Consider the following 72089-nt stretch of genomic DNA (forward strand, 5'->3'; position numbering starts at 1 on the left):
TAAGTCAGTGTGATAAGTCTTAAGTTTTCTGACAGCCTTTTATATTTCCAGATATCTTAAAATGCCTGGCAAGTTGGAGCCACCGGGAAACTTCCTGTCCTGGAGGTTAAGGCTTTCTGCTCTTCGTTAAGGCCTTCGAGACACTGCTGCTCAAAGCCACTGAGCCGACACTTTCATTTTGCTGGAGGACCTGTATCTTCCTGTCTGTGATCTGTACATCGGGCTGGCACGGCACACCAGCGAGGATAAGCAAAAAGCATTTGAATACTTGAATCTTACCTGCTTATCTTCATGCTTCTTGGACAATATATCATTACTGTAACTGTTCACGTACAAAGCTTCTTTTTCATTTTGGAGGACTGTTAAGTCGAACAAGCCAGAATGGAAGTCATTCATTCTGGGATTTATCTTCATCCTGAAGGAAAAGATACACACACCTCTGAGCGTACAGCAGGGAATGACGCAAAACACTAAAATGCAGGGAACCTCCAGAAAAACAGCATCTTGAATCTGTTTTAGTCTCTGCCGTATCTCCAGGGATCTTGATCTACGCCTAAGACATAATATGTGCTTAATAAACATTTGTTGAATTCTACAGGAGTAGAGTGGAAGAAATGTCTTACGAATAGTTAATTTCCTTGGGAAAAAGTTTCAGTATATTGTAAAAGAATTATTTATTTAACCTTACGCTGAATATGTCAATCTAAAATATTTTCGAAAAACATGGCCTAATGCATTTGAAATAAAATATACAATTAGAAACTAATTTTCTTAGTATGTTTTACTTTATGAATTTAACTAAATAATTATGAAATAAAGGATTCTTAATAATGACCACACAATCTGAGGTTTTGTACTTTTCTTCTTTCTTTACCCTGGACCCTGTTATTGAAATGGGAAGTTAAGCTGACATTTTTACAAGGTTTTATTTTGCTTTTTTATAGTCTAAAGGTTAATGAGCTGTGGTGTGGTTTAGCGCTGCGTGTGCTAAGCTAGCACCTAATATGTTAAGTTGGGTGTGATTCAAGCCTTCGGAGAAAAGTGGTCTCCTACATTACAGGTGGGGGAGGGGAGGACAGAAGGAAGAAGCCTGTACCATTGTGCCCCTGTTATTGCTCAAGAAAGGTGGTCCTGGTCAGCTGCATGCCCTTGGGGACTTTATATACAAGCTGTTCTCAAGGGGAACATAAATATCCCACATTCCATTTCGAGAGGTGCTGGGTTATAGGTTATTGACCAGTTTAGGGATTTATAGTTGGAGTCAGTAATTGTTAAGGAAAAATGGCTTGACAATTTTATTATAGTGGAGGCCTGCTGGAAAAGTTAAATATAGATTTACCTAAGAACTAACTTGATCTTGGTAATAATAAGTATGTCTGTGTGTGTGTGTGTGTGTGTGTGTGTGTGTGTGTGTGTGTGATTATGTGTAGATATTTTAGTACAGACTATGCTTTCTTTTTCATAGAGGAGAGTTATAACATGAATTCTTACATGTGTATCACATGAGTAAGTATACAACATACTGTTTCATAAGAATATACAGAGTATTGTAAATAAACACAATACTGACAAATAAATCCTTTCTGAACAATGAGAAATTGTTAATTCGTTTTCATATTTCAGAGCAGCAGCAGAAGAAAAAGAAAAGAATAGCCGTGGGGTGTACGTTACCATTTACTAATAGATTTCATGTCCCACCACTACCCTGCTCCCCCCCCACCGCAAACATATACCCACACAATTGTTCACCTTTAAGATCTTAACAAATTAATCACCTATTTTTTAATCTATGGAGTTTTTTAAAAAGTAAAGATAGAGATTTAATGATCACTCTGATTCTTTATGATGCCAAATCCCAGAACTCATAGATCAAGATTTAGTATAAAGAATTAGTTTGATGGCTTGATAGAATACTAGAGAATATGGCTTGTCTTCATCCTTCAGGTCTCTGCTTAGTAGTCATTTTCACAGAAGGATCTTTCTGAATCTCTTAACTTGACCACCTTCAGTAACTTTGATTTTATCATCATCTTATGTTCTTTGTTTCATTCAAAGGTGTTTGTTAGCTACAAACCATCACTGATTCTCACTCTACCTAGACTTTTCTATAACCACGTTGTTCCTGAGGGTCTCTTAGCAACACCACACCCCGTTCCCACCCCCACTTCTTGCTCTGTCTTGGGGGTGAGGATGAAAAGTGGGCAAGTAGGGAGTAGAGTGGAGTTCTGCATCTAAATTATTTGGTGTTGCAAATCCAATCAACATAATCAAAATAAAATATGCACTTTATGGGCTCAATGGCAGAATGGAGATAACAGAGTAAAGAGTAAATGAACCTGAATAGATTGACAAATATTATTTAATATGAAAAAAGAGAGAAAAATTATTAACAGAGGAAGGCATTAACAAAGTCTTAGGAAACTGTAGGACAATACCAAAAAGACTGACATTTCCCTCTGGTTAGTAAACATATGGAAAATAGCAGAATAGTACTGTACACTTTGAATGGATATTGAAAGATAGATTATTACTTGTGTTATGAACTTGAATGAGCTGTCTGTGAAAACAATCTGTAGGACTTTTAAAATTCCAGGACCTCATACCATAATATTTAAAAAGTTAAAGATACAATCCACAATTATATTATTGTGAAGAACCAGAAAAATATCAATGACTTGCAGGGGAATAAACAGGTAACACCCATGTTGGAATTATCAGACAAGTAATTTGTAGCAACTAGCATAACAAGGCTCTAGGAAGTAAGATAAAATGCTCTTGAAATGAATGAAAAGTCTCAGCAGGGATCTAAAAGTTATAAAAAAAGAACCAAATAAAAACTTTGGAGCCTAAAAATAAAAGCATTGATTAAAAAACTAAAAATTTAAAAAATCAGTAGCAAATGGAGATGACAGTGGAAAGATCCAGTGAAGACAGATCAATAGAAAATATCCATTCTGAACAACAGAGAAAAAAACGTTGGAGAAAATGAACAGAGCTTCAGATATGTGTGGGGTAATTCCCAAAGTCTAAGCGTCATGACATCAGAGTTCTAGAAAGAGAAGTGAAAGAATGTGGCACAAAAATAATTGAAGAAATAATGGCTGAAAACTTCACAAATTTGGTAGAAGATGTAAATTTTCAGAATCAAGAGGGTCAGTGAATCACAAACAGAGTTAACTAAAAAAGAAAGAAACCTACACCCTGACACATCATAATCAAACCGATAAAAATAACAAAAAGCTTTGACTGCAGCCAGAGAGGGGGAAATGAAAATGAAAAATTATTACATTTAGGGAAGCAACCATTTGAAAGACTGCAGATTTCTCATCAGATATTAAAAAAAAAAAAAACAACCAGAGAAAATGATGGCTCAATATATAGCATTGCAATGAAACTATATTTTGGGGGAAACAGAGCAAACAAATGAAAATCCCCTTTGTGATAGGAAACATATAAACAAAACACCAAGTTTTTATTATTCTTTGAGATCAGCACTTGGAAATGAACATACAAAACGTGAAACTTCTGTTCTTTTCCTACTTAAGGTAAAATTTGATTTCTATGTGAAATTTGAAGACTTTAGTTTTTCCTGTCTATGACTGCATGGATTGCTATTGCATGTGCTAGTCTAATACTCTCAATGCCCACCAAACCTTAAGTAGGATTTTATCTTAAATTTGAAGACTTTATTGAGGAGGGGCGCTTTCCTATGTAGCCGTATCCTATAAGAGTTTCTAGTCAATAAGTAGGTACATTTGCAGAGGTTTTCTAAACCACAGAAAGAATAAAAGCACCCAATAAATACATTCGTGATACAGATGACATTGCTTTTCAAGTTTCAGCATTTACTGTGGTGAAAGTAACAGTTAACACAGAAAGGAAAAAAAGGTGATCAGAGATAAGGAACTGGAAGTATAGAATTCATATTTTTCTAAATATATATATATATAGCTTAAGACAGGCATAGGAAAGCAGAGTTGGTGTAAAGTCGCCTGTACCTCATAACCACATGAATAAAGATCTCCTAATCATGCCAGGAGGCTGGCAAAAACTTCCTTCAACGTGTTGCCCTATGGGAAAGTAAACCAATTTCCACGTTATTGTCCAGATTGCTATCTTTATCTGATGACGGAAGAGAAAGAATTGAAATAATTTTATCAGAAGAGAGTTTTTTTAAATGTGTAAAAAGAGAGAGATCAATGTTTTTTTAAAAAAAAATCTGTATCTTTGATTATTTCCTTACAAAAACAAATTAAGAGATGGGCATGAATATTGTGAGGAAATAGCAGAGGAAGTAGCGTGTTTTTCAAAGTCTCCTAGCCATGTGGCTACTGCTGTGTGCCTTTCGTCTCTTTGGTTTCCTGAACATGGGTGGAAAATTCTACTCTCATAATATTACTTGAGCCTTTTCTCTTCTTGGTCTTCTTTTAGGTTGGTCATTGGGGGAATCGCCAGATGGGAAGGAACCTTTCAAGTCCATTACTCCTTTCCTATCCCTTCAACACCTTCTGATGGCCAGTGGGGTTTTCACAGGTTCTAATATTACTGCAATGATTCAGCAAGCTCTTTGAATTGCACTCAGGAAGGGAATAATATTCTCTTTCTAATTCTCCTAGGAATTCACCTTTCCTTCCTGAAAATACAGACCAAAAAAGCCAAAATATTACTTCCAGTGAATTAACTCAAATAATCTTTATGGAGTTAAGCGCTATGTTTTCAAAGTCTGGTTTGGTAACCATGAAACAGGAATAGGCAAGCAGATCATCAACGGATACTGAGCTACGTGTCTTTGGTGCACAACCATGTAAATGTGGAGGAAACAAAAATTAATAGCAGGTGAAAATGATTCCAACTCTGACAGTAATCTCAGTCTTGGAGGACTGAGCATTTCGCCTGTGGGATCTGACACTAACTCCAGATGGAGAGTGTCAAAATTGAATTGTAGGACACCCAGCTGGCGTTGGGGAATTGCTTGATGTGCGGAAAACCCACGTATCTGGAGTCTGAAGTGAATTGTAGCAGGAGAGTAAAGAAAACACATTGATTTTTTTCTAGACACAGGAGCAGTTACCAACCCAATCAATAGAAATTGATCAGAGGCCAGACAAGAAATTTAGGCCAGGCTTTATTGGGGCCCCTGCTGCAGCAGTGGGGAGCAAAAACAAGTAGCAGTTCCCCTTGATTGCTCCCTGGGGGGGGGGAAACTTGTTCCTTATATGGGGTGGGGGGGGCAGGGGTCTGGATGGAGTAGCGGCTTAGGTGGTCTGCCCACCGCTTTAGCGGTATTCAGTGCAGGGGGCCTGCGCAGCACCCTGCTTTTGCTCCTGGTTCTTCAGAAGTGGCAGTTGGTTGGTTGGTTGGTTGGTTTTTTTGGTCTTTTTGTAACTCGTTGGCCATAATTTGCCCCAGCTGCCATGCATGTAGTTATTTTTAGTCCCTTACAGTTTCTTTGTATCTTGTTGCTCAAGGAGACCTCTGTCCAGGTGCAAGCCCTGCAGCAGAGGGTCCCAGGTCCCAGGTCCCAGCCTGTCTCAGAAGCACTAACATTATTTGAGAAATAATGGTGGTTGTCCTCCATAGGCAAGTGGCTGTCAGAGGTGATGGGAGGAGATATTGTTACAGAATTTGGCAGCCGATGGTAACTGGACTGACTGGATGTCAAAATAATAGGGGTGGGGGTGGTTTAATCACCATAGACAGGGTGGGTACAATCATTATAATGAGTGCAAAGTAAGAGTGACATCCAGGGGCCCTGTTCTACAGAGGGTTGTGCCGACGGATAAGACCACCTCCATAGGGGTATGATAGGTGGGCAGCTGAAAAAGGTATTGCTCAAAATTCAGCCACAGTTATGAAGTGTCGAGATCCCTTGCCCGGTTTTTGAACCTGAGTGACTTTTCAGATCTAGAAGCCATTGATTGAAGAAGAGTCTGGGTCCCCACGAGGGACAGTACAACACCATGTCAAATATATTATCAAACATTTGAAGGATTTCAAGAATTTTTGGACAAAAGGTTCAAGGCGACATTGGTACCCAGTCTCGAGAAGCATCATCATGGCCCCCATGTAGATGGAGTATTTGGGGCTATATAATTAAGGGAGCTCTGGCAGAAGTCTACCACCCAGTGAGTCCAAAATATCCAGGACCTACACGGTACCTATGCCATAGCTCCCAAAGGTATAATTAAATAGACAGCCTTGATATTTGACAAATTATCTAGTTTTTGGTATGTGTAGCAAGATTTATTATTGTGGGGAAGGCCTAGTGGGAGGCTTAAGATAGTAAGACCAAGACGATTTTGCATCTCATGGAGGAAGAAGAAGGAGATTTGCTCTACCCTTAATGACCTAAAGAGCTCTAAAAAAATCAGATGGTTTCTTAGGATGACGGTAAAATACCATTATTCAACCAACTAACAACTTCTGTGGTAACTGCCGTTCCATTTGCAGCATCTATGCTTGAGCAGATTAAAATGGACTCAGGTACAGGATATGCAGCCTTTGATCTGGTAAACACGTTCTCTTTCATCCCAATCAGGCAGAAGGTTCAGAAACAGCTCAAATTCAAACTGGGATCAGTAACAGCCAATATTTCTAGTCTTGCTTCACATCTGTGTTAATGCTCTTGCCCTGTTTTATAACATAGTTTGAAGAGAACTGAATTCTCTGGACTTCATAATATTCTATTGATTCACCTGATGACATCATAGAGATTGGAGCAGATGTGCAACTACTGGAAAATTCACTGGGCCAGGTGAACCAAGGCTGCACTTAGTTCACAAGTACGTTAGCTCAGTATGAAGGTATGAGACAAAAACAGATGGCTGCTGTGCCACAGCTCTACAGAGAATGGCCCTGAAAGGCAGTGATGAGAGGAAATCCAGTGGTAGAACCTCAGGCAATAGAGCTGGTCATTAACTTTGTGAGGAGAAGTTCCTTAAGTTATAGCCCGTGGTGAATGGCTTGGCTGGTTACTCATGGGCCTGGATGAAGGAATTGTGAGTAATTAGTGCACTGAATCCCCTCAAAGTTCATGTTCACCCAGACCCTCAGAATGTAATTTGGAAATAGGGTCTTTGTAGGTGTAATTAGCTAAGATGAGTTCACACTGGATTAGGGTGGGTCCTTCTCCAATGACTAAGGGTTATTAGCAGAAGAGGAGAGGACACACAGGGCTGCAAAGAGAGAATAAGCCTGTGTTACAACACAGAGACACAGAAGGAAGAATGCCCTTGACAACAGAGACTGGGACCATGCATCCACCAAGGAAGGGATGCCAAGGACTGATGGCTCCACCAGAAGCCAGGACAGAGGGATGGAGCAGATTGTCCCAGCACACTTCCAAAGGAGCCAACCTGCCAACGCCTTGATTTCAGACTTCTGCCCTCCGGAACCGTAAGAGAATAAATTGATGGTTCTGTTTTTAAAGCCACACTGTTTATGGTAATATGTTCCAGCAGCTCTAGGAAACTAATACAACTAGGGACAAGGAAATCTGGGGAAGAAGCACATTGAAAGACCAATGGGAGAGAGCAAAAAGTTGAAACATTTTGTATTTCGCGTCCACAACTTCAAGAGAGCGTCTACTCTACAAGAGGCCTTAACAGCCTCCGAAACACGGAGTTCTGATGTCAGCCCGTGTCAGTGACAGCTAACTTCCACAATGCCTCCATAACCAGACTCCCCACTTCTTTATTATATTAACATTTTTGTTGTTCTAGCATTAGGTGACATAAATGTTCACTATAAGAAGACAATTTAAATTGCAAGTGCGAAACAAACTTCAGAGTTAAATGCAAAATATAAAATCCAAAGCCTTTAAGAAGGGTAATCTATATTGCGTTATTATTTATGTCTCTCTCTGTCTCTCACACACACACACACACACACACACACACACACACACACCACACACTCACATCTTTACGCGCTCTAGAGAATGAGGCAACATTGGGCGGATTTGAATTCTTGGATGTTTTGCTTTGGGTGTGGCAGCACAAGTGCGTGTAAAAATGTTCGAATCTATTTGGTGCCTACCACTCATGAAATCAGCCAAAGGTATGGAAGCTTCATGGCTTAAGCCTGGTTTTAGAGTCATTGTTTAGCCTCCTGCTTCAAGTTAAGATTAGCTTCCTTTTCCTTCCCACATACAGGCGTGCCATTATTGCTTACAAACACAGCATTACAGTTTCATAAGTATAAATAACTAACTAAATAAAACACATTGAAAAATAAGGAAAAGGCCTATGAATAACATGGCAAGAAATCATTATGGCTACATAAGGAATTCTCTGATATGGCCAGATTTATACAAGGCAGATTTTGAAGCCCTTATAGAGGTAGAACAGTTAAGAAGATATTATCTGAAGATCATAATGACTAGATAAGCTTGATATTTTCTTGTAAGGAAAGTATAAAGTTTGTAAAGCCATGAATACTCCATGGAACTTGGTCTCAAAGCAGTGTTGCAAGGTCTCAGTCCAAGCCACCAAAAGCAATTTCAAAATATATAAATTTACATAACAACCTGTAAATCACCCATAATTAGGACCATACTTGATTTTGAGTTTTAAGCTATTTAACCTATGTTGTAATATGTATTTCTGAATGTATCATTCATGCAGTGATATACATATATAATATAAATAATACAAGGTAAAATTTAATTTTACATTATTTTAAATTATACAACAGAGACAGGAGAAAACAATTTCATGCATACACAGTTTAATTCCTTTCAAATTTGATAAGTGTGTTCTTTGAAGCTAGTAAAATTCAAATCCTTCACCTCCGGTTTTTAAGGGAATGAACTGAACATATAATCCTCAGCAAAATGACCTACCTTCAAACTTACTTTTGCTTCAGTAACCCACTTCCCTTCCACAGTACAGCTGTCACTGCACTTTTCCCCTCCACTAAAATGAAACCTCTAGCCTTCACACCTGGAGTGCTTTCTGTTTTCATCCTTTCCCACTTCCCTCCTTTTCTCTACCACAGGGGTCCCGAATCTTCTCAAGAGGAAACAGTGGTTCAAGACAGTGTTCTCTGTCGTCAGAAGGGGAAAAGAATCCATTTAGGAACCCTCAAAGGCTAATACATTTTACCCTGTAATAGTAACCACAACAACAAAAGAACCAAGTAAGAAGGAAATAATACTTTGTATAGGCTTAGTTTGTATATTTACTATTTCAAACCATATAAATTGTCATCTTAGTTAGTCAAAAATGACTGACTATTGGCTCTTTCCTATGACTCAACCTAACACAACAAGGTCCCTAAAGAAATAAGACGCTCTTTTCATCATTGGTCATCTACAGAAAGAAAAGAAAAACACGGGGTAAAATCAGCATCAAATCATCCAATCACTTGTCTTACATCAGTCTGTAATTCTTCGCCTTTGCATGTGCCATGTTGATACTATCTACCTGCACTGTGAAATAATTTCTTATGACCCAAGTGTTCCAGTGACTCTCCACTTAAGGTTGAAGCCACTTCTGGTGCCTGTCCTACTAAGAAATTCCATCAGAACTCTACTTAATACTCTGTAATAACCTATATGGGAAAAGAATCTGAAAAAGAATAGATACATGTATATGTATAACTGAATTACTTTGCTGTACACCTGAAACTAACACAACACTGTAAATCAACTCTACTCCAATATAAAATAAAAATTAAATTAGAAAAAAAGAAATCCAATCAGTCCGTCTTGATTGTTCTGAAACCCACATTGGCCCCCAACCAACACCTAAACTGATCTCCTTGTTCTAAACCACACTCCTTCTAACATTTTTTACTACACACTCTGGAACTTTTATTTGTATTATTTCCTTCCTTTTCATCATTTTTGAAAACAAGAGCTGTGCGTGTTTTGCTGTCTAAGCCAAATAGTTGATCATTTCCTATTGTGTTTTTATTTAATTTACTCCATAGAAAACATTGTGATAATGTTTTAAGGCCAATGCATGATGTCAAAGTCTAAGCTGAGAAAAGAAACAGAGTGACGTCATGAACTTTATCAGCTGGAATAAAACGGGTTGATTGTCGTGTGCAGCTTAGCACTGGTTATTAATAACAAGGGTAGTCCTTAGAAATGTGTGTACAACTCCTTTCACACGTGCCTAATAATTCTAGAGAGATTATTCCAAAGGGGGAAAAATTACCTTCATCATTGGGCTTCCAAAAAAATAAGCAGAAGTGGATTAATGTAATTGCTTAATCAACAACATTCAGCCCAAAGTATCCAAGTGTGTAGAATTAATCATCTTATTGTAAGATTCATTAAAAAGTAATGGGCACAGTGAGAATGTTGCACAGCTGGGAATAATTTTGTTCCATTAAAAATAAAAATAAATACACCTTGGAAAACCCTATTTTGACAATATTTTGCTCCATGCCTTGTCTTAGAAACAAGGATCTTGTTCACTCATGCAGTGCTTAATACCATCATCATTTTTCCAGTAAAGTGTGTGAACGACAAGCATCACAGCCACAATCCATTGCAATAGCACCCCTTCCCCTGAAACAACCTCTTAACCCTGGTTCATGATCAGTAAAAGCAAGAAAGTCTTTATTGCTCTTCTCTCTATAGGGATTATGTTTTCAGTAAACTAGTTTATTGTTTCTAGAACCCAAAATCCAGTTCGCAGTTTATGAATTGAAAGCTTGAAAACTATGTATTGAACTTATTTTCCAAGTACAATTAAATGGTTAAAAATGAAGTACTATTCACTGGGGGGGGAAAAAGGAAGGAAATTAGCAATATTAGAAGGGGGTCAGTTGTTATATCCTTTGACATTTAAATAATCCTTATTAAACAACCATTAACTCTAGCTTCCTGAAGACAATCAAGTATGAAATCATTCCTTGTGGAATGTCTTCTGGTGTTTCCAAAAATTCATCATCGTTTGGGGGTATGCGGGATAGTTGCAATCCAACATGAAATTGACAAAGACATCTGACTGTTCTAACAAATTACCTAGAGGAAATGCTTCTGTTTTATTCTCTCTTTGCTACACATGGTCATGGTCAATGGTCACTGAGTTTGAGGATCATTGGGTATTGCTAGTCATTAGATTTGATCCCCTTGAGGACTATAGTTTTAAAGAGGAGAGTTGACATTAATGTGACCACTGATGATGACTTCCAAACTAGATCTTTAAACCCGAATACATTACTGACTTTGGTTATCTACATGTGATACCTGAGGTAATAATGGTAATAACAACAAAAATTAATAAGCTTAGTTAAAATGTAGGCACCAGTTTCAACCACTTGCCTTTACCCCTATTTTCTTTCCATTTACGACTTTTAAAAAATTCTCCTCTTTTTTCCCTAATAATTCATCTCATACCCGTAGTTTACATACCTCCTTCGGCAAGACTAAAGCTTGGAATGAAGCCAAGGACCATCGTTTGTTCCTTAAACATTTCCCTTGAGCATTTCCCCCACCTCTGCCAAGTGGTTTATCAAATATTCTTCCAACATGAAAGAGGACAAAAATTCTCCTGCTAAGGAAATAACATTTTCCCACATTGTTATGTTATTAATGAGTCTAGAAAGTTCATTTGAATTGTATGGCAGCGGTCTCCAGTTCTAATTAGAATCACCTGAGATGCTTTCAAAACACATTTTCCTGGGCCCCCTCCCAGACCTACAGGTTCAGGAGCTCCAAGGGTAGACCAGCAACTCTGGATGTGTTTCCTTGGTCTCAGGTAATTCTGAGAAGGCCCCAAGTTTGGAAACCACTGACTTTTGGAGCTAGCTTTATTCTATACTCATGGCCTTCCATTTACCAATATTTTACCACATGGAAAAGATACTGATGGTCTGTTTCTTCATCTTTCACTTCCAATAATTTCTGTATATACCTTAAAATGACAGACACAAAACTGAAGATAAAACAAGCATTTTTCAGCATTGCTGCACACCCTGGTGGCGATAGTTAAGGAAATCCTTATCTGTGATTTCCTGCCCCAAACCCATACTGTCTCCTTGGTAGGGTGTGTTCAATATTACACAAGCCTGAGCTGATTCTCAAGCTACTGATAAGGAAGCCATTTTATATTTAAAGTGCTGACTTCGCCATGAAAATGAACAGTCGTCCAATATACATGTCATTTTTTGATTCCTTGTAAAGTGGCTAATAATAGAAAACTTCAATGAGTGTAAAGTTTGTTCAAGAATTTACATCATTTATGTGAATCTTGGGCCATAAAAACTTGGGGAAACAATCTGTTTCTGTAGAGTTAAAATGCTAAGACTCCACAATTTTTTTCAAGATAAAAATCAACGTTTTAGTCAATCATATAGTGTCATTTGATCACCTTCTTTTGATACTGAATATCTGAAAACAAATGCTGTATTTCTAAAAGTAAATTCTGTGTGCTTACCAGAAATGAGGACCCAATATTATAGCATGTTCTATAATTTATTCATAAAATATGTGTGTTTGTTGGAGTGAAATGGAATCAGATTGAAGTTTTCAGGACATATTTGTTAAATTGATGTTTTCTTGTGTTCAGATGAAAGAACCTTTGTCAGGGATTTCTATTCCATTAATTTAATGTTTCATATACGTGAATTCAAGTTCCATCTGCGTAGATGGAGACTTTGTGTTATTCAGAGTTACTGCCTTTATAACAAGCAGGATATTCATCATCCCATATCATGAACATGTTTTAATTATGATCTAATTAAGTGCATGTTTCCAGCACTTTGTGGTTTATAAAATGTTTTCATATCTATCTTATTTCCTTGATTGCAATGTTCACCTTTTATTCACATTTTAATATTTCTCAAATATTAGGATTAATCTCAAAATCGATATGCTTCGTTAGCGTGAAAAAGGTGCTCTTTACTCAAAAGTTTTCTACAAGCCTTATCATAACCCACGACACGTTAAAGTCAAGGAGACAGGGTATGATTTCCCTTGATTCTGGAGACAATTCTGTAGAGTCGACCGGGTTTCTATTCTCCTCACTTAAGCAACAAGGAAATTACGCCAGAATGAGAATTTGTTAAAGTGCACCTCCCCATGGACTGTTTGCTTGCTAAAGTGATTATATGCCAACATGTACACTTCTTTTAGCAACAGAAAGATATTCAGTCTGTCTCAGCACAAGGACATACAGGCAAAAGGACAGAGGGGTGCGCAGTACGGTTTTCTCCAGCAAGACTTTCCAAGAGGAAATCTAATATGCTTAGTTTCAAGTATCCCTTACACAAGGAGAGTCACGTGGTAAGCATCTCTGCTGGGCATGTGGCTCGGGCAAAGCAAACTCCATCCTTTCCATTTCTTTGTTTGCTGAAGAATGCTACCTACCTAATACCCCGTGATAATCTTTGGCCCGTGAAACCTGCCAAGCTCTGCCTGTTTCTCTCAACTTGGTGGTGACAGCTTCCAGCTGGACACCTGATCAATCATCCCTGTCGCTGGCCTCCGTGTCTAGGGCGTGATTGCTTTTGTTTGCTTGTTTTCTTAGCTTTGCTCCGCAGCTTTATTGGCAGGCTTCCTTGCTTGTCCATTAAAAGCCAAATGTGAAAGTAGCAAACTCCGCCATCTGGGAAAAAGGGAGCGGGTCTGGCACATCTCACCGGCCTTGATTTTATCAAAGCTCCTGGAGGTTACAGGTATTTTTTTCACGGCAGACGTGTTGTGGCTGCATTTGGTAGTGATGAAGGAGGAGGGGGTGGTTTTTAGGGGTTTTTTCCCTTCCTGATCGCTTTATAATTTTAGCGCGGCTCAAATAATAAGATAAAATGTAAGACATCTTTGAGAAGCTTCCTTCTGTAACAAAATTTTTATCTACTTTGACCGTTCAAAATGAGCGCTTGAATCCCCAAGACAAGTGACTGCGAACAAGGCTTTTACAAAATGTTAGGAGCTTTCTTCGGCTCCTGGAAGGAAAGTATCACAGTTTATATTTATTTTTTCAGTGACATAAAACACTTCTCCATTTAGTCTTTCTTTTCAAAGCTTCAAAATGAGTCGTTTAACAGCAAGCAGGATCTAGAAGAACGTATCAGTTGGTACTCGGTGAAAATTATATGTAAACACAGCTATCTGTTCCTCAAACACATAGAATTTTACATTTTTAGAGCACCTTGAACAAGGGGTCCTGAAGAAGGCATTCCCACACACACCTCTCATGCACGTCTCTTACAGTCTCATCTGTTTATATGTCAAACCAAGTTACCAACTAAAGGATGTTTCATTTCTCCAGTCCTTCTCCAGCACTCTACATGATTTGATTTCTGTAGGAGCAAAGGACAAACACCCATGTCTACACAGTACTCTTTTCATTTTGAAGGCTGCAAATGACATACCATGTGAAAATAAGGAAATCAGAAAACAGCATTTATCACGTTGCACGAGTTTACCAATCATTGCAGGGCAGATATCCATGGCGAGGGACCCAGTCCCTATGGAATCACTCTGAAGTAACAATATTCTCTATCCACCTAAATCCAATCCCCAAAATAGTGTTTTAAAATGTAGGAGGGGCAAGTATAAACCCATAAAATCTCTACATTCCAGAGAGACAAACAGAACATCCCAGAAAACACATGTCTTGGTATTGCTTCTAAGTGGTACATGTAATAGCTGTGTTGTGAAGAGGGACATTGCTGAGTGATGAAACCAGCCCAGACTGTGTCCTTTCTCTGATAACCGAAAAAAAGAAAGAAAAATGAACACTGAATCATAGGCATATGCTCGATTCTCCTCAGAGCTAGGTCAGCCTTTGAAAAAAAGAGTACTAAGCGAAGCTGCTAGGATTTCTACATTCCCCCCTCCCCAGTCACCACCACCATTTAAAAAATGTGATTCTTTTTCAGAGTTACTTCACTCTGGAACTTAAGTCAATTCAATGTAATGCTGCTATTACTTACATCATTGAGTGTATGGGTGTGAGGGAGGAGCGGCAGGTGTGCAGGTGATGAACTACCAAAATGATTAAACCGTTTGATTATTTGACAAGAGCAGGTTGCCAGTAGATTATGGCTGGAGGACATTATATCAATAGTAATACAAGGGGATGTGTTATGTTGCAATAAAAATTGGACATTTCTGAACCTATTTTTTTCTATGATAGACGCTTCGTTTACGTAAGTATAGGAGGGATATTTTCATCATTGCTATAAGAAATTGTATTTTTTTTCTTCACATGTTCCTATAGCCACCAGAATTTTCATCTAATAGGACCCGGAAATGAGACTTAAAAATATAACAAGATCATAGTTTCTTAATGTAAAATTTATACTCAAGTGGGTGGCAATAAGAGTCAATAATTTTGAGTAAGATAGTACCATAATCAGAGACTGTGGCACAGCACGTAGACAGAAGGAAGTATGGTTAATGGTGGCACAGATCTATAGAAGTCTGGGCATAGCACAAATTTTTTTAGGAACAAAGACCCGTGAAATGACCCGTGCACGAGATTTGCTCTGTGGCAGTGATAACATAATGGGATCTATCTTCCAAAACTAGCTAAGACTTATCCTAAGTGAAGCACATTATTACTGAAATTCCCTCCGGTTTCTTAGAGGAAGAATATATGAGTTTGCAGTCTCTTTCTCTAAACACATTTAAATTTTATTTTGTTTTAAAACATGACTTTCCTCTAGAAGTTCTCAGCCAGCCAAATCTGTGCTTTATCTTCTTGCTTTGGTATAATGCCTGTACAAGGCCTCTCAAAATAGTTTCCTGTCTGGCTTGTTTAAAACATACCTCTTCACTGTCTGAGATGAGCTGAAGGGAGGATATGAAGTCAACAAGTATAAGGCGAAAATAAATAACCATCCAGTTCAAACAAACCCCTTGCTCAGTCAATAGTTTCTGGTCCCTGTTCAGCTGTAACCAACCAAGTTCCTTACATATCTCATTATCACACTTCTTTATGGCTAACCCTTCAAAGATGATCTTGTTTTGAAGTTCTAAACATCGTGCATGCTAAAATGACTCAGGTATTATCATGTATTGATGATTCACGAGGTCCTTCTGGAAGATGTAAACTCAGGCGTCTAATCAATAAAATAATTTTGAGTCTTTGAACTGGTTCCAGGACAATTTTTCTTGGCAGTTTTTTGGCTTCCTGAATTATACTGACCCAAACCATGAATAATGATCTAAAATTGCACAATATACAGAAACCAGCTGTTCGAGAGGAACAAGAGGGTGATGTCATGGGGCCATTTCTAATCTCGATTTAATGTCCTGCCAGTACTGATGTCACTGGCTTGGTAACACATTGGCAGACTCCAATTTGTTAAGGATGAGTAGGTTCGAGAAGGAAATCGTATCATTGAAGGGAAAGAGACTTCTCATTTTTTCTGAATTGGGGATGGACTAACAAGAAACTGCAAGAGCTGACAGTGGGATGGCTGGTATATACTCCACTGCAATGATATACGTATTAGAGTTCACAAATGTGTCCCTGTCCTGTTTGCATTTGCCAAGAAACAAAGTTCCTAATCTTCTAAAAAGGAAGATATTGCCTAAGTTTTCATGGGAATAAAATACAATTGCACCAAAAGAAGATGGCAAGGAGTAGTCTTTGCGTAAGTGCCCAGAAGAAAATCTGGGAGTCAAACTGAATGAGTTTGTAAGATAGACTACAATGTGTAAACTACAAGTTAAGTATATCTTAGCTATCTTAGGAACTAAGGTAATCGTCCATCTGCACTCAGCCCTGACAGATTTATCCTTTTTCCGGTCCCACCACAAAAATAACAACTAAATAATACAAAGAAGTTTGAGAGAATTCAGAGGAGTACAACAAAAATGATTAAAGGGTTAGATTATCATTTCTGGGATTAAAATGTTAAGATACTTGGGGCATTGTTAGGGAAAAGAGTAGTAAAGGAACATGAATACCAACATACAGGATTCTTTCCTATAGAAATTATTGTCTATACACTAAAAAATGCTGCAGCTATAAGGAGTTAGCATAGAAAACAAAAATTAATGGTCTTTTTTTTTTTTCAGTACACAGGCCTCTCACTGTTGTGGCCTCTCCCTTTGCAGAGCACAGGCTCCGGACGCACAGGCTCAGCGGCCATGGCTCACGGGCCCAGCCGCTCCGCAGCAATGTGGGATCTTCCCAGACCAGGGCACGAACCCGTGTCCCCTGCATCAGCAGGCGGACTCTCAACCACTGCGCCGCCAGGGAAGCCCTATTGGTCTTTTTTAAGGCAGGGTTTTTATCTGAATTACTGGTGTACAGAAAATTGTATTGATAATCTACTTAAAACTGTGTCAGAGGTCTCAATTTTTAAATCTGTGTGAATGAAGTTCAGCTTCTTTATGATTTAGGGGCTTCTGTAATGAATTTTTGAAGTACATTTAATTGATAGACTAGATATGTTAAAGTGCATATTTGCTATGTGATTAAAGTAAGGTAACTTACAGAAGCCGATGTCAATTATAACTGTACTGAAATAATAAAATGACACAGCTGGCAACTGTGAGTTTTTAAGTACACCTCAGACGTGCACAAAAGCATTACTAATTTAAAATTAGCTCATGCATTGTATATTTTCTTTTAAAGTATCACATAAAATTTTTAATTTAAATTGTTCCCTTCATTTTTAAGTGCAAAAAGTTCACACTTGTACAATTACATAATTTAAGTTTAATGTTAGTTTAAGATAATGTTGTTTTCCACTAGGGCTCAGTGAAGAGAAAGAATTTGCAGGTCTGAGGAAACAGACAAACAAACAGATTCTATCCACACATCTCAAACGTTTGGGGGGAAAACATTAAATTTTATTAGTAATTATAGAATTTCCCCCCAATAAATCATATTCATATGAACTTTGGAGAGTAGAAATTGAAGGGCTTAAAACATTTTATTATGAAACCATAGAACAAAAACATATCTAGAGTGTGTACTTTATGAGATTAAGGAGAATTGCTAAACAATTGTAAACTAATACGGAGACCCAGAGGGGATAGTCAAGGAAAGAAAGCTTTCTTAATTGCAGCCTAGTTAAGCAATTTAATTAGAATGGCTGCTTTTAAAATAAGTGCAATTTTGCCAAAGGGAAGTGTGTTTTCTGGTGATAGATAGGAACATTGATGAGTCCCAGCCAGGGTACCATTACAAAGACAAAAGGTCACTGGGCTCTCCTGACAACAAGCACATGTTTTCCATTGGATGCCTCCCCGATGGAGAATTTTCTTGCCATTCATTAGAATTTATTGACACATAATTCCCCTGCAAAAGAGATTGTGGAAAATGTAGTCTTACATAATTGTTCTCTTCTTTCTTTCTACGAAGGCCTGAGTGAATGGCGTATCACAGTGGCCATTTTGGGGGTGAGGATGACGTTGGGGGGGGAGGAGAGACGGGGAGTGAGGCTGCAAAACGTCCACTTCCCATCCTGAGGCACACACAGACCTTTAAATGCTTCACTTATCTCATATTGTAAACTCCAACTGGAGGAGAAATATTCACCAGACAGGTCATAAATCATGCCCACAGACAGGTGCAATAAATACCAATGTCAAAAAGTTACAAAGTAAAATTATATTGTTTTGACAAGGCTTCCAGATGCGCTGACAACAGGGCAAGTAAATGGTCTCTTTTCTGAGAGTCCGTATTACTGGTCCAAGGGCGGGAAGAAAGACCCCAAGCCATCCTAAGAACAGTATCCCAGAATTTTAACGCTTGTCACCCTTACCATAATCAGATGACTAGTTAAGATTCCTCTGTCTATAGAGAGAAGTCATCACATGTTAAAGTGTTATCTGTGGAAAAAGCATTTAACATGGGAATTCCCTGGCCGTCCACTGGTTAGGACTCAGCGTTTTCACTGCTAAGGGCCCAGGTTTGATCCCTGGTCAGGGAACTAAACTCGCACAAACCGTGCAGTGCGGCCAAAAAAAAAAAAAAACATTTAACACAAAATCAGGTACCACAGGGAAGATATTTGATATGTACACAATGCTCATCATGGAGAAATTGCTTATAAATCAAATTGTTTTGAATTATATATATGAATACACACACATATATATTTAAATATATTAAATATTTACTATTTAATGAAATAACCCAGTGGTCCTTTTGTAATAGTTCTTTTTTTAATCTTTGGTGTAAATCTGGATTTCGACATTCTTAAATGAAAATACTTTAATATGAATTGTGTTGTTTCTTCTACAAAACAGTTTGACTAATTAAACTTCAAATAATTTACTGCATTCTAGTATTCTTAATAGAGGTATTAGCTATAATAGGGATTTTATTAAAACGACAGACATTACATAGTTTTACATGTTAATACATATGAACACAAAAGGATGCCAGACTCTCTCTTCTTTTGGTATTTGTTTCTTTCTCAGTCAAATTTGCAATGAAAAAAAAAAAAGTTAATTATTTAGCAATTGACTGAAATTTTATTTATGGTCATGCTATAGACATATCCAGCTATTGGAAATGTATTCAGGGTTATACCTAATTAACCAACAAGTTCAACTTCCTTAAATACTTTCATCTGAAATAAAGAAAGAATTGGGGTAATTTATCAGAACTTTGAGTAATAGTAATAACAGTTTAAACTATATGTCCCGGTGTATGGAAATGTTGAGCTTGTTCCTGAGTGATTCAATTGTACAGCTAGTTCTGTTTTAATAACAATTTCTATTTGTTAGGTCAATTTGTCTGAATCGATCCTACTATTCAGATATTTACTACAAATCAGGCGGTGCTGAATTCAACAATTGTCCAAATGCATAATAACTGAGTTCCACATTTGTATTAGACCTGAAGAAAATGAAGAGTAAGTAAGACATCATCTTAAAAATTTTTACTCAGATACCTTTAAATTGACAGGGAATCTTACTTCCATCCCCTAATCCCCTTGACACCTTAGAATCATACGAGACTGAGATTGGAAGTTTCAAAACAGTTTAGAAACTTCCAACTTCTGACCGTTTCAAAGAGTCAACTCAAAGTCATTTATGTAATCCCTCAAGAAATGACTCCACAATGGTAATTCAGCTATTTATCCCTAGGTTAAAATGTTACTTTTTCTCACTCTCTTTTAGGAAAGAAACAAATCAGGAACATATTTCTTAATAGGCTTGATATTCCAAAGGGAGGTGTCGGTTATATAATTTTGTATTTATTCCTTGGGGTTTGGGTGAATTGCATACCTCTACCGAAAAATGAATTATTTTGCTGAGTTGTGTTGGTGAGTTAGAATGATGACCTAGGGAAGCACAAGTCAGGAGTGGAAGGCCTGGTAGCAGCATCCTGTAAACCAGGCCAATGTGTTGCCCTAGAAAGGAATGTGCTGCCATAAATGAAGGCACCTGGAGGTCAAAGGTCATGGTATGTAATTAGCACAGGCCATTTAAGGAAGAATAAGAAAATAATGTTTTACAAGCTGGTAGAAAGAGAAGCAAATAATCATTTAAATGTTCCAATCGTGAGTTCCGTCAGTGTGTGTGGTTTATTTTATAAGCAACTTTCTTTATTAGTAAAGAAGAGGTAAGGCAATACTGAAAAACAGTACTCATTGGGACCTTGCAATGTGTACTCCCTGGCCCTCTCTTCGAGCTTGCCTGTATGAGGTTTGCTTCCAGCGCTTCGTTTATTTTTTCTCTTACTCTAAAACTCATTCTGGCATTGGAGAGATGATAAGTGGAATAAAATAAAATAAGGAAATCTCTTTAGACTATGGGAGATATTTTTGGCCAGTTTCTGGAAGGAAAGGTGCACTGGATTCTGGTTTATAAAAGTGAGGCTTTCACAAAGGAAGCTGGAAAGTTTTTCTCTGGGCAGCCCAGCCACCTACTGCTTAAGTGACCCATTAATGTCACTCGTGGGACTATCTAGTTGCCCATTTCATTTAAAATAAATGAAATGAATTTTAGTATTGCAACTGACTTATTGTTTTGTATAGGAACTGACTTCTGTGTAAGCAGAGGTGACTTAAAGGTCACGGCAAGTGAATGTTATGCCCCCAGTGCACATTTATAATTGCATTTATTGCTTTTTACACAGAAAAATAGACACATTAAATTAAACCTTTCTCTTTTTTTATTGTCATTAAGATATTGGGGCAGTGAAACTTCCCTACATATATGTACACTGAAAGTAAAATATGGCGACTAAGCTATTAAGGACACTTATCTACTTACAGCGGATTGCTGAGTACAAGTACTATCATTCCCTTGGTCAACCTATAGTTGTTTCTATTCCAGGGGCAAGTTAAATTTTATTGTTTTAGTTTGAAACATATCTTTTGGGCATCATTATCAGTTGATAAAAAAAACTGATGATGGAAGAATATCTTACTGGTAAGGATGCCATGAGTTTGTCAAGATGTAAATCTGAGAACTGGTTTCCATTCTTTGTTTCCTATAGTGGGCAGTAAAAAGAACAAATTAATGGAGTGAAACATGATCTCTTGCCTGCTAAATTCCAAGGAACCAATGTGATATTTAATTACTTACAGATATTGAGGCTTTTTTCTCTAATCTTTATTTTGTCTCTATTTTTTCTCATTATTCATTCAGTTTTTTTGTTTCGTTCTGTTTTTAAGTTAGAACTTGCATGAAGACAATATATAATCATAGGACCTGAGGGCATAATACAGAAGAGTCACTTATAAAGGACATTCTTTGCACTGGGTCACAGCATTCCTATCATGGATACAAATAAATCACCAAACGTCTGACAGTGGGTTGTGCTTAAATTGACTCTAATCTGAGACTGAATTCTTATTTCATTTAATATTTTATTTTCATTGGAATTCCTGAGTATGTGCTGAATGATGTAATTGGATGTTTTTATTTTAATTTCCTAACATCTAAAATTGAATAGAAGATGCACATATTTCATGTCCATGTCTTAAAGAACTTAATTTGAGCGGCACTAACTACAATGTAATAAACTTCATTGTGGCTTTACTGTATTTGTTCTTGTTAATTAATTCCACAAGATCCCTGCCACTCTCTTAAGTTTTAACTTCATTCGAGAAGAGGAATAAATTCAGAAAACTGACCATACAACTGATTAGGACCACACAAATTGTCCATTAATTATTCTGTAAATACTTCAAATAGTAAGTCTGTTTTCTCCAGCAAGATAGTAAACTCCTCGAGGACAAGAATTATAAACTTCTAAAATTCCTAGCCATGTCTACAGTCAAAACTGAATCTATCACAGTATTTATTAATATTTTTAACTTAGTAGTTAAGGCTTAGTGTCTCAGTAGTGGAAAATCCCCAAAAGAAGAAGGAAACATGAGTGTGGAATCCAATACCATATGCTTCTTCAGACACTAAAATATGCCAGATCTCGATAAATTCAATAGGTTTTTTCTTTTGTGTCTAGAAATAAATTTAAACAGCTTTGCTCCAATTTTAATAATCATTGCTTCATTATAAAAGCAATGTATATTCTTTGAGAAAAAAATTTAAATAAAAACATATAGCAAGAAAAATGAAAATTATCTGTACATGCAACACCAGATAAATAGGCCAATTAATCTGTGTATATTCATCTATATGTAATTAGTAGATTTTATAAATGGGCACTCTCATTGGATATGTAGTTTTTTTAAAATTTTTATTGGGGAATAATTGATTTATAATGTTGTGTTAGTTTCAGCTGTACAGCAAAGTGAATGTGTTACACAAATACATATAACCACTCTTTTTTAGAGGGATATGTAGTTTTAGTATCTTGCTCTGTTCACATACATGAATTCATTGATAATTTTCTCAGTTAATTAAATACTCTATAAAATATTTTAAGTGGATTTATCTTCTATAGTAAATGAATATGATCATTATTTATTATAAAAATTATATATAGTTTTTACTTTTAATACTACTATTTCAATAAGGAATAAAGTGTCATAACTACAAAAGACGTTATCTGTGCTTTTCTGATCTTCCATTTTGGTAAAATTCAAGAAGTAGGATAACTCAAAATGATGATCATTTTTATTAGCTTGGGTACGTTATACAAATTGTTTTAAGTGATATCTATTTCGGAAGACCTTAATAAGTAAAGTATACGTCTTTGATGATCTTCTCTTCCCTTTACTGTTCCACGTATTCACACAGCCTAATCATTATCTTCTGCTATTTAATACCAAAGAAATGTCTGCAAGGGATCTTTCTTAGCTAATTCTTGCCCTCTGCAGTTTTTTCTTTTGTTTGTTTTTTTTTTTTTTAAGATTTAATCATCTAGAACACCAGGTCCCTACAGAGAACTTGAACATTTGCTTTTAATCAAAAGACAAAGTTTATATTAAATTCAGTAAACAAAATCAGGGACTTGTATAAATAACAATTTGCGCATATCATTTTCATTTTTGCTAACACTTTTGACTCTGGTATTGATCTTTCGCCAGGTTGTGAAACTCAGAGGGCAAAGTGCAGAGTTCAAAAGTGGCTATTTGCCTCAAGGTTTATTGAAAATAAAACATCAACGGAAGTCCGCTGAAGTAATTTGAGGAAACTTTTTTTTCCCTTTTAGGAAGGATATCATTATTCGGTTTCTAAGGTTAAATCTGCTTAGAGAAAAATAATAGAGTGAAAACAGGCTTGAAACTCTAGAAAGCTGGCAGAGAACATCTACATAATTATGTGACTTAATGCAGGCATGTAAAATTTCCAAGGAACCACTTTTCTCATTCTATTCTCAACATCCCTTTATCTGTTCATCATCCAGCTATTGGAGCTATAACTCCAGGTTGCCAATCACACAACCTGTGGACACACAGCACAGTTGTCAATTGAGTGAATAAAGAAAGGGAAGATGTTTAAAATGTTATTTTGAATGGACTTTAATAATAAGGTGGATTTTTAAAAATCATCACAACTGATGGACTGTCATTATGCAGGTAAAGACAAAGTTGATTTTTTTATTCGCACTTCCCAAATTATTATTTTGCATTCATGCAAGCACTTGCTGGGAGCGTTTTCACACTCAAACAAAACAAGTACAGTGTAGGCAGAGCTGTTTTTTATTTTGAAAGGTAACTGAAAACATACAGAAGAGTTCTCCAGTGCTGGCTTGAAATTGTTGTGTCTTAAGATTCTCAAGGCATTTATTAGAAAGTGTCCATCCGACTTACGAGAATTTTAACAGTCTCCCTTAGGCCAGACTGCAATTTAAGCCAGGAGTCAAGAACTTCAGTAATCTTTTACCAGCGTCATGCAATAGATCCTGGTTATTTTCAACCAAATTAGACATCATTTTGGATGTTTATTCTCCCAATTAGCTGCTTTTTTTCCCTAATCCTTCTAAGTTTCTTTATGATTTATTTTAAAATTCCCTTAGTTTCTGATTACTACAGCAACTTAAGTGTGGTCTATTGGAAATCTTCAAAGGTGTAGAGGAGAGACACAAAATCATTTATGTAATAAGACTCCAGCTAACAGGCACCCTTAAGCAATCTGAATGCTTATGGAATAGCATGAAAATAGATCCAGAAAATTAAGCTAAAAGCTGGAGAAAAAACAAACTACATAAAGCTGTGCTTTCACAAGACTCATATGTCTAAGTATATAAGGTCTTAGCTTTTCTGGAGCTGACATTCTAACAGTGGAAAACGTATAATAAGTAAGTAATCGAATAACTAGAAAAGAAAATTTCAGATGCTATTAAGAGCCTTGAGCCAATAAAGCAGTGTTATGAGAGGTGATGAGGGGTCCTTTAGAAAGGAGTGTTAGGAAAGACATCACTTAGGGGCTGGTAGCTGAGGTCCCTAGAAGAAGGTGACTATATAAACGTCTTTGGGAAGAGAGGACAGAGAAGAAGAATAGGAAGCATCAGGTCCTAAAGTGAGGGTAAGATTTTTACTTTTGTTTTTCTCCCTGTGGAACAGAAAGAAGATCTGGATTGCTGGGATATGGTTAAGAACAGAGTAGAAGGGTATGACGTGGATAGAACGTAGGCAGGGACTAGATAATACATCAGTGCAGTGAAAGCCGTAACAGCCATTGGACAGCAGAACTCACTGATTTATGCTTGGCACACCATTCCAGTTGCAGTGTTGAATGTGAGTTACTGGGGAAACTAGCGGGGACCCTATCATTAAAATGGCGATTGTGATGCAAGTAGAAGAGAATTAAAAGTAGTAGTTGCTTAATGAGATTTTAAAATCTCATTTTCTTTTATGTAATAGTAAGCAGTGTAGTGCTGATATGGTATATCCTTTCATATTGAACCTAGGCTGCTCCCAGATTTCCATTCTGCCATCCCTAATGAGTGCAAGAAGGATGGAGGGAAATAGAAAAAAGGTCCCTTCTGAAAGCTGCATACGTCACCTTCCCCTACCCGTGGTCAGAAATGAGCCGCATGTCTAAGATGGCTGTCAGGGAGCTTGTGGACCCTGTCATGTATCAGGCTGATGTTCCAGCCAACATAACAAGCTACGAAGACAAGACTGGGAACGAAAAGAAATATGCTAAGAGTGGCAAAGTAAAAGTATGGACATCCTTGAGTTACTGAATTAACATCCTCGAGTTACTGAGCTACCCAACCAGCGACACATCCTCTCCTGGGAATTCTTATCATGTAAGAGATAATAAGCACTTTCTATTTCACCCATTATGAGCTGGGTCTTCTGTAACTTGCGGCCAATAGACTGCTGTGATAAATTTCTGGTGAAGCAGAGGGAAGGTGCAGCAGCTATCCTCTCCAGTTAGTCTGTCCAAGGGACGCACTTTTATTTTCACTCTTAGGGTACTTAGAGACTAGTCCCTTTGCAAAGTTGATGTCATTTTTAACCCTCAAATCATGAGATAACAGCAGTTGTGCCTTCATGGAGCCAAGTAGAAAGTTGAGGGAAATCTGTACAATTCACGTCCAGATCTGCAAATTCAGAGACTGGGGTCTGAACTATATACTTTGCCCACACATACGTAGAAATTGCTGTGATGTTCCTAGGTTGGCAGGGTCTCCATTTTGGTTTTGCCCTGAAAATTCTCCTATATGGTGTCCTAGCTCAGTAACGGGAATTCTACAGACAAGGACTTCAATTCCAGTTCTGCGTAGTATTTCACGTGTGATTTAATCTCACTGAGATTCAGCTGTTCCTGTGAAATACAAGGATGGATAAGACTACCTATTTCACTGCATTATAATAAGATTAACTGTTTTACATTTATGGAGGTTGGGACCGACATTGTTGCAAGAGATTTACAAACGTTAACTCCTCAAGAGGGAGGTATACGTATGACTCCCCTTGCACAGGTGAGGAAAAAAGACAAAAATGAATAGAGTAACTTGCTTCAGCCCATCAGCCAGCAAGAGCTAGAGCTAGGGTTTGACGCCCCGTCTTCTGGCTCTGTAGCGTTTGTTCTCTGCCCCCTCTCTGTGTAAATGAAATATTGCCTGCAGACTGTTTGGCCCATACACATGCCATAAATGTCACTTATTATTTTTATTTTGCATTTTCCTATCACTTTATTTTGACTTCAATGTGGGGGAGGTGATTCTCCAAAGATGCGAATTACCCGAGGATCGTGATCACCAGAAGCAGAGGGAATAGTAGATTCTTCCAAGTGGGAGTAGGGTTAAAGAGTCCCAGCGCTTGAACCAGTCCAAAGCAAGAAACAAATGTCCAGAAGCCTTCCCGCTCCACATCTGTTTTTATTTTTCAGTTTATCAGCCTGCTGTTTCATGACAGGATTTTGCAATATTCAGCTCCCCTGGTGACTTATAGGGTATCAAGGGAAGAGAGAATAAAGAAGCGCTTTTAGCCAACTTCAGCTTTTCCTTCCGTAAAACTGAAGATAAGCTCTGGCTGGACACCATGAGGTTAGTTGAAAAGGCTGATTCATGCACCTCCCTGTTATCGGCTGCAGAGGGGAAGGCTGGCTTTCCCAGTGCCCAGCGCTGTCGATGGTCCCCTTCCCCCCAGGGTCAGGACGGTGGTGTGTGAAGATGAGACCAGCTGGTAGCTGAGCGCTGCCCAGGTAAAGCGCAGCCTACTCTCCTGGCGAGCAGGTGTGGGCGCCTTTGGGAGACGATATCTGTGTCTTCACATCAAGGCTGGGGTTTGCTGAGAACGTGAAGAGGAGGAAAGGTACATAACTGTTGGGTTGATCTCCGGCAAAAGCAGCCACTCTTTCATCAACTACCGGTAGGGAATGGCCTCCGGCCTGTGATTTCTTATAAACCATATTCCATTCATATAAACCAGAGCAAACCCTACGCCAGTGCATCCAACAGTCTACAAGCTCTCATTAGGGCGAGACGACCCACTTTCGGGGAAGGGTGGAGGAGGGGAAGGGATACTTAGAGAGATTGGGATTGACATGTACACGCTGCTGTATTTAAAACAGATAACCAACAAGGACCTACTGTACAAAAATAAATAAATGAATAAAATAAAGAAGAAGCCCAACATGCATTTTGTCCTAGCACAGGACAATTTGTAATATTGTAAATACTTGCAATAAATAGTCGTGGGGCAAAGACACAGTAAGAGATGATCTCAGTACTGCATATGGCTATCCACATGTAAGTACGAATTTGTCTCTGTGACTTTCAATAACTTTTCCTACTTACCAACGTAAAGAAATATATATTTAATAATAAACCTGTCTGTATTTCTATCTATACCTCTATACATCCATCTTCACAGATATACATATATATGTGCATGTATACATGTGGGTGTGAACATATGTACCTGCATACAAAAAAAAACTCTTCAGGCAAATTTGAGAGGTAATGCTCATCCTTCATTAAACTTTTATGAACGGCTGCCCATTTCTGACAACTGCTCTTTCCTAAATTGGGAAAGATCAACTCCAGATGTTTACCTTCTCCTGGAGGAGACCAGAGCAGTGTCTCTCCTACCAGAAAAGCCACCAGAGTGAAATAAGAAGTGACCCTAGCAACTGTTCTCCTGAATTGCTTCCGGAGTTCAAAAGTACAATTGTCTCGCTCCCACCCCCCTTTCCTGTCTTTCATTCAGCTGCTTTACATAGTTTCTCCCAGGAGGTATAAGCAGAGATTTTAAAGAAAGGAAAATGTTCAGGTGTCTCAAAACAACCCATGCAGGGAGTGGTGGTTTGGAAAGAGATTACTAAAAAACACCGTCAAGACTGAGGCCAGGTTTAGATGCGTCATGTGTTGCGTGAAAGAAGAACCCGGGTTACTCTACCCACAAAACACAAGTTTGCCTAAATAACCTGGATGTTTTTTAGATGCATGAGGTCAATTTGAATACAAAATGGTCAAAACGTTTGCTCGGTTCTCTTTATTTAGCAGGTAAGTAGGAAGATGAGTGTTACACAGTGGGATTCACAATCAACAGAGAAACTTTATTATAAACCAGATTTAGCACCATGGAAAAAATGTGCATTTTTTCACAAGAATAAGCATTCAGCTTACAAAAATGTCTATTTCTAAACCATTCAGCTTTGTTACCACTCAACTTTTTTCTGATTTTCTCATTTTATGACATTAAATTAGATTCAACATTCCTAACATTTCTCTTTTGCTTGAAACTATCATTTAGAGCAACATTTTTAATACCGTAAATTAAGACTCTAATGGATTTTTAGCTACTCTAAAAGAAAAGCAGAATCATGTTTGGGATGTTTCTGTTTCTCTCATTTTCTCTTTGTCTGAAAAACGTCTTCATTTCACCATCATGTTTGAGGATTTTTTTTTTTTTTTGGTAATAATTCTAGATATTGCAGAGAGGTGTTTTGTTTGATTGTTTTTTTCCTACAACACTTTAACGATGTTATCCCATTGTCTTGCTGCTTTCATTCTGTCTGTTGAGGAGCTAGTGGTGAATATTATGCTTGTTTCCTTGAATGCAATGTGCTCGTTTTATTGTTCTTTCTTCGAGGATTATTTTTTCAGCCATTCTACCATGGACCTAGGTGTTTTTGTTTTTATTTTTGTATTATGCTTGGAATTCACCAAGCTTCTTGGATCTTTGGGTTGAAGACTTTAATCAGCTTTGGAAAATTCTTACCCAAGTCAATTTAACAATAGCTCTTGCTTCCTTTTCTTTCTAGTTTCCTTTGTATATTCAATTGCATATCTATTGGACTTTTTATTATTATCCTATGTTTTGCACATTTGGTTCTGTTTTTTAATTTGTTTATATGTTTTTTCTTTATACGTTTTCCCCTGTTCTTCAGTTTGATCATTTCTATCTACCTGTGTTTAAGTTCACTGATCCTTTCTTATGCAGTGTCTAGTCTGTTCAAAGTTTATTCAATAAACTTAAGAATTGCATTTTCCAGCTCTAGAGTTTCCATCTGATGCTCTTTTAAATGATTCCTTTTCTCTTTTGAAACGCTCCATCCAACGTTTTCTTCATTTTATGCACGCTTTTTCTCTGTTGTCTTTAACGTACTTATACTAGCTACTGCAAGGTCCTGCTACAGTCAACGCACGGCAGCTTCTCTTAACTGTTTTTCTCTTTTTCACATGGTTTTATACTATGCACGGAGATTTCTCTATGCCTTTCTAGCTGAAGCCCAGCCTTACTCTCCACTCTCTCCATTGCACACTTAGAGAAATCTTATGGTTGAAAGCCAGTGGGTAGAGAGAAGCCGCTTTGATTTTAGGACTTCTCTAGATTCAAACAGGTCACGCCAGCCTGCCTGACTGTTAAAATTTCTATTGCTTTCTCCTTTACTCTAATAGGGAGCTCTCTCTGCCTTTGGCCAGCACAATACTCTTCTAGCATGTGCCTAGTCATGGACAATGGCCCCAGGGAGGAAGCAGCTTCTGATAACTGCTCACCTAGGAAGTGAGCTTCCTGTGGGCTTTAGTTTCTTCATAATCCTGTACATTTACAGACAGATGCCTGAGGTTTATCTTATCTATAGTTTACAGGTAGAATATATCTTTTTTATTATTGCAGCGCTTGTTGTAGTGGCAGGTAAATTGCATGTGTGAACCTCCATACCAGGAGGCGGCCAACTACAGTCCAACAACGCTGGGCCACATCTGGCCTGCAGCGTGTTTCTGTACAGCACGCAAGCAAAGAATGACTTTTTATTTTTAAAGATTGTACAAGTAATCCAACCACCAAACACAGGAGAATATGCAACAGAAGATACATGACTTGAAAATTCTAACATAGTCACTGCCTAACCTTTCGCAGAAAAAGTTTACTGCTCTCACTCTATCTTAATCAAAATGCTAACATTCTCTGTTTTATTACTTCCCATTCTTTTATGCAGCAGAATCTAACTGACACAAACTTGCTGCCGGCATTCTGGGAGTAGAGGGGTAGAAAGTTGGGAATCTAAGCATTTACAATGTAAACTTGTAATCAGCACCTGTTTTCCACATGAAGCCCTCAGTTCACTGATGTCTCCCAGGCCAGAGGTTTACTCACTCCAGAGAAAGCGCCACCAATATTTACCTGCAGGGACAATCTCCTGGCTATGCAAAAGGACAAGAGGATCCGGCTGTCTAACTATTTCTTCTTTTTCCAACCACTGACCAATTCCTCTGTGGTACGTTCCTTTACCCTCATTTTAAGAACTCCTTTTGTTACCAGCTCCAGATCTGGGGGTGCTGGGGAGGTCTGCAATACACATGAGGTTGCTTCATAGATTTTCCCAATATCAAATTAGAATTCACTTTTTTGATCTTGTAAGTCGGTTATCACTACTCTATCTTACTTTTATACCCTAACAGTGTAACAGTGTTTTCTCGTGACACATTCTCTTTACTTTTGTGAGATTTATTTTTTTCTCCTCTATTCCTTTAAATTATTATACTGGGGCTTCTGGAAAGAAATATAGTCTATGCACGTGTTCTTCCCTCCGTCTTTAACCAGATTTAGCCTCCAGTTGTAACGGGGTTCATGCAGAGGCAAATTACAGGGGCAGAAACATTTGAAATCTGAACCAGAGGGCAGACATAGGCCATGGCAGAGCAATAATAGCTGTATTTCTCATGCAGATACTTGTGTAGGCAGTCTTTAAGTCAAGTAAGATAGCTATAAACAAAAGGCACCCTGTCAAAACAATAATGCAAACCACATTTTCATTAAAATAAAATGACAATGGTAATTATACACTCCTTTGCTATGTTGATTTTATCCCAAATTGTAGATGATAGTTACATTGAAGTCAAATTAAATGTTGGCATTCATTCAGAAGTGGTGTTAGTAGAGGGAAAGAAACGCTGGTTTACTGTTTCTGCACTAACTACCCCTCCCTGATAGCAGGCAAGACACGAAGCTTTCTGGGGCTCCCCTAATGAAAATAATTAAATTCTCTTATTTCCTATCTTCAAGGACAATCCCAGCTTTGCACATTTATCATTTGTCAAAAGAAAATCTGAGCTTGTCTCAATGTGTCAGTATAAAGGAATCATCGGCCTTGGCAATAGAATCATTGCCAAGTTTTACATCTCTATATAACAATGTATATATAGTGTTAAAAATGTTTCTTGTGCAGATACAAATCTTCTTTATACAGTTAGGTAGAAAAAGAAATGTTAATCTGTCCATTATATCAATTCAGGCAATTCACCAAATGAAATCAACAAGAATCACAGGGATTCAAAATACCAGCAATTCTAACCCTGTAATAATACTCTGATGGTAGAATGATCAAGTTTTACTTTTCTTTAAATAATTGTTACAGATGCAGCTATTGGATAATCCTAGCGAACAAAACTACAAATCCTACTAAAGGAGTTTTTTGGTACACAATTCTGGATAAGAAATGCCGGATTAAATTCTCTCTGACAGAGCTAAGTTGATTGATAGTAGATTTGCAAGTTTTTGAAATAAGAGAATGGAGGGAGGAAGGAAGTAATTTAAGGACATGATTTCTAATTTGTAAAGCCCATTTATAATATTCTTAGGGGTAATTTGCTGATGACAGTAAAGCTTAAGGAGATAGATCAAGCTAATTCATTAACTGCTCTATCTTCTTGGAAAGAATTAGAGATGGGGGAGAAATTGGTCTGTAGAATTTCAAGTACCAGGGGATTTTTGCAGACTCAGTCTGTGGACAGAACTAACAAACCAAACTGCTAGATCCTTTGGCTGAATCATATCTTTCAGTCTCAGTAGGGTAATCACAGTCACCATTCCCGGAACAAAAATTTTTCAGAGTAATAATAATAACAATAATAATAATAATAACCACTGACTTGCATTAATCACTTGCCATGTGCTAGTTTATTTCATGGGTGTTGTAGAGGTTTTATCTCATTTCATCTTTACTACAACCTAAGAGAACAACCGTATTATTTCCCTGCCTTTTATGAGAAAATTGAGGTACAGAGAGGTTAAGTAATTTGGTCACATGTTAGAAGGCAAAGTCATGATTCAAATCTAACCTGACCTCAGAACAAAATCTCATTTTCCTGACCTCAGAACAAAATCTCATTTTCATTTATAAGCATACTGCCTAGTTAAATGTTTTGTTTCCTCTATTCCTACTCTGTCAAGAAATAGAAAATATTTCTTTCTCTATAAAGACCAAAGAGTTACTTTGTAACACAAAGCCGTGTTAGTGAAGCTGGACAAAATAAAATAGGAAATAAAAAGAAAACTGGACTATAAATTTAAAATAGTTTAAGAGGCACAGACCCTTATTACTACAACAAGGGTGATTCAAACCATTTTCCTTTTTTGTCAGTTTGGCCCACAAGCAAGTTATTTAAGCTCTTTATTATTTTATTTTTTATTTCACCTTTTTAAACTCAAGTTTCCTCATCTCTATTCTCATAAGAATTGTAAAGATCAATGTCATAATGGAGGTAAATAAGCCTAATACAGAGACTACTCAGTGATCAATAGAAGACGGTGATTGAATTATCAATGATAGGATTAGAACTTTCTCTCAAATCAACTGGATATAAATTATGAAAAATAATCACGTGTCCTTTTTTGGGAAATTTGCTCTTGAAATCTCACCAACTATGCTAGAGGCATCTGTAGTCTTCCTGCAGGATGACTGGTCTGTGGAGTGGCAGAGTAGCAGCAGGTCTGGGAGCTCCTGAGCAATGCAGACGCTCTGTCCACACCTCTGACCCACCAAATCAGAATCTGCTACTGAGCAAAGCCCCCTGTTGGGTCATAAGCACTTTGAGAAGTACTGTTCGTACAACTAGATAATTAATTGATGGCTTGGATTTTAAAAAGCAGAGGAATTGAGTGAGAATGCTGGATTTCTAGTTCAAATAATTGGAAGACCAGAGAGTTCAAGAAAACATTTTTTCACCATGTGTTTCGTGGTTTTGTTTTGTTTTATTTTTTAAGCCTAGAGAAGCAGAAGGGCCAGGAAGAGGAGAGATTGTTCGGGAATGGGACATTCCATGAGTGGAACTGGGTCCCCTGAAGTCTGTAACTCAGAAGGAAATGGGGCGAAAAGCAAGGGTGCGTCTGATGTTGCAGAGGGAGCCCCCTCCTTCCAAGGTCAGGGAGAAGGGACAAAGATGCAAACCATTTTGTGGGTAGCGGGGCCGGGAGCTGAAGTTCATGAGCCAATGGCAGGATACTTAGTGAGACAGGTGGAGAGAGCCGGCTTGCGGAAGGTGGGGAAGGTTTAAGGGAGCTGGAATGCAGGAAGGGGAGGTGATTGCAGGGACATGGACGGCCTGACCACTAGGGAGGACCAGGACACTTGGCCACAGTGCTTCTCAGTCCCACGGACTGTAAGGTCTCGAAGAACGGTGAGCCTGAGGGAAGTATCTTTCTACAAAAGCTTGAAGATCCGGGGCAATGGTGATCAATGGAATGGGGGTTCCAAAGCGTGCGGTGCAACGGTAGGATGTGAGGTGCGTGAGTGGGTGCCGTAAAAAGGAACCTGATGGAAGAAATTAGTTATATATATATCTCAAAATAGGGAAGTGAGCAAAGGAGGTAAGAGACGGCCAAAGGCAGAGTGCATTGGGCTCATGACTTAGGACAGCAGCTATACAAGTTATCTGGCTGAACACCCAGAGGCTCTGGAGATTCAAACCGTCATGGGCATTTGGTACAATCTAGCTTTGAAACTAAAGAACATGGAAGAATTAAAGAGAGGAGGCCTAATTGCTTTCTGCGATAAAACATCAGGTTCTAAGGGCGAGAAAGTGGACCCTGAAAAGTCACATGTGGTTTCATACTAGTTAGGAATCCACGTTCCAGTCATGGGGCAACTTGCTCAGTTGACTCCTGCCAGCCACCTGGTGTCTGCAACCAACACATAAGGGCAGTAATACTGCCCCTCTCTTTTCAAAATTCTCTTTGTTCCCTTTTTATAATGAAACAATATTATAAGGCTCATGGCATCAAAGCAGGAAGCTGATAGAACGGGAGAAATTGATCTGTGGCAGAATAATCCTTCTGAAAAGGAAAAGAGCTAGAGGAAAGGAAAAAATCAAAATCGATAACAAAAACTAAAAACAAAGAATCAAAGCCTCTCTTACTTCTTTCCATCAGGGCTTTCAGAGATGAGGCAGAATATATCAAGCTCAGAAACTCCCCTCCCACCATGAAAATAAACCATCTCCTCTAGCTTAAGTTTCTATCAATTAAATATAAAAAAATTCTTAAATATATAAAAATATTATTATATATTTATAAATATTCTTATATATTTATAAATATCCTTATATATCTCTATATACTTATTTTTAAATTTTATTTTATATAAAATAAAATAAAATTCCAGCTGAGGAATGGAATTGACATAATATGTATACATTACACATATATATTTTAATTTTCAAAAAGCATGCTTTCTCTCTGCCAATGACTTTCAGTCCCCTGTTTCTTCACCCCAGATAAAATCACTATTTACAAGTTTTTATGTAAAAATCTATAGATAGTATGGACATATGCCAAAATTTGTATAACTTCCCTTTTCCATACACTATTGCATTTGTCACACATTATTGAATTCACTATTTGAATTTTATGCACATTATTTTTCCCTTTGCGTGTTTTACCTTATCCTGAAAGCCGGTCCACATTGTTACATATGGGTCCTCCTCATTCTTTTCCAACAGCTCTAGCTCCAAATTTTTTAATTTAATGGTGTTACCATTATTTATCGATCCTCTATTGCTGTATTTTCACGTTGTTTCTTAGGCTTTTGCCTTCGTAAGCAATGTCTCATCTATACTGTTGTACCTAAGTTTTCACACACATCTAATCTATAACCAAGTTTGTAAGAATGGAATTCTCTCTTTTTTTTAAAAAAATTGATATCTAGTTGATTTACAATGTGTTAATTTCTGCCGTACAGCAAAGTGACTCAGTTTTACATATATATACATTCTTTTTCATATTCTTTTCCATTATGGTTTATCCCAGGACATTGAATATAGCTCCCTGTGCTACATATTAGGACCTTGTTGTCCACCTGAGGAATGGAATTCTTTATCAAAACATCCCTCTTTAAAATTTGATAACTTTTGACAAATTGTACTTCATACAAGTTTATACTCCCTCATGATATGTGTGTGAGTGTAGTTTCCACATTCTCCTTAATACTACACTTTCTGGTCCTTACTAAGCTAATTTATTTTAAATAAAAAATTTTTGTAGTTTTAATTTTAATTTTGAACATTCTCACGTTTAAATTTCATATGTCTTTGAACCTCTGGGAGTTAATCTGTTCCTGTCCAACCTTGTTCATATACTTTTTATTTGCTCCCACTCAGGCTGAAACTTCTAACAAGTCTTTCCAGAATGTTCGAAGACAAACCAAAGCAGGCACGGCACGGAGAGTAGTGTACACCTCTTACTGGATGGGAACATGGTGGGGAATCTGCTTCTGGGTGTCTCACATTACACCTCCAGTCCTACTCCAAGTCAATGCCATGCTTTGAGAGCCAACAAGTTTTCACGATGGGAAAGTCATCCCCTCACACTCTCGTCTCATACAGAGTGTGGATATACATATGCATATACATACACATGTATGTAGGGCTTAAGTCCTCTTCCAGCTTAATTGCAAAAGTAAAGGGGCTTTGACCACATTTTCTCCAAGCAGGGTTTCTAAGCATGCCTAAGTGAATCACCAGATACAATGTTGACTACATCACTGATTATGAAAACCTGACCTGGAGTGAAAGCAGAGAGAATGCAAAAGAAAGGATTCATCCGAGGGACAATATTTATAAGTAACTGGCAATGTCCAGGGATGATCGGGTAAAGCACAGGGGTAGAGGAAGGGGGGGTCCTGCGTGGCCCCAGGGTGGGGGCACTGAAGTACCACAGAGGCAGAGCTAAGGCTTCTAGAAAGATGAAGATCACAGACCGTGAGGGAGGCAGAAGCAAATTTTTCACATAAAATCCCCGTTGCTTAATTATGTGCTCATTTTTGTACACAGTTTCCTTAAGTTATGTATTGAAAAACTAAGAAAAATAAACATGTAGGCGGCAACTTAACCAGAACTATACGGAAGGATTATTTTGCAACAAGTCATAGTAGCCGTGTTTCAATAGTGTTGAGAACCCTTATCTAATTGGATCAATTCATGAGGCCAAGTGATGGTGCTCTGATGATGTGAAAGCCAGATACCGTTTGGTTGCCTAGCCAAGTAGTCTGCGCCAGCTGCTGAGACCTGGCGAGACAGAGAAGGCAGAGCTCACAGCTGTTGGGAGACCCCTGTGTTGCCAGCTTTCTGCGAGCTCTGACTGGCTGGGACCCTTTATTTCTGCGGAATTGTTCTGTGGCTGGGAAGAAACGCTGCCTCAGCGAGGCTCTGGGAAGCCCATGTTTTTGGGACAGTTGCCAGAGAGGGAATGGAAACCTAAGAAGAGCAATATGGAGCCTCTGACGTTTCGGATTTTGACACAGAGCATTTCTGAAGGCAGTATGCCATTAGCTAGAACATGCAGCAAATCACCTGGACTGAGCCACTGACCAGTAAAACCAATGAATAATGGACGGGAACGCACATAATGATGGGGCATGAGGGAAACATCTTTATGGTGCAATCTGGCTAATGAGTTAGCATTCATGAAATTTCAACAGGACAGCTATCTTGGGGTTTCGGGTGCTCACAGTTTGCCCAGCCTCTAATTCATTGCTTTCATAGGAAATATCACAGTGTCTAGTCTCCCATGTATACACTTGCAACTTATGAGCCTCCCAAATGGCCATTAATCTCTGTAGTTGATGAGTCTAACTCTTTGTGTCCATGATTATGGATTGTGGGAACAAACATATTCTCCAGCGAACATGCAAGAGTGAATGAGTGTGTCAGGATCTATTTGAGAACGCATGTATCAGACAATCATCTATGGTTATTTATTTAAAAACTATCTGAGTTATAACTCTAAAGTGAGTCCATATAAAAATAATAACATTTTTTACAAGCTCAGCCATTTTATCGCCCTTCAACAATGCTGTACACAATTTCTCAGTTCAGAAAGAGGAAGTGAACTTCTTATTGGTCTGATTGTTCGGCTCCCCAGCCATGGTTTCACGATTTAATTTTATTCAAAGGCATTTCACAAAAATATCTACTTACCCATTGCATCTGAAATGATGCCTGGAGCTATATATGATTAAATTAGAAATGAGATCAGGGTTAGAGCTGTAAAAAATGTGGGTAATATTCTATGCTGCACTCCCCTACCCTGAGGTCCCCAATCCCTTGATACATACGGTAGAATTCCTATTTACTCTGAGTGTCATGCTCCATTACTCCTTGGACCTCGAAGTGTATCTGACAAGGGTGATGTTGCACATTATAAAATAAAATTTCTCAAACTCTGCCCATCTGTTAGTGATACAGGCAACCTAAGTGTCCTATATATAGAACATACATACACTTCCTGCATTGCACAGTCTTTCAAATATTTGCTCTTGGCATTGGAAGGTGTCCTACTGTCATAACAGACAAGTCATTCATTAAGCTGTCAGCACCTTGCTACCCTGCTCCCATAGAGGGCCCATTTCTATATTTTCTATTTCTCATTGGATGAACTGTTCACTCATCATAAGCTGAGCAGTTACTCTCATATGGGTGCAACTGAGTTGTTCATGTCAACATATGTAAACCAAAGCTCTGCTTCTTCGTTTCTGCTGGTCCAACACTTGCCTGGTGGAGGGTACTAATGGGTTGGAAAACCAGCTTAGACTCATGAGAGTTACTTCGGTGTCAATAAGATGCAGTTCTTGGCTAGACATCTAAGGAAGGGGCATTAAAAGCAAAGGAGTAGAACAAACAAGTAACAGTGAAAAAATGTGATTAATTATAAACATTGTTTGAAAATCTGAAGGGGAGTTAAGAAAGGCAGTTAGATACCCAGACCTATATGTTATAACTATTTGGAACAGATTATGTGGGAGATTACAAAAATATATTTAACCTAAAATGAAAGCATCTACTATGACATATATACATGGGACATAAAAGATGATGAAGTAAAGTCCTGAAAAATTAGAGCTAAGCTCTATTGATTTTTATCTTTGATTTTATTGTTTCTATTATAAGAGGGCTTGTGTTTATGACACATTGGATATTCACTCAAGAATTAAGAAAACAATTCATTTGCTTTTCAAGATCTTAGAGTAGTTTTTGAAATATCCAAGCCCTTCCCCTGCTCTTCTTCTTGACCTGTTGTCTAGTTCATGATTAATTGTATTCTAGAGAGCAGGAAATGGACAAAAGGAGGGGAAACTTAAATTGGCTAATTTCACTCCTAATTAACAACTTTGATTCAAGCAACACAGAAAGTAAATTAAAATCTTTAACTTCAGTGAGCTCCATTGATAATCTGTACTTTCCAGTTATATATGCACTCTGCATAATCAGTTATAATAGAACTTAAAAGATTGGTGATAAAATATGAGACAAACACTCTCACATCATTGTTATTATGGGATAGAGATGTTAATACATTACGATACACAGGATTTATTATTCTGAGTTTACTATGGCATCGAGCTAGACAAGACCACCTCACTCATCAATTAAGTCATTGCATATTTTGCGATGTACACATTGCTCTACTCACTTGAAGTTTAGTGCTCCTGAGGGTTAAATGTTCTCTTCCCCAGGCCTACAGAGTAGGCATGGAGAGAAAAAGCTAATTTCCCCACCACGACAGAAATATCAGATGGAGTCACTCCATCCTCGAAACACAAATGAAAACGGCGAGAGACTCAAATGAAATTGTTATACTAATTTACCTTACTAGTATTGCCTTTCCATAGAATAACACAGCTAGAATATTTTATGGTCCACATAAAAATTCCATTTTTTTCTCCACCATTTTCCAAGAGAAACTGTTTCATTTTTTTTGGACCAAAATAGGACAAAATCACTGTTCCATTGTCTTATTATGTACAGATGGTCCCCAAATTACAATGGTTTGACTTACAATTTTCTGACTTTACAAGAGTGAGAAAGCAATACGCATTCAGTAGAAACCATATTTCAAGTTTTGAATTTTGATCTTTTCCCAGCCCAGCGATCTGCGGTAAGATACTCTCGTGATGCTGGCTAGCAACAGTTACCTGCAGCAACTGGTCAGTTATAGCCACATGATCACGACGGTGAACAACCTATACACTTACAGCCATTCTGTACCCAGACAACCACTCTGTTTTTCACTTTCAGTACAGTAATCAATGAATTCAAATTGCGTGAGATATTCAACACTTCACTATAAAATAGGCTTTGTGCTAGATAATGTTGCTCAACTGTAGGCTACTGTGGGTGTTCTGAGCACCTTTAAGGCAGGTTAGGCTAAGCTATGATGTCTGGTAGGTTAGGTGTGTCACACGCATCTTCAAGTTATGGCATTTTCAATGTACAGTGGTTTTATCAGGATGTAACCACATCATAAGTTGAGGAAGATCTGTATTGTCTCTATTTTATTTTGTAACTTTAAGAAGATTAACTTTACACAGCAGTTGATCACCATCGTGTATGTGTGTGTGTGTGTGTGTGTGTGTGTGTGAGTGTGTGGGTAAAAATATTTTCTACCAGTCTGGTTAACTTGTATTCTGTATTTAAGTTGAAATGTACATCCCTTTGATCAAATATGTTAATTCTGTTATCTCTTGATTTATATGGTGGTCAGAAATTTTATATGTAGGCAGTATTTGGTTGAACCAAGACCTTGGAATAACTTGCTCCATAGGAATGGTGTTCAATTCTTCTATCATGCAGCTGATGATTTTTAGAGCTTGGATGAAGAAAAGAGCAAGAGTAATAGAGGTATTATATCATTTAAGAAATATGAGTTCCAGTTGGTATTTAAATAACAATGGTTAAGAGAAAAGCACTGGTGAAAAATTACTTGTTTGGGGCAGACTGAAAAAAAATCTAAGGAAAAGGAAAAGAGGAAGACCAGAAAATGCTAGCTGTAGACTTTATCAGTCTGTGTCACCTCAGTTCATCCCTACAGATACCAACAGAATGGTGAGTGTTTTATGTTGCTAGACCAGAGAGACCCAAAATCGACCTATGGCGGCAGATCCAGTCTCTTATCCAAGAGGAATTTGAAACAGCATTTTCTTCTGTTTGATCAAATTCTTAGCATATTATTATTATTTTTTAAATCTGCAGTACAATTTTACATCTGACAGAATTATACTCTTTAACATATGTATTATTTCTGATGTAAACTGCTAAGTCCCAGTTATTGCCTTCTACAATTTAACTCTCTCACATCCAATAAATCATCTTAAAAAACTTACAATTTCATGATAAGTATGGAATTCAGAGATTATTTCCATCCATTTTTTTCCAATAAGAAATTCAGAATGAGAGATTTTTAATGACACATATGAAGTCAGTGCCTTCTTTAGGGAAAGAATGGTGTCTGTTTTATCCCTCACCAAACCTCTAGTACTTAGCTAATTACATAAAACCTGGTAGGTACACCATAACTATTTGATTAGATGAATTATTTAAAAAAAGGAAAAGCAAGAGTTTTAGGTATTTCTACAGATCAAAAATTATTTAAAAAAATTACTTTTTGTTCTAACATTGAATCTACATTAAACATTAGTTCTTCCAGGAGATATAGCTTCTATCACCAGATTCCAAGCAGAAACCAATGCTAATAATATGATGGTTGACAATCTGTTGGTCAATCAATTGCTCTGTTCTCTCTGACTAAACCCTGTAATTATGGTGAGTATATGGTATAGATTTCCCAACAAATTCCAGTTTCGGAATCCTTCCTATTGTTCCCAGAAATATACCTATGGTTGCCAAACATTGTAAGTTGTAAATGCCTTTTCTTTTTAGTTCAGAAAATATGACAACTGTCTCAAAAAAAAGTTTGCACGCCAAAATATGATCTAAAAACACTTTCAAAGCTGTGCTTATCTCGTGGAAATTAGGATAATTCCAAGAAGATATGATAAATAACACCAAGGAATAAGAATTAAAATAGTAATTTAGGGGCTTCCCTCGTGGTGCAGTGGCAGAGAATCTGCCTGCTAATGCAGGGGACACGGGTTCGAGCCCTGGTCTGGGAGGATCCCACATGCCGCGGAGCAACTAGCCCGTGAGCCACAACTACTGAGCCTGCGCGTCTGGAGCCTGTGCTCCACAACAAGAGAGGCTGCGATAGTGAGAGGCCCGCGCATCGCGATGAACAGTGGCCCCCGCTTGCCACAACTAGAGAAAGCCCTCGCACAGAAACGAAGACCCAGCACAGCCAAAATAAAAAAAATAATAATAATAATTAAAAAATATATAGTAATTTAGTCAAGGTAGTTAATGAGAGTGAAAGTTCATATAGGAGACAAACTTTAAATATAAGTATTACAAAGGGGATAGATAAAGGCTATTCTATTTGAACAGAAAGTGTGAAGGTACATATAGATGAATTAGCAATTTTTCTGTATAAATGAGAAAGCAGAATAGCATGTTAACCTTATCTAATAGGGATCTGATTGAAGACACTCACACAAAATAATATAATGAGTACAGCACTGACACAGAAAATATTAGTGAAACGGGTAAATAAATTAATGGAGTTTTCAAAACCCCAAATCTGTTTCAATCATTTTCATTACCAGTAAACATTTGCAATTATATTCATTCAGAAATAAATCTGTTCAGTCCTGTTCAATTCAGTTTCAGAGATGGATTTCTGTAAGCCTGCGTATGTCACAATAGGTATAAGTTAAGGGGTTCTTTATAATGTTGAAACAAATTATAAAAAAGTTGGAATTTATTTTATAATCACTCTAATTTCCATGATGGTTTTGTTGTTCCAGTTAATTACGGTGTTGTTTTTAGTCAACTTTATATGTAGTTGTTTTCTTTTTTTTCTTTCTGGGCCGCACCATCTGGCTGGTGGGATCCTGCGGGATCCCTGACCAGGGATCGAACTCAGGCCCTCAACAGTGAAAGCACAGAGTCCTAACCATTGGACCTCCAGGGAATTCCTGATTGATTTTTATATATACATCTAAATTACTCTCTGAATTTGGTTGGACTCATGAATCCACCAGCATTCGTTTGTCTTCCTGAAAACGGTCGAGTTTCTAAGAGTCAGATTTTCACAAATAATAAATCTATTTTCTCAGGCTTATCGGCTTGCAACTGGGGAAGTACCGGTAGCAGAACTGCTAAGCAGCCTCTGCTCAACAGTCAGGAATCCACACGCGATCACTTATTTAAATGCATATGTTGGAATTATTTGGGGGTCTGATTTCTTTTAGGGTTAAGTGTCTCATGAACGTTTCGTACAAATGTTTTTTTTTCTGTAAAGTTGCCTGGGTAGTTTGATAAGTATAGGGTCAATATAAACAGCATTCCAAAGAAACCTGACAAATAACATTTTGCAAAATCAAAATTTTGTAAAATATAACATCATCATAAGGAACAGCCAGCCACACACAAAAATGAGTCCCTGATCAGTGACAGATTTAGAGACTAAGAACTGCACAAGTTCAAAATATCTATTTTGGAATTTTTATGTTTCAGCCAGGGAGATAGATTTATCTCTATACACCCACTCCCTTCCTCAAAACAACAGAAAAAAGGAAAGAAAAAAAATATAATCCAGAGACGTGCAAATATTTAATAATATTCCTTGTGCTACAAAAGTCTTATACCTACAATATTCAAAATTCTTAAACAAAAATAATACCCAACTATCACCATTGACATCTTGGAGTTTGTTTTCATTTGGGGGTCACAAGTCACTTACCCCAAAAAAGAAAACTCCATGAGAGGGTAACTTGTGTTCTGGAAACCTTAGAATTCTTAGTTTAAAATTCTATGTGCTTCTTATTCAATAACATACTGTATTTACTTAAGGAGAAGTTATTCCTGGATAATGTTCACATCCAAATTTTTAGGTTGAATGAAAACAAGAGCGAAATAAACTTGGCAATTAGGTGAACAAAGTTTCTGGTTTAAAAATGGCCTCTGTCTAGAAGGGCTGTACAAAGCTTCTCCCAAACCCCTGCTAAAATGAACTATGTAAAGACAGAAAAGATTTCATTGTCTGACCTCATAAACTAAGATTGACAGACAAGCTAAGGCCTGGATCTGGAAGGAATTTTCAATAATTGGAAGTCAGACAGACTTGAGTGTGTTGACCAGTTGGTGCCCTGTGTGTGTCATCTTATGAAACAGACCATGGGACAGAATGAGAGATGGTGGGAAGATACAAACCTGATTCACACCTCCCCTCCCCCCCCGGGCTCAGGCACAGAAGCAGGGTCTACACTGTCCAAGACTCTCTTTCAGTTGTGCTCTTCTCCACTCCCTCCTCAGCCCCATTCATTCTGAATGTTCTTCTAGAAACTGAAAGTCCAAGAACTATCTACATAAAAAGAGAGAGGGGAACAAGAGAAGCAGGGGCTGGCAGTGCAGTGCTAAATCCTTGGCAGTGCAGAACCACAAACAAAACACAGCTCAAGGTGGATTGTAATTGTTCATAGAGATATGCTAGGAGCGCTGTACATCCCTTAGTTCTTCAGCTGCAGATCTGAAGACAAGTTTTGCTCAGCAAACCAATGGTGAGCAAAAGGTCTATCAGTAACTCTGAACATTACATTTGGGTACCTTCTTGTTCATTGGATGATTAATAAAAGTAATGATGATAATAATTATAAGAGCAGTTACTAAAAACTTACTATGTGACAGGTATTATTCTGGCACTTAGAAAATGTTAATCATTCAATCCTCAGAAAATCCTATGAGGTGGGTATGATTATCCCCATTTCTCTGATGAGACAACAAAGGCAATGAGAATTCCAGTTAGAGTAAATTTGCCCAGAGTTATATGGTAGTAAGTGATGAAGCTACGGTTTCAACCTGGGCATGTCTTGCAGTGTTCCAGAGTGTTCTTTCCATCAAATAGAGTTAAAATCTTCATAGCAGGAACCACCGGATGGAGCTGGAGATGGGATTCATGTTATTTCCTAATATTCTTTGCATGAATATTTTCTTCAGTGGTGTAAGGTGTTAAGGAGATTTTAGGAACCATTCCTCTACTCCTTTTTCATGAGCTCAAACTAAGTGTTGAGAAAATACGGTTCTGAAGAGGCACAGAATTCAAATCAAAATCCCCTGGAGAACTGTCTAAGTCTCCACTTCGCTTTATCTTTAATTTTGAGTCTAATGTGGATTTCCTGAAAGTGTTGCCAGTTTATAATATTTTTTTCTTCTGTGCCTTTTGAAAAATGATATGTGTGACTTACCCGAATCTGAGTGAATATGACAGCAAATCCAAAGAGATTGAGATGCTGAAACCAAAGCTGCCTGAAAAGCTTCTTCATTTCTTTACCAAACAGGGAAGGGGTGAAGGAGAAGACAAACGTCCCCTCGACAGTCTCCTTCCCTTTTTCTTTCCTTTTCTGTGACTTCTGTTCACTAACTTGCCACTGGCTCTTAGCATAGATTGCCTGCCCCTTTCCTGTTCCTACTCATGGAAGTATGTGCAGCCAATGCTGGTCCCTGAAGCAACAGTCTAGATCCCGAAGGCATCTTAGAAGATTATGTGCGCACTAATCATACTGATTAAAAGCAAACAAAAAGCAACAGAAGGGCTTCCCTGGTGGCGCAGGGGTTGAGAGTCCGCCTGCCGATTCAGGGCACACGGGTTCGTGCCCCAGTCCGGGAAGATCCCACATGCCGCCGAGCGGCTGGGCCCGTGAGCCATGGCCGCTGAGCCTGCACGTCCGGAGCCTGTGCTCCGCAACGGGAGAGAGGCCCGCGCACCGCAACAAAAAAAAGCAACAGGAAAACAACATCACAACAAAACAGCTGTCCAGGAGACTGAACCATCGCTTCTATGTTGTCAGAGCCATCAATCCTAAATTTAAATAAACTAAGTGATCAGGGAAAAAAAGTGAAAGAAGATGAAGAGGAAAAAATAATATACAGACACTAAACTCTGAGTTTTCTGGGCAAAGTGTGAGAAGCAAACATTAATTGACAACTATGTGTGATACTGTCAGGAAGGGTCTGTATTTTTGACATACAGAGGAGACAGAAGTAAGAAAGTAATGAGTAGGGAGACTGAAGCCAAACTTGACATTTGAGTAAAGCTTTGTACTCCCCCTGCCTTGTGCTTGCAGTGTTCAGTACCTATTTATTTTTTGGCCAAGTCCTTTCCTCACCCTCTTCCTTTATAATACGAGAGACTTCTGTAGAATCCTTTAGGGAAAATGGAGAGAACACAGATTAGGTGTAGAGACAAGCCCAGATTTACACCCTCACTCCCTGATGTTTCTAAATCCCATAGTTTAATAATAATATATATTTTAGGGAGTTGCTGAACGCAGATAATGCATGGAAAGGAAGCAGTACATAAGAGGCATTGAGTAAATGCTTATTATTATTATTAGTGGTGATAGTAGTAGTTGCAGTATCAGATGAGCTACCATGAGAAGCTCTTACAGATACAGAACGTTAACTCTCACAAATTTAGGCAAAGAGGCTCAGAATGAAAAGGTGGAAGGGATTCAAGAATGTGAAGTTAATTTGGACTAGATATCACTTTATTCCCTTTACTTTTTTTAAAGATCTGTCGGAGTTGATCAGCTAGCAAATTGGAGTAACTCAATGAATCGGGGTCAACTGTGTCACTGGTCTGAGATAATAAAAAAGTCATAATAATTTTATACACTTGCAGAGGTGCTCTGAAGGAGAAGAGTGGTGCGATAGGTTGTTATAATCATGACTCCCGACAAAGCTCGCCTTTTTGTGTCCAGCACCTTTGTAATGGGTGATGGTCGCTCCTCACGTCAAGAAGTGGGGTCTACTTTACCACCTGTTTCTCTTGCCTTTTCAGTTGCTTTGCCTGTTCTCACGGGCAGAAAGAAAGCTGTGTGAATTCTGAAGCCCAGGTCTTCACAGATTGTGTAGCTTTGGCCCTTGCTGTCTTGGAACCCGGAAACCACTACAGGGTGAGTAAGTTCAGTCAAGTCCAGTGGAGCCTGAGAGGTCAACTGGAGGAAAACCAAGAAGCCCCAGCTTATAGCCAAAGTAGCAAGGCCTGTGGGTGATGCCATTTTGGAAACTCCAGCCCTAATCTAGCCATCAGATGACTGTAGCCACACGAGTGATCCCAGGGAAGACCAACAGAAGAACTTCTCATGTCGCCAAGGCAGAGAATCATGAGAAACAATAAATGCTTTTAAGCCACTCAGTCTTGAGCTGGTGTGTTATAGTGCAACAGATAACTGAAAGAGAAACTGGTTAGCTGGGAGTGAGCTGATGCCGTTACAAAAAGCTCAAATATTTGGCATTATCTTTGGGCGCATGTGGCTACAGTCAGCTGCTGTCCTCTGACACCTGTGAGGCACTGGTTTGGGAGTACTGTGGATCCAGCTATAAACAAAACACAGCCTTTACAGTTAAGATATGACGCACTCTCTCATCAAGAAGCTCTAACGAGAAGGCAGTATAAAATCACTGCTATGGAAGAATCACAAACAAGTCTACGATAATATAAAAGAGAGGAAAGAGGGGTTGTGGGAAACTTCATGAAAGACCAGGCAATTGAGTGGGACTCAGAGAACAGTCAGGACGGCAACAGACGAAAGATGGGGTTGATGAGCGCTCCAGCTGTAGGCGTATCCTGAGCAAAGGCACAGAGGTGAAAAAGCACAGGGGAGGTTCTGGAGGTGTGAACGGCCCAGCTTGACAGGTGTACGATGTGCAGGAGAAGAGGCAGACTTGGAGGAGCAGGAACTGTCTTGGAGGTAGAGTGCCAGGCTCTGAGGTCAGGCTAGTAGATTGGACTTCCAGGCCCGAGAAGAACTGGGAGAGCGTGAGTCAACCTGACGTTATCAATAACACTTGAGGAGCTAGCTCCCCAAAGGGCTCAGGATCCTGTATGCACAATTACCAAATTTTCCTGACTTTTCTGGATTCAAGACACTTTCTCTTTTTAATATAAATGTATTTATTTTATTTATTATTTTTGGCTGCATTGGGTCTTCGTTGCTGTGTGCGGGCTCTCTCTAGTTGTGGCGAGCGGGGGCTCCTCTTCGTTGCGGTGCGCGGGCTTCTCATTGCGGTGGCTTCTCTTGTTGTGGAGCACAGGTTCTAGGGGCGCGGGCTTCAGTAGTTGTGGCACACGGGCTCAGTAGTTGTGGCGCGCAGGCTCAGCAGTTGTGGTGCATGGGCTTAGTTACTCCGCGGCATGTGGGATCTTCCCAGACCAGGGATCGAACCCGTGTCCCCTGCATTGGCAGGCGGATTCCCAACCACTGCGCCCCCAGGGAAGCCCCAAGACACTTTCTGATGTTATATGTGCTTCCCTTATACTATTTTTTAAAACAAAGTATTCTGAAATACACATTTGTTTTCCTCTAAAACAACAGTAAGCAATATAAACAATGCTGTGGCGCAGAGAACTATAGGATATTTTTGTTTGTGCACATTTATTCTGTCCAAAATTAAGGAGATATTTACATGAAGTGAAAAAAACTAGAGGAATGCTTTATAGTCTTAATTATATCAGACCATTCTCTGATGTAATTGTCTGATTTTTCTTTAACTGAATTGCTTAAATCTACTTGTTGCTCAGACTGAACCACCATTATTTCTTAATCGAAGTCGACCAAATGTCATTTGATGTACTCCACTTAGTCTCTTTGGCCCTCACTTCTATTGTCAGATATTATCCTGTGTGTACATGCTTCTACTGATAACATTCATATTTAAAAATAAACTAGAACAGAACAGTTGATCGCATCACTTCAGTTGAGATATTAGCAAACTAAACACACATAAAGGGTTAGATTCACCAGTACAAGGGGCAAACAGTCTCATCGAGGCTTCCTACTGTGATTTCACCAAATACTAGGCTGACCTTAGAAATCAACATGATTCCAATAAAAGACGACACATATCCCCTGTGTGATCAGCGGTTTACTATCTAACACATGATTTAAAATTCTACATTCAGACACCACCAAGAACAGGCCTCCCATTGTCCCTCACAACATTGTGTGCTAACATGCAGTATTCCTTTAAAATCTCCAAAAGAAAAGAGGCAAACACCAGCTCCAGGCCAGACAAGAAGCCTGTGAAACTTCAGACAGTTTTCATCACAGCTGGCCAGGCCTGGGCAGTTTCAGACAAAGGACTTCCGCCTTTATCTGGCCCTTATTTTGATGTCTCATTCAGCTGAAGATAAAAGGAAAGATGTGCTTTGAAATTTAACCATTAGGGTGGCAAAGAAATCCTCATGCAAATGTCGCCCATACATGAATTCGAGATGAAGTCCACGTTTGTCATCGCGAACTTAGAGCTTGTGAGTATTTTTTTCCTCCCAAAGCAGTCGGATGCAAAACTGTGGATGAAATATGAGTGCTGGACTTAGTCCAGTTGGAATTCTTCAACTTACACATCTTATTTACAAAATACTCAGACAGAGGAAAAAAAAATATATGGAAAGACTATGAGAAGGGATAAAATAAAAAATGGAGAATGGGATATTATGATACACTTTAGGTTTAGGTAATCCAGGAGGCTAGGGAGACTCCGTATCTGTCTTTGAAAATCTTATCAATTTGTATTATGAAAATGAGCTAGCTTCTTGGAAAGAGCGACGTACAGTTCTAAAGAAGCTTGCACGTTTACAGAAGGTGACTGGCTTGAGAGATGCGGACAAGGTGAGGATTTGCTCTCTACGTGTCGAGAGAGAAAATTTTGCAAAGTGCAAAATGTTCATTGGATTCATTTTCAAACTTAGAATAATTGAGCATGTATCTTCTGTGTATAGTTTCTCGTTCTCCTGATGCAGAAGTAATTTTCCAAAGTTGTGATTCCAGATAGTTTGTGTGGTTTTATGAGAAATTTATGTGTGTTCCTCTATTTTTGCCGTTAAAAACTCCAAAGAAAATGACTTCTCACCCCCCCCCAGTTCTCAACATACAAATCCATAGTTGAATGAAGTGGGTGATTGAGTCTGAAAGGATCTGAAGAAGTTTGTTTTGGAACAGAAGATTGGACGTTAGGAAAACTCACGATGGTTGTGATAAAATAACTGGAGGACTCTCAAATAAAAGATGAACATGACTTGATCTAAGGCAGAGCTAGGAACAATATGATAATTGCAGTGAAGAAAAATATGTTGCTATAATTTAACGGAGCCAAAAATGAGTGGTATATCTTATAAGGTAGGGAGGCTGGAAGATTATCCTCCTGCATTTATGCCTTCTGAACAGACTTTTGGGATGTAAACTTTGGAGGAGAATTTGGGAATACAAGGATATAATTTCTGCCTTAAGGATTAACAGTTTCTTGGAGGCAAAGTGAATAAAAAGTATCGTCAGTTATGGTGGGTACAGCAGAAAAGCTCATAAATGAGTCATTTAAGTCCACTCAAGATAAGTATATGTTGAGAAGGCGTCTTGGAATTCTTCCAGAGTGGAACACTTCAGTTGAATTTTGAAGGAAAAGCAGGAGATAGCCCAGGTTGAAAAAATATTCTATGATTATTTTAAAAGGAATTTAATTGTTAGTTCAAATATTATACCAAATGATATTTAAATCCAATCCATTTCTGAATTAAGTGATTTCAGATGTCAATTTAAATTCATGATTTAAAAGTTTTGACCTTATACCACATACAAAAATTAAGTCAAAATGAATCAAAGACTTAAGTGTAGGACTGAAAAAAAATTGGGGATGTATGAGATATATATGTGTGTATATATGTATATACGTTCATATATACATATATATATATATATATATATATATATATATAGTGCAGCTGCTATAGAAAGCAGCAGTGGCGATTCCTCTAAAAATTAAAACTAGAATTAGCTTATGATTCAGCAATTCCACTTTTGGAATTTATATACGCAAAAGAACTGAAATTGAAAGCAGGGTCTTGACTAGATATTTGTACACCCATGTTTATTAATAGCATTATTCACAATGGCCAAAATGTGGAAGCAACTCAAGTTTCCATCAAGGAATAAATGTATGAAAAAAATGTGGTATCTACGTACAGTGGAAGACCATTCAGCTTTAAAGAGGAAGGGAGTTTTGACACGTTATACGGCATTAATAAACCTGGAGGATATTATACTAAGTGAAATAAATAATAAGCCAGTCCAAAAAAGGATGAATCCTGTATTTTTCCACTTATATGATGTACTTAGAATAGTCAAATTCACAAAGACAGAAGAGTGGTGGTTGTGAGGAGATGGGGTGAAGGGAACTGGGTACCCTTATTGTTCAATGGGTACGAAGTTTCAGTATGGCAAGACAACAAGAGTCCCGGGGACGGATGGTGGTGTTGGTTACACAGCAATGTGAATGAACTCAGTGCCACTGAGCTGTATATTTTAAAATGGTTAATATGGTAAATGTTGTTATGTGCATTTTACTACAATTTTAAAAAACTTTAGAGAAACGTTTATAGTTAAAATATAATGTATTAAGGTGCTTTCCAACTTTTGAGAAGTTTTTTTTTTCCTCTTTTTTTCGAATTAGTGAAAAAAATGTCTTGGGAAGTAAGTAAGGGGTAATCGTTCTGCAGGATAATCTACGGCTAAAATCTACGTTGAAAGGCTTTATATGACTGTTTTTTCTACTTAGTTTGCCTCCCCAGCTGCATTTTGTACACAAGAAAGTCGTAGTAGTTAACTACAGATTTGCCCTCACAGGACCTTTACTGTCACACCCTTAAATCCTCATAGTATTTCAATGTGGTTTGGGGAAGAGAAAGGGATCATCTTAACATACATGCTCTGCCTGAGGCTTCAGCATCCAAGAAGATGATCTAGTCCAGTTATGATACTTAATAACACAAATCATTCTTATTATCATAACATTTAGTTTACTGAGTCCTGCCCAAGTGTCAATAACTGTGCTAAGTGCTTTCCATGCACTACCATATTTAATTATAAGTTGTTTTCCCCTGTGTACTCTAAGAAGAGTATCTTAAAAATATTACACAGCTTCAATACCCTTTTGTTTGAAAAAAAATTGTTTAATATATGTATTTCCTTCCAATGAGGAAAATAGAAACTCTAAACTTCTCATTAGTCTGAAAGACCACTCTAGGTCCACATCATGGCTTATAATAAGGTTGAGATTCCTTTTAAGGAAATGAATTGTATCTGAATTCAGATGCTTTAGGAATTGATGGGAAAATCTGAGTGTGGCTGACAAAGGCAATGAAAAACAAAACAAAACACTAGGCATATTTAAGTTTTTATGTAATGGGAGCCTTATTATGGGAAACTTAGCATATGTAAAACCTCAAGCCTGAGACAACAGAAAAATGAGTTAAAAGCATAACGTCTATTTTGAGATCGTTCATGTAAGGAATAAACCTTCAGTTACCCTTTGGGGACCTACAATTTTTTATTGCCTATTGAATACTCACACATTAAACAATGTCCAAATAAAATATTGAATGGAATAACAAAGGAGAACTTGTTAGTGGCTAGCTGGTTATAATCAGATGAAATTACACTGTTTATTTTCAAGGAATCTAAGACGGAGGGGACAATGGACAAATTATACCAAGCTTGAAATATCCTGGGCAAACAGTACCTGTATCCTGGTGGCAAGAGGATTTTAACTTTATAACAGCACAGCTTGACTGTCTGAGCATTGAGCGTTATTCTTCCTAAGTCTCCCTAAAGCACTCGACACCAGTGATCAGTTTGCCTCTGACACAAAAAACATCTGTGACCTGAAAATTATACAACTTTATTTTACAGGCATAACTGAATTGAAATCAAAAGCCCTCTCCCTGATTTTTTTAAAAATCAGAAATATCTACCACTCAGAAGATGAGAATGGGTATTTCTTCACTCAGTGTGGCAGGAACGGCTCTTGACCCCAGTTTATAGCGCAGAGTCATTACTGAGCGCAACTGCAGAGGCAACAACTACATTTGTCAATTCCCTTTGCATCTAAGTAGAGTCAACCAACTCTTTCTCACCAAGGAAATGTGAGCGAAAGTGGTGTAAGTCACTTTGGGGCTGAAGTTTTTAAGAAGTGGGAGTGCATTCTTTTTTTTTCTTTCCCTATTTCGTAGCTGAATGTTGGTGCCCCGAAATAACTTTGTAAACTACGTTTTGAAAATGGTAGGGCTTCTCTCCATCCGGGTCCATGAATGGCTGGGACCGAAGGCACCTCCCAAACCTAAGCCCGCCCCTCTCCACTGCTGACTGGACTTTCCACTAGCAGGTATTCATCTTCTCACATGTTATGATCCTCAGCAACTAGCGCTGCTCTAAATGGTATTCTCACCCCTACATCAAACCCAAAGTCTAGATCCTATTGCTCTGATGTGTACGAAATCTGCCCATTTTTTCCACGTGCACTAATGAGACTGTGGTATAAACCACCATGATTTTCAAGCAAGTAGAGATTAAGGATGTCTTATGAATATCGTTGCTTTCTACTTTTTTATTCTCTCTGGTCCATTCTAAACACTGTTTCCACGGTAAACATTAAAAATGAGAATCTCATGCCCCTGTTCAAAGTCTTCCAAGGCCTCTTGTACTAAAATTATATATTTTTAAAAAAACTTACCTCCGCCTAAAAATCTTTGAATCACTTGGCCCCAGCCTGCCTCTCTCCACCCAACTCCCCCGGCCCGTCCACTCCTCCAGCGGCAAAGCTCTGTCTGTATCCCCACCGCTTCCTTGCTGGAACGGGCCAAGCCTATTCATTCGCTGAAAATTATCATCGCTGTGGCATTTCTTTGATCGCTGGGCTCTGAGATCTTCTCCTGGCTGGTTCATATTTACCCTCCTTAGAAAAGCCTTCTCTTACTACTCTATCCTCAGTTAGTCTCCCTCATTTGTCCTCTAGTATATTCTTTTATTTGTGCCACTTATAGTTCTTTCCACACTCTGTAGTTATCTTACCTGTTGCTAAGTTGATGCTTGGTGTTCCCAGATAAACTATAAATTCAGTGTGTTTGTGGATACCCGTCTAGGAGTTGACACTGAGCCTGTTCATACACAGATAACCAATGCATATTTCTTTTTTAAAGAATTGTTGAATGGCTATTCATTTTATTTTGTGTGATTCCTCCTTTATGGATAAGAAATCGATTCTAGTTACTGATACACAGATAAAAACTATGAGATTTTATTGAATCTCTTTTGAGTCTTTAGAATTCTGTGTCTAATTAGGATTGTTTGAAACCATAAAGATGACCCTGTCTAAACATGTTTAAATCTTTTATAATTCCTTTTTATTTTTTTGAGAGTGCACTCGTGGTCTCACGAAGCATAGCAAGCCAGTCTGTTTTGTGATAAATACCCAACAATTGCAGAATTAACCCCAGCAGTACTTCATTTCATCACCGTTTGGTTCGGCCCTCAGCAGACTCTTGATACTACCAAGGAATCATCAGCAGACTCTTATAAATCTCTAAGAAGTTTTGTCTAATGACAACAAAGTTATGACTAAGTTAAATATATATACAGGTACATACATATATACGCATATATAAGTATTCTAAGCTTCACTGTAGTTTTAATGGAGACACTATGGAAAACTAGAACCTGTATGTTAAAAAGAAATGAATGAGTATTCTTATCATAAGAATCATGGTATGGTCCCTTTTCTCCATCCTGCTATACATACCAGTCTGTTCTAACAACCCATGTGTTCTACTAACGAAGCCTCTTCAGATCATCACTTTGAGAAATACCACCCTCATTTACTCATTCTTGAAAAATCTCAGTGGCCTTAATCCAAAAAGCTATGTAAACACTCTTTTTGAAAAGGATACCAAAAGGCTCTTTCGGAGGTAAGGAATCAACAGTGACCTCAGGACAATGTCAAGGTCTTTTTTTTTTTTTTTTTTAATATCAGGGAGTCTTCCTTAATTGTGAAGTTTGCCTTAGCGATCACTTCTTGTCTGGTTCCGCCTCAAAAGCAGGATCCAGACCCTACCCACTGAAGTTGGTAATAACTTAATTAAAACCAAGTTCTAGGAACTGTGAGGTCTGGCGTGCAGGGGGGAGGGCTGTCTACCATTTTGCTATGGACTCTGATAATCTACGCCAGACACATATACATATGTATGTGTGTGTGTGTGTGTGTGTGTGTGTGTGTGTGTGTGTGTGTGTGTGTATATATATATATGGTTCTGGGATAACCCTCACTATAAAAATTCTAGTCTACAAAACCAGCAGAAAGCTTGTCAAAATAAATCTTAACTTCTGACCGTGGTAGAAGACCTACTACGAGGTATTAACAGAGTCAGAACTGTCAATCACGGCCTGGTCTCAATGTTTGTGTTATGAATTCCAACTCTGGTGGCATGAACTTGGGATAAAAACCATTGTAGGCTGCGTGAGTCCAAAAAATACAAACCCAGAGTGAAATGTATTTGGGGCTGAAATGACGTTACCCGATGTCTCAGATGGGTTTTCTTTCTTGCCCTCCCCGCCCACCTTCCCTTTTGAAAGGTGATGCTTTTATTAGATTATTTCCACTGCCAAAAGACACAGCTACTGTCTGGCTGAATTTGCTGGTTTTCTCTTGAATTAAAATAAATAAATAAAAGAAAAAAATTCTAAATCTTTTAAACAAAACAAGTGGGAATGTTTTCTTTCTACCCCCAGCCCCCTGCCAAGTCTGGGTCCCGTAATAGATGATACATACTTGTGTTTGCACGTATAATGTGCATATAATGACAGGAGGGGCTTCTTAAAATCAACAAGTATTGTCTACGCGTATATAGATGAATGGGAAATAGCACTTTGCTACAATACGAGAGTCAGCAGCTAGTCTTGACTGACAGCTGCTAAATGCTCACCTCTGCAGTAGACAGGCTCCTAGCCCATCTGTATCATTCCGCTTCATCATTCACTGTCCAGATCCTTGAAAATGCAGTTGTATCTCGGTACTCAATGAGAATTTAGATAATTTAGATAATTCGCTCATTTCGCTTACTTTAAAGGTAAAGAAAGCGAGGACTTGGGCCATTAAATCACCATTTCATCCATATTCCAAGCCCTACAGCTAATTAACGGCCTTGCTAGGAATCTCCGTATTTGCATATTAAACACACTGTGTCAAAGACACTGTCAGCACTTTCCTGACCTAGCCACGGGGTCACTTAAGGTCATCCCAGCCCTTCCTTTTAAATATAACTGAGAGGAAAGACATTTTATACTCGGGGGCAAACCTCTCCTAACTAAGTCTGCAGATTCTTAGGGAGGGCAGAGGAGTGGAGGGTGGGTGGTCCTCATGTTTTTCCCATTGTCTTGGCCTTGTCTTTGCTAATTTCCTGGGATTTCTTGAAATGTCCCTTTTACACTAATATCTTCTCTCTGCTTTGCACGGATTCCTACATTTGTCCTTGACTTTCCACCACTGAAAAGGAACTTTGCATTGAATTTCAGTTTATGTTGCATTGTAACTTTCTTATTATTTGTGTGAAAAATGGTTAGTATTTTGGGCCTACCATGTGCCAGGTACACTCATAGGCACTTGCCGTAAGTCTATCTAATCTTTAAAATGTCTCTGTGATTAGGTGACTGCTCGGATGGCAGAGCTGAAAAATAAACCTGGGTTTCATCAGTTCCAAAGACAGTTCTCTCTCCACTAAGCTACGTTGCTTCTTATATTTTAAAGGGCTCTTCTTTGGGAAGCAGAAATTATGTCATTAACCCACCCGGTAAAGCACAACCTTCCAGCTGGGACTCATTGGCATTCATCTTCCTCCCTCTTACGACCAAGGAGAATGGTCCGCCCAGGTTCAAGGTGCCCTCTGTGTCCTGGAATAGATTCTTTCCTATGAGGAAAGTGAATTATCCTCCAAAAAGATGAATGAATGTAGATTATAGCTTTATTCTCATAGACTTTAAGATCTTTTGTTACCTACATAACGCCAAGTGTCCCCCCAAAACTTCTTTTCAGCACTTAGTTACCTTACAAATAAGACTGAGATAAAGTTTCATGGATTCAAATAGTTATGTTGACCTTGGAGTTGCTTAGAATGAGGAAAGGATTTGTACTTTATTCAGTTTTTCACCCCATCTCAGCTCTTCCATTCCTGGGTAATATAGTCATGCTATTTGCCATGTGGAACCAGCACGAACAGTAGGTTCTATAATGATGAGAGGCACGCAGGGTGGGATAGATTTAATCTGAGACAGACCACAGAGAAAAATCCAAAGCAACCATCATTTGCCAACCCTCAATCCCTTGAGGAATTGTCGGCTGACTAATACTGTCCTGCTGTGGTCTGGGAGAGAATGGGGCTATCATTCCCAATAATCCACATCACAGACCAAAACTCTTGAAGGAGATTTTCTCTTTCCTTCTCTTCTTTTTTCCTTCCTTCCTTCTTTCCTTTCTCCCTCCGTCCTGTCTCTCCATCTCTCCCCCTCCTTCTTTCTTCCTCTGTCTCTGTCTTTCTCTCTCTCTCTCTCTCTCTCTCTCTCTCTCTCTCACACACACACACACACACACACACACACACGCACACACACACAGTCTCAGACTTATTACAGTCTTCAGTACATCCCAGTTGGCTCTAGGCACTTATGAATTACATGTTTATTTTGTCTTCTTGACTGATATTTCCTTATGTCTGAGTATTGTGCCTCTAGGAAGGAAAACTTATACATATATATATATATGTTTTTTTTTTTCTTAAGGAGAGGTTTTCTAAAATTCTTGCCAAAAGTAAAGTGGCTTAAAAGGAAAGTACATAGGACTCTTCCTTTGAAAAGCGAGTAATTTCAAATAACGTTATAACAATTTCTATTTTCAAGCATGTTTTTTGAGGAAGCTATGAGACCTAAATTGAATAAAATCAGAGAAGACAAATTGAAATAATGGTGCCCAGTGAGTGTGTAGTTGAGTGAATACTTTGGTACCACGGGACTTACAGACATCATTATTCTACCAGGCTTTCATCATAATTTTTCCATACCTGCAGCAAGTTGGAATATGAATGGCTGTCTCCTTGCTGACTCATCTCCTGTGCCCCTCCCCTTCTTTCAGCCATGCAGGGTTATGGACAGGTGCTAAATGCACAGCCCTCTGACTTCCACGTCTGCCGGCCATCGTGTACCTGGGTCACCTGGCTTGGATGCCTGTCCCTGCCTTCACCCCTCCTCCAGACCAGGTAAAGGCACTTCAGCTCTGAAATCTGACCTCATTTCCTCCCCACAAGAAGAGTTCATCCATCCTCCCTCAAACACATCCTGATTCTAGTCTGTCTATCAATGCGGTATAATTCTTTGCTTATAAATCTGTCTGCTTTCCTCTACTGGTCCAATCACAGAGTCAATGGTCACTTTCTATAGATAATTGTAGAAATTTTTTCTCCTCCACTAAATGAAAAACTGCTTTAAATTATGTATAAAATTGGATAAAATTTTTATTGTAACAACTTGTATGGGAACACAAAAGACCCCAAATAGCTAAAGCAATCTTGAGAAAGAAAATCGGAGCTGGAGGAGTCAGGCTCCCTGACTTCAGACTATACTACAAAGCTACAGTAATCAAGACAGTATGGTACTGGCACAAAAACAGAAATATAGATCAATGGAACAGGATAGAAAGCCCAGAGATAAACCCACACACCTATGGTCACCTTATCTTTGATAAAGGAGACAAGAATATACAATGGGGAAAAGACAGCCTCTTCAATAAGTGGTGCTGGGAAGACTGGACAGCTACATGTAAAAGAATGAAATTAGAACACTCCCTAACATCATACACAAAAATAAATTCAAAATGGATTAAAGACCTAAATTTAAGGCCAGACACTATAAAACTCTTCTAGGAAAACATAGGCAGGACACTCTTTGACATAAATCACAGCAAGATCTTTTTTGACCCACCTCCTAGAGTAATGAAAATAAAAATAAACAAATGGGACCTAATTAAACTTAAAAGCTCTTGCACAGCAAAGGAAACCATAAACAAAATGAAACGACAACCCTCAGAATGGGAGAAAATATTTGCAAATGAAGGCAACCGACAAGGGATTAATCTCCAAAATATAAAAACAGTTCATGCAGCTCAATATCAAAAAAACAAACAATCCAATCCAAAAATGGGCAGAAGACCTAAACAGACATTTCTCCAAAGAAGACATACAGATGGTCAACAAACACATGAAAAGATGCTCAGCATCACTAATTATCAGAGAAATGGAAATCAAAACTACAATGAGGTACCACCTAACACGGGTCAGAATGGCCATCATCAAAAAATCTACAAACAGTAAATGCTGGAGAGGATGTGGAGAAAAGGGAACCCTCTAACACTGTTGGTGGGAATGTAAATTGGTACAGCCACTATGGAGAGCAGTATGAAGTTTCCTCAAGAAACTAAAAATAGAATTACCATATGACCCAGCAATCCCACTCCTGGGCATATACCCGGAGAAAACCATAATTCCAAGTGCACCCCAATGTCATTGCAGCACTATTCACAATAGCCAGGACATGGAAGCAACCTAAATGTCCATCAACAGAGGAATAGATAAAGAAGATATGGTACATATACACAATGAAATATTACTCAGCTATAAAAAGGAATGAAATAGTGCCATTTGCAGAGACATGGATAGACCTAGAGACTGTCATACAGAGTGAAGAAAGTCAGAAAGAGAAAAAACAAAGATCGTACAATATCGCTTACACGTGGAATCTAGAATAATAGTACAGATGAAATTATTTGCAAAGCAGAAACAGAAACACAGATTTAGAGAACAAATTTATGGATACCAAGGGGGGAAGGGGGTGGGATGAATTGGGAGATTGGGATTGACATATATACACTACTATGCATAAAACAGATAACTAATGAGAACCCACTGTATAGCACAGGGAACTCTACCCAGTGCTCTGTGGTGACCTGAATGGGAAGGAAATCTAGAAAAGACAGGATATATGTATATGAATAACCAATTCACTTTGCTGTACAGCAGAAACTAACACAAGATTGCAAAGCAACTATACTCAAATAGAAATAAAAATTTTTGCTGTATAAGATTCTGCTTCTCATACTGCAGAGCACAGTAGTTTGCAAAGCCTGAGCACTGGATGAATGAAAGAAATATTAGGATATTGGCTCTAAGTTATTTGCCTTGGGGCAAACAATAATTAAGTCTTTAAGGACTTAATATGTGGTATACACTGTTTTAAGCATTTTAATGTGTGATCTCATTTGATCCACAGAACTATGAAAAAATGTGCTATTATTATCCCCAATTTATAAACATGCAGAGAGAAGATAAGTTGCTCCAAGTCGCAGAGTTGTGCACGGTGGCACCAGAATTTGGAAAGCCCATGAGTCTAACCATCACTCAGCAGCCTTGATCAACAGAGTATTAAATATGGGTAAAGATGCTGCAAGAAGTTTTACCTAAGTGGCAATCAACACCTGCACTGGGGAAGAACACCAGGAAAGGTGAGAGGAATCATAACGTTAAATTACATCTTATGTGTCCATGGCCCAAAGGTCAGGTGACTGCTTCTTCTTATGCTACCACTTTAGACCCCTAAATGGTATTTGTTTTAGTCACATTTATTCACCTTTCAAAAAATGTGTGTGCCCATCGCATCGTGCTCATAGTAATGTTGCTTTTTTGAACTAAAATGTAAGTGTGGTGAAAACTTACTAGTTTTTCACTCATTTGGAATTCAATATTATGCAAATGGATTGGATTGGGTTTCGGGTCATCTTAAAACTAGATATGTTTATGGCATAAAAAGTTTAGATAATTAAAAAAGAAAACTCAAGCATTCTTAAAACCAACTTTACCCACGTGTAGCTGATATGCTCTATTTTATTTAAAATGATGTTTTAAGCGTGTCAGGTGATGCTCCTGCTTGGGGGTAAACGGCCAGATGTTTGTACTTGTTATTGCATGTTCCCAAAAGTAATAAAACATCCATTTGAAAATGGTTTATGATTGAGATTTCCAGTTACTTCTTCCTCTTTAATTTCCCCCATAGTTGAGTAGGTTTTTTACCTAATTTCTTTTCAGAGTTCCATCTGATCTGTAGTTCAGTTCTTTTTCTAAAATCATTGAATCCAAGGGAAACTAGTTTCAGAAGTTTTAGAAGCAGGCTATTTAGGGAGCACCAACTGATGAGTAATCATAAATATCAGTGAAATTTTGTTGGAGTCTGTCTTCTGTGAACACTTGGAAAATGTCAGTTTTTCTTCTGCATTTTTGTTACATTAGACATTGTGGCTTGAACTTGATTCCAGGCAATAGGGCTATTAAATAGTGTGGGAAATAGAGCTTTTGAAAGGAGAGGTGTCAAGAAATTTGGGTCCTGAAAAATTGTAATGGATTACATAGACCATGAATTTGAAATGTAAATTCATCTTGACCTGCACCTGCATCTTCTCTTTGATGACATAACTATATGTCTTCTGCAATTTGCTTTCAGCTTTTTGATAGAGCAATCACAACTACAAAAAAAAAAAAAGAAGACAATGCCCTTATTAGCAGATCAATGCTTTTTAAATATGAATATTTTCGGGGTTTCCCTGGTGGCACAGTGGTTAAGAATCTGCTGGCCAATGCAGGGGACACGGGTTTAAGCCCTGGTCCGGGAAGATCCCACATGTCGCGGAGCATCTAAGCCCGTGTGCCACAACTACTGAGCCTGTGCTCTAGAGCCTGCGAGCCACAACTACTGAGCCCATGTGTCACAACTACTGAAGCCTGCGTGCCTAGAGCCTGTGCTCCGCCACAAGAGAAGCCACCGCAATGAGAAGCCCGCGCACCACAACAAAGAGTAGCCCCCGTTCGCTGCAACTAAAGAAAGCCCGCGTGCAGCAACGAGACCCAATGCAGCCAAAAATAAATAAATAAATAGATTAATTAATTAAAAAATTAAAAAAAATTAAATATGAATGTCTTCTGAAGCTCTTCTGGGTAGATCCATGTCTATCTATCTTTTTTAAGATAAAGTTTATCTTTCAGCAAGGTAACAAATTCTGAGGACGTGGCTATATATATTTTGCTTTATCAACAACCTTCACCTTTTTTTACAATGGAGAATACAGTTCATTGAAATGGACTTCCCCATTTCCTTTAGGCATGTTGACCGACACAGATTTCTGCTTCAAGCTGTAGCAATGTCATTTAATAGTACAATCCCCACGGTCAGCCTTGAGTGCAGAACATTTAGTGAATAAGTCAAAGAATCTAGTATAGACTGATGGGTGGAGCTTCATAGTTCCCAGAGCAGTCAGGAAAAAAACCAACCTACGTCAGACTCTAATATTTATTGGGAACATGACACCTATGTGGTCAGTTTTGTTTGTTTACTGTTGAAATACAGTTTTTCTAAAATTCGAAGTTACTAAATTTCTTTTACATGGCTAGTCACAAAGGTGAAAGGGAAAATAGAGCCTGGAACGAAAAGGCAGCAGGAAGATGGAGAAAATAAATTAAAAATGCAAAAGTATATAAACAACAGTTTTAGAATTTATTTTTATTTAGGTAACTTGGTTTATAACATTGTGTAAGTTTCCCGTGTACCACATTATATTTCTACTTCTGTATTGCCCTACAGTATGCTCACCACCAGAAGTTTAGTTCCTATCTTTCACCAAAGAGTTGATCACTTTTACCCATTTCGACCTCCCACCACCCCTTCCCCTCTGGTAACTACTACCCTGTTCTCTGTATCTAGGGGTTTGTTTTTATATAAACGGCATTTCATTAGTCCTCCTGTCTCTACATTCTCTTATGAAGTAGAGAATTCCTTACTCTCTGAGTTTCAAGAGAGTGCTTAGATGGTGCAAATAAGATCCACACAGCTGGGTCAAACAGACACACAAACCAACAAAAACCCAACAACTCTGTTCAGATATCAACTGTCAGGGAGTTTTGGACTCTGTCAACCTGGTGTGAGAGGGAATCTCTCACGGTTTCTCAAATCTATGTAAATTCAATAGAAACGCTTTTTCACACTGTATACATGTGGAATGCCAAGCTCAAATAACTCAGTCAGTGGAAGGATCGATGCATGGATTAGCTCCTGGAGAGGGTTTTAAGATGACAACGTGCTGTCATTTGGTAAGCAGATAGGATAAGGGGCCCCCGGAGAAAGAGAACCAGGCGTGGCTTTCTTGACATGAGAACCCATTTTGGCCTAAGCCATTTTGTGACCTAAGCTTGGCCACAGTGCTTGCCTTTGAACAGGTCTCAGTAATCCATGATTTCAAGGGAACAAAGGAATGTAGGAACAGAGAAAAGGCAGTCAAACAAGAGTGCAGTGATGCAGCAGAGTCCTAGTTCCTCCTCAAGGGAGATACGTAATAACATCTTTGAGTTCTGCAAGAACTAAGGCCCCAATGTTGACCCTCCTGACTTCAATCAATTAGAGCTTGGACTCTGTCAACCTTTGCCCCAATTCTATGCTGAGTTCTCCTCTGCTCAAGCCCCTTCATGAATATGCACGTACCCTTAGCTTAAAACTCCCCCGATTTTGCTGTTGGGAAGACACTGCTTTGGGAAGGATCCCCCAGTGCTCTCCTTAATTGCTGCAAGTAATAATAAATCCTATAGTAATAATAAATCCTAGTAAAAATAAATCCTAGAAATAATTAATAAATCCTAGTCATAATAAACCCTTTGTTCGCCTGATCTCCGGCTTGCTTGTGTCTTTTGGCTTGACACCCACCAAGAGGCGAACCCAGTTTTCAGGTAACAATTAATCCTGTGATACGGCTTTCAGAAGCTAATGTGACTTAGACTATCCTTTAGTAGAAGGGTAATACCTAGAGGCAGGAGATATAACCCTTGAGATTTATTCTGTATTGGTCTAATAACATGGTGTGATTAGACCAAAACTCCCTCTTTCAGATAGAAGAATACACTCTGAGAGAGAGAGAGAGAGAGAGAGAGCACAGCCACTGAGTCCCTATGAGTAATGAGAAAACAGTGATATTTTGCCCGGAGAAGCAAAGAGCAACAAAGCCTTGAGAGTGTAAACCAGTATGGACATGCTCTTATGTAACCAGTATGGACATGTTCTTATGTAAAAGAAACTTGAGGTTTATTATTTACTAAAGACTAAACCAAAAGAAGCAGAAAAGTTATTGGCTGAGGATATTTTAATCCAGCAGAAAAAATTTTAATAGGTAGAATGGGGTCTTCTAGTGGTAAAAACAACAAGACCATTACTATTCAATTCTAATTGCTAGCCAATTAATATTCCAATTGCTAGACTATTCAAGCATTAATTACAATACAAATTGGTGTGTATGTTACCAGGAGGATTCAAGCACTGGGTAGGAAATTGGGCTAAATAATAACAACAGGCATTATTTAATAAGAACATATTTTGTGTTACATCTTGTGGTGATAATTCCTACTGTCATTGGTACCCCTCAGAAGAATTTCACAGAGTTTGCGGTATTCATCCCATCCCATAGATGAAAAAAGAAAAGGTCAAGAATGCTATGTGGCTTCCAGATTCCTGGGGAAAATATTGGCAGATGACAAAACCAGTGTTCCATCCAAATATTTATGCCTACTAAGTTTCTGTTTTACCCTGATACTCTGACGCTAATAAAATCTGGCCTATGGGCAGTATCTTTTTCACCAACTAAGCTGTTTCTTCCCCCTTATGCTATGCCTTAAAACCTGTCCATATTCTCTTAGATATGCTAAAGACCATCCTTAATTCAACTTCAGAATGATCCTGGAAGCAGCCTCTGCTCACCACCTACCACCCTTCTTAGTCTGCTCTCAGCCTGGCCTTCTCGACCATCCACTTTGGTGGTTTGGCTTATCTGCTTCTAACCAATCGTTTTGTTTTCAACTCAGGAATTGTTTTCTCTGTCCTTGTTAGTTATGCTTCATTTGCTATATGTTGACAGCCATATCTGTTAATACGGCTTTTTAAAATTTTTCTCCTTGACTTTGGGACCATCTTTTGTGAAATGCTCCCTCTGGGAAGGGTCTTGCTTCCTGGACGAGCTCCTCTCTTGACTCACATCTTGAAGAACTGGAGACTGCAGAGAATACTATTTTTTTCTCTGTGTTTCTATTGTTAAGAATTCAACCAGGCAACAAATTACAGAGTCTCCTGTACAGTGTTTCTATTTCTCTCATTTTTCCCTATCATCCAAATAAAAGTATAACTTCTTTAGAGAAAGGGTTAAATCCGTAAACATATTTATTATTCAAAAACTGGGCTTACAATGGAACTTAAAAATGTTATTTTTTATCTCTTTTAATTAATTAATTAATTTATTTATTTATTTTTGGCTGCGTTGGGTCTTTGTTGCTGTGTGTGGGCTTTCTCTAGTTGCGGCGAGAGGGGGCTACTCTTCGTTGTGGCGCGCGGGCTTCTCATTGCAGTGGCTTCTCTTGTTGTGGATCACGGGCTCTAGGCGCGCGGGCTTCAGTAGTTGTGGCTCGCAGGCTCTAGAGCGCAGCCTCAGTAGTTGTGGCACACGGGCTTAGTTGCTCCGCGGCATGTGGGATCTTCCTGGACCAGGGCTCGAACCTGTGTCCCATTGCATTGGCAGGCGGATTCTTAACCACTGTGCCACCAGGGAAGTCCCCAAAATGTTATTTTTTGACTTTTATTTATTTAATTGGGGCTTATATTTCATGCAAATAACCTCATAGGTATATTTTGTTGCTCTAAATTTATGGAAATACCATCAGCTGACTGTTTTTCTCCTAATAAAATCCAATATAGATTTATATTTACATGACTGACTATATGGAAGGAATTGACTAATTCCAGATTTTCTTCTAGCAAAGAACAGATTTATCTCTAAGTGGGAGAATCTTCTTTATTTGTCTTTTATTACCCCAAATCAGCAAACACACAGTAAAACTGAAAAAAGAACAAAACAAAAACCACCAAATATTTAAGGCTGGGAAAAATAAAAACAACAGACACAATGTATTGAGAATTTATTATGTGCTCGATTCTAACCACCCATGGCACGTGTCTCTAAGGACTGGCTTTCTAGCACATCTATACAAACCTTTAGTCAGCACACGTTAGTTCAAGATGTTTAACACGATGAAAAATCTTCCCAACTTTTAGGAACGCTTCGGCTTACAGCCTTGCATCATGTTTCCCCTACAGTTAAAACAATATGTATCCAAACTGTAACCCTATTTTTCAGGGAATCTTGCTTTTTCTCTGGTCTATTTCGATACTTGCAAAAGCTCAAACAGTGCAGGTGCACACACACATAGGTACATAATGAATAGTAAAACGAAACACATTTTTTTGATATTTCCTGGCTTCTGTATTTTGCTCATAACCTAGGATTAGTAGAAGCCATGGCAACCTTTCTCGTATTTGGCTTCATTTTGGGTACAAGGCACATTTACTGACATTTAAGGAGAATATGTCTCAGTCACTGGGCTGCATGCAGCCCGCAGCTCATGCAGGCTCAACATGAACGTGGAAAGAACCACTGTAGTAAGAGCCGTCGCAAATCTACCCTTGACTTCAGATGGCCTACGTGCTCTCCAAGTAGAAATACTGCTGAGGGTCTGCCAAACACGCAAAGGCCGTGGATTTCACCGTTTTGCAAGCAAAGGAAACAGCATTTGAACCTCCTTTGAAAACTTTTTTTCACATTAAGAGGCGTCACACGAACAGAACGTGACATAAATAACATGTGCTAACATTTTCCAAACAACTGGACATCAATTAATGCTAATTCATGAGGGAACTTCTTTGGAAGAGCACAGTCCAGACTCATAACTACTGAAAAGACTCATTAATATAAATGTTAAGGGAGTTTTCTTAAAGGGAGGAGGGACTAAAGTAAATGTGTATCGTTACACTGAAAGCTCATAATTTACTGAAAATTCAGTGGAAAGCAAACTTTACACTGTGTGTTTCCAAAGGTAATGTTTTAGCACATTAATCAAGAAAATAAAATAAGAATGAGGATGTGATATTAAGAAACACATGCAATGAAAATTCAGCTTACGGATACCTAACATTTATCGAATAGGTGCTACATGCCAGACATTATACATACGCTACCTTGTTTATTTTTTCCAAAGATTACTGTGGGCCAGAACATGTTATTTTTTCCATTTTACAATTGAGAAGACTAAAAAAACAAGCAGTTTGTGTTACGTGCTAAAAGTGCCAAACTGACAACTGGTGAAACTCAGATGCAGAACCCCATCTTAAACTACATGCACTACTTCATAATACTGCCTTTGACGGCTGTCAGATAAATGTGTGGACAAATTTAAGTAGACTTGTGTAATGCTTTATCCTACAGGACCTTTAAAAATAAAATCAAATTATTTTTCCATAATTAAACTATATATTCCTACACACGCATTAATTTGTGTGTACTAACTTGACCAATTTTAAGTTTGAGGCAATGACTTATTTCTACTTTTAGATCTTAACCATGTGACAAAATAATTAGCAGTCCCTACCTTTTTCTGAATTTCTCTCTCTAACATTTTGAGTGGCCCAGGTAATATTCATGAGTTGGCTAGAAAATGGAATTTCTACTCTTGAGGTAGTTGATTATCTTAGGTCATGTCTTTGCTGAAATGAAAGTGGAAAAAGTCATCTTTATTTGATTTCTTTAGGAAGTGTGTGTGTGTGTATGTGTGTGTGTGTGTGTGTGTGCGCATACGCACCTGTAGGTATACTTTGGTAGAGGAAAGATGGGGGATAGGGGAGAATGAGGGAAAGCCAGAAGAATATTTTATTCTTGAGATTGGTTATCTATTGCTTAATAATAAATGTTTTCTGTTAGATCTCCAGGAGATCTCTTCGCCTTTAATTCACATTTCCTCTCCAACTTGCCACAGATTCTGTAACTGGGAAAAGATCCTAGTGGGATAACAAAGCTCATCATCTCAGTAGCCAGGAAAATGTATGGATCCTTCTAGAACAGTCGTTCTCAAACTTGATCATGCCTCAGAATCATCAGGAAGGCTTGTTAAAGCACGGACTAGTGGGTTCTCCGATTTCCTTTCAGTAGGTCTGGAGTAGGACCTGCGAGTTTGCATTTCTGACAAGTTTCTAAGAGATGCTCCTGGTGATGCTCTAGGGACCCCACTTTGAGAACCACTGCAGCAGAGGGGACAGTAGTAATGAAATATATGTAGGCCCATGATGTACGCTGGTAATGACAGTTCATGTTCAAAAAATAATGTTGTCTGTTGTACCATCAATGAATAAAACATATATTAAGTAGTTCCTAAATGATCTATAAATAATTGCTACATCCAGGTCTCAAACTAAAAGATTAATATTGAATAATGATTTTAAAATAATTGTTGAATAACTTCAGACTTTCTAAATCTTTCTGTAGCTACCAGCCACCTAATCAGGCACTCAGTGTAACTTTGAGTTAAAAAATGAGAAAAGAATTAACCCTTAGGGCTACTCATTCCTGAATTTTCCATAGGAATTGAGAAGCTTCCAATTTGTTTAAATTGAAACAGGGAATCTCATTAAAAACCTACCACAGTCAGCATACAAAATTAAAGGAGGTATATTTGAATGATTAAATATTTACAGCTTATCAGTGAGAAAATACTGATGTGATTCTAGGATAAGCAAAGAACGTTCACCAAGGACGTGGAAGGAAAAAACAGAGATGAAATGGAGCAAAAGATGTCATTTCAAATTGTGAAAGAGGAAATCTTGTCTAGGTTTTCTCAGTAACTCACTTTTAGAAAAACCTTTCTTCATGAGTTTCTTTAGTGATAGACTGTTGTTGGCAAAATTAAGTCTAAAATACCTCCAAAGTTTACCTAACAGTGGTTTCTAAAAAGAAACACCATATCCTCCGAGTTCCTGATTGTAAGGGAAACATTTGTGTATCAGTCATGTAAAGTCCTCTATAACTAAAGAAGGGAGTATGAGTTTAACATGCAAAATTCAGTGCATGTTTCACTGTGTGAAATGTTTCAATTATTTCTATAACACTTAACATGTTCTAGATATTGTGCATTAAGCACACAGCCAAGAAACGTTCCAAGCCTATGCTGTTTTTCATTTGGTTGTATTGTAAGTGTATGAAACACATGTTAGGAATATATTTCATATTCTGCATTTGTAAAATATCAAATTTATATCAGCAGAAGCCACAAAGGCAGCCCAGGAGCTGCCCCCAGAGCAAGGCCATTTTGCAATCACACTTTTAACACCACATTATCATTTTAAAGAACAAATCCCCGGATTGAAATGAAGAAAATGATTTTCACAACTTATGGCAATTTTCTTTATGTATTTATTACACAGGATTCAAAACATATACTCAACAAGAGTTTGTCTCAAGCTTCTACTTTGTGTAATATGCACCACGCTGAAAGTACATATTACAAATAAAATGAATTCAACCCGGTTATCTTACTCCATTTTATAGCAGAGATATATTTTTGTGAGACTCTTGAAGTTTATTCCAAGATATCTACATGCTATGATTCTTCATATTATTCTATGCTAAAAAGCTATCAAGGAAGAAAATTATTCTTCTCATGAGCTACCTAAATGTTTTTGCAAACATCATTCTTCAGTCCCAGATGAAATGTTGATAAAATATTTTCTGAGACATCTATTTATGCTACAGAATTTACCTTGTATACCTAAACATGAAGCCTCTCCTCCCACGTCTTATTATGTAAGTATAGGTCATATTATACCGACAGTTATATTTTATTAGAGTTATAGATGACATGGATTTGGGTTGCACCAGCATAATTTGTCTTATTTTGAATTCTTCTCTAATAACAATTACTTTTAAGTAAGAGGAACTGGGTTCTACTATCATATGGTCACGTTTATAAATCCTTCACTATGTATTCACTTCCTTGACCTGACAAATATGGTCAGTTTAGAGTTCATTTCAGATGAGTTGATTTCAAAATAGTACCTAAAATATCAGTCTAAACTCGTACTACCCTGGTCTGTGTACAACTATCTGTAGGCATGAATCTCACCTTGGGGTTAAGCCACAAAAAAGGAACTGTTTGATGAATGTGTCCCTGTGGTTCCTAAACAGAGCAAGTAAGCTCCGTAACTTCTGTCCCTCAGTTTTCTCACATGGCAAATAGGGATGGTAGTAATACCTACCTCATCGTTTTGTGTGAGGATGTAATGAATTACTATCTGTCGTGTGCTGAAAATAACATATAGCTCGTGGCAACCCCTACATAGGTGATCGCTGGTATCATCACTCACTGATGTTTCCTCTGTGCCTGCCTAAAAGGAATATGTAGCTAATAAATGAAAAGTGAATTAATAAATAAAATAACAAAGCCTCTCCTTTAAGTCCATCACAGCCTTTTGTTTGGACCTCTCTAATAAGATATACTGTATTCTGTATCATATTAAAGTATTTATCCTCGCCTTATGTTTCCCCTACGTTACTTGAGGGCAGGGAGTATGTCTTATTATATTTGTATCCCTGCAGTGACAAGGACTGTGTCTGAAACACAGGATGTATCTATTCCTAGCATGTGTGGAATGAATGAATAACTAGAACAGAGCCCAAAGAAATGTGAGATACTGCGCCTATCAATCACTGATTTTTTAATATTAATTTGTTACATATTTCTAGAGTAACTAGTCTGTGGATGACATTTTGCTGAATGTAATACAAAAATGTATCACAGTCCCTCACTTCAAGAAAACTGTAAATTAATAGGGAAGGCAAAATAACCCAAAATACTTATACGTGGGTACCATCTGACTCACAGAAGAGTATTATGTGAAAGGCTAGGAGATTCCAGGGGAAGAAGACATCACTCCCAGCGTCATGCAGAGCCAGGAAGGCATCATGAAATCGTGCAGTTGGTTCCCTGCTGTGCCACCTTTCAGCAGACAACATGCATGACAGCATTTTCCCCACTGGATTGGTCAGATTGATACGTATTTTGATTTACCATGAATTAAACTTGTGGCCATTTCTACCCAGACCCACTAAATGACCTGCGAATTCAATCAAACTGGTGGACTGAATTAAACAAAATTCACGGGCTTTTTGGGGACTCTTGTAGGTATGGCTTGGTTACTAATATCTGTTTGTTGGCTTTTGGACTACATATTAGGAAGTGAAGAAATTAGTGCAACTGTTTAACCTCATCAGCACATTAGCATTTAATAAAGTGTTCCCAGCTATCAGTAAGCAAGGCTCTGTGTTCCACGGCAAACACTGACCACAGGGAAAGCATATTTGATGAACAGCCAGGAGCAAGTATCGCCGAATACTACATCTCCCACGAAGAACGGCTTGATCGTTTTAAGTGTCCTGATCTGTTAAAAAAAGCTAATCAGGTAGGCTTGCGTAGACTCAGCGTTGGCTACCAGAACCTACTTCGGGGTGTGTGTGTGTGTGTGTGTGTGTGTGTGTGTGTGTGTGTGTGTGTGTGTGTGTGTGTGTGTGTGTGTGTGTGTGTGTGTGTGTGTGTGTGTGTGTGTGTGTGTGTGTGTGTGTGTGTGTGTGTGTGTGTGTGTGTGTGTGTGTGTGTGTGTGTTTCCATTATACTTCTCCACTTCTTTTTACTTGGTAGAAACGGCTTGACCCAACTGTGAATGTAACCTGGCAAGACGTGTTATAGTTCACAAATTTCTAATCAGAGTGGAGGATCCAGAGCCTCCTGCCAGCTCGGGCCTGAGGCATCCTGCAATTAACATTGTCAAGTGTTCCCTGCCTGTAAACAGTTACCTCACATTACCTCAGAGCACGGGCCGTGTTTGCACAGGACAGCCCGCCGCCGCAGTATGGCTTAGCTAAAACTCTGACTGCTGGAAGTCATTTTCTACCACGTGCACGTTTCAGTAAATCTGCAAAATAACTTAACCAAAGAGACCCAGGGTGATTTTTCTTCTTTCACTTTTCTCCCCACCCCCGCCCAACCAAGCTGTAGAACTAAGTCCCCTTTATCACCAAAGTCTCCACTATATAATCCAATTGACTTTCAGAGCTTGCTTTCACATATTTCTGTCTCTTCCTATGTCACTAAATCGTATCAGCTGCTCTGGATTTGGGTCTGATGGTGATGGCTGAGGTGGGAGAGACAGTGGCTGCGTTTGTTGGCTACTTTTTCACTAAACGTAGGGATCAGGCAGTGCAGTTTTTGGCATTAGTGGACTTTACTAGATATATAGGTTATTTCGTTAGTTTTTTTTTTTTTTTAATTCGGTCTTTAGTCAGTTTTCCTAAGATAAAAATCTTCAGACCTAGACTTTATTGTACTTTTTGTTTCATACTACTTATACATAAAAATATGATATCATGTATACCATTATACGCATATATATGTATAACCATACGTAACATATTTATATATAAATTAAATATATACATAACTGTAATGTCCATTATATATAGTAAAAATGTATATAATACGTTATTCTAAGAATGAAATTACTGAGTAGGTATGTTAAAATGGAAACAGTATTGTTTAAACTAAATAGTATGTGTGTTAATGTTTTATGATGACTGTAAATCTTCTAAAGTCAGTAAGTATCTTACGTATATGTATGTGTGTGTGTGTGTGTGTGTGTGTGTGTGTCTGTGCCACTTTTAATAGAGCCGACACATGAGATAATATGGCCAACCAGAGTCTTACATGGATTCAGAAGGAAGAATTACAATTAAGTCTTTAAGAAGAGCTTTGATTTAACTTTCCCCAAATGACCCTTCTTTCAAACAGCTTTCTTTGGTTGTATACAGTATAAACTGGAGGTACTAGGAGAAATCTTAAGGAACCTAGATTTT

Source organism: Grampus griseus, assembly GCF_964374135.1.
Source record: "Grampus griseus genome assembly, chromosome: 20".
Taxonomy (NCBI): domain Eukaryota; kingdom Metazoa; phylum Chordata; class Mammalia; order Artiodactyla; family Delphinidae; genus Grampus; species Grampus griseus.